General features: G+C 41.3%; 1 protein-coding gene across 7 annotated transcripts; it reads right to left on the minus strand.

Moving 5' to 3' along the window:
* Positions 1 to 25,374: 25,374 nt before the first annotated feature.
* Positions 25,375 to 56,945, minus strand: TFAP2B (transcription factor AP-2 beta). 7 transcript variants are annotated; one of them, XM_014580585.4, is made up of 9 exons: positions 56,741 to 56,945; positions 53,380 to 53,406; positions 51,944 to 52,402; positions 46,913 to 46,973; positions 39,443 to 39,662; positions 37,172 to 37,290; positions 34,277 to 34,418; positions 30,439 to 30,698; positions 25,375 to 29,330 (listed from the first exon to the last, which is right to left on the minus strand). In XM_014580585.4, exons 1-9 carry the CDS (start codon positions 56,819 to 56,821, stop codon positions 29,290 to 29,292), a joined length of 1,410 nt encoding a protein of 469 aa, XP_014436071.1. In that variant the 5' UTR covers positions 56,822 to 56,945; the 3' UTR covers positions 25,375 to 29,289. The 7 variants fall into 7 exon arrangements, with proteins under 7 accessions (XP_014436071.1, XP_089633130.1, XP_006137079.1 ...); XM_089777004.1 differs by lacking the exon at positions 53,380 to 53,406 and having other exon boundaries at positions 56,741 to 56,944; XM_006137017.5 differs by having other exon boundaries at positions 25,375 to 30,698; positions 56,741 to 56,944.
* Positions 56,946 to 64,628: the final 7,683 nt, after the last annotated feature.

The raw sequence follows: 64,628 nt of genomic DNA on the forward strand, positions 1-64,628 counted from the left end.
CCAGATTTCATTTCTGAATTAACAAGAGAATTCTGATCGTAGGGGAATATCTAAACCATAAAATCTAAAATTATCATGTAATTATGTTAGGCAATATATAGATTAGTAAGGACCTAATTCCCAATAATCTCAACAGAAGCTTCTTAGCATGTGGCAAAATAGATACCGTATCTGACTTTTGTTGTCAAGGTATTTTGAGTTTGAGCCTGATACACTGGGGTAGGTCAAATTATGTATATCACGTTGTCTGTTTCCTATGTCCCTGATCGTCTCAATCTATACGATGCAATTAGGAGTCTCAACATTGTTCAACAGAAGCCAAAAGTGAATGCATTTCAGTGGTGCTCCTTCATGCAGTGAAAAGTCAATCATAGAAATATTGGACAAATCAGATGTCTTTTATTTATTCCCTGTACATGTATGATTCTAACACGCAGTGGGCCTGACATATGCTACCAGGTGGTTCCTCAGATTATTGGGAACTAGCTTCTTACTCATTTGTATTTTGCCTAACATAATTACATGATAACTTTAGATTTTATGTTTTAGATATTTCCCTAAAATCAGAATCCTCTTGCTAATTCAGAAATGAAATCTGGAGTCCATGTATACTTGTTAGGAGTGGAGATACTGTCCTATAATTCTTGGCAGATATTGGGAATTCTTTCCTCGTCATTTCATTGTGCTGCCATCACATTTACCGCATTTCCCTGTTTCACAATAGAAAATTATTTTCCTTTCTTTAAGAGACTTTTTTTGCAGCAGCAGCAGAGGTCTAGATGCATAGAATTTAGGGTCTGATGGGACTGTTGTGCTAATGTAGTCTGACAGGCTGCATAATATAGGCAGTAGAATTTCATCTACCGATTCCTGTGTCTAAGACAATAATCTATGTTATGCCTTGTCCCATATCTAGCTCTGATGTAAGCGTACATCCGTACAAACAGCTATGATCCATATCTTGCTCACAAGTTTAAAAACCAAATTCATCTATGGGGAAAACGAGTCCATTCAGACTCCAAAGTTTTGTTCTTTAGGACAATCAAGCCTAGGCACTGATAAACAAAATGCCATAAACCGTGCTGTGTCACACCACACTTGGGGGGGGGGGGCATTGTATCTACAACATTGTGCAAGCATAAAAGCCTTCCCCTATTGAAGTCAATGGGCGATTTGCCATTGACTTCAAAGGGGCAAGGATTTGCCCCAGGAAATAGCATCCCATACCACTGAAGGGAGGTATACAAGAATAAATGCTGACATTGCCAACAGATTTGTGGTGCTGCTAAGTCAGTCTCAAAATCAGTATCTTCTGCAAAGATGCCAAATTTGGATAAGACAAAGATTGGGCAATGTTATCATTTTTGTACTGATATTTTCAATATGCATTCATTAAGAGTGGATATGTGCCCTGAGTCCGTAAGGACATTACAAGCAGCTACCACAGGACACAGCTGTTCATTGTGATCATAGATAGCAACATACATAACCAGTCTACTGCTGAATCACTTCTCTAAGGGAACAGTATATTTTGCTGTCATTCAAAATCCTTATCCTGATAACGGATAGCTCAGTAATTATTTTGCCAGTAGGGCTGGCAGAATATTTTGTTGTGATGGAAGCATTTGCCATTATTCATCACACTACTTCATCCTCCCTCTATTTCTTTTTATTTTGGCACAATATTCAAAACCCATGAATCTTGTAGACTCCTAGCAGCCAAATTTAGACTACACAAAATCAGAGCTATGACATGGAAAGGGGGCATTCTGATTAAAAGCAAAAAAGGATGCTTCAGAGACCTTTTGTTAAGTGAAATGAACATTGGAAAAAACCCAAGAGCCAGTAATCACCCTTGTCAAGTGAGAAAGCCCCTATGTATTGATTATAATGTTACAATTGAATTTATTAGTTACACTTATCTCTGTTTATAGATTAACTGGTTTATTGAAATGTGCATTCATTTCTCTTGCCAAGAGCTGGTTAGTTTTTGGTTTAAACAAACATTGTAAAATGTTCACTTCATCTTCGTCTTTAAGCGAATTTAGGATGTGTGAAAGGATCCTGGACTCAAAGCCCTAGAAAATGAGCATCTCTGGGTACCCACTAAACCAAATACAGCAACACTGAAAATTTCCAATACTACTTTGCCAGCTGCATCTAACTTCAGAGGGATCATATTTAGAGGAGATAAAGTTGTTCAGTCTTTGGCTATGTCTACACTACAGGGTTTTTGCGCAAAAACCCACGGCGCATCCATACCTCAAGCGCGTTTTTGCACAAGAAAATCTACAGTCAATCAACAGAAGAGAGGACTTTTTGTGGTGTCGGTATGCTTCCTTCTATGAGGCATAACACCTTTTGCACAAGAGTTCTTGCACAAAAAGGTGTGTCTGTACGCTCAACAGGGGTTTCTTGCGCAAAAACAGCCTATCACCAAAAGCACAGGTGCTCTGATGGCCATTCTGTGAATGGCCATCAGAACTTTCTTGCGCACGAGAGTCATGCAGTGTGGACACTCTCTTGTGCAAAAGCACATCGCTTTTTTGATGCGCTTTTGAAGTGTGGATGTGTTTTGCGCAATAAGTTTTTGCGGAAGAGCTCTTCCGCAAAAAGCTTCTTGCTCAAAAACCCTGTGGTGTAGACAATGCATTTGTGTCCATTTCCTCTTGTGCCTTTTGGCTGAGTCTCTCACCACAAAGGGCGATACAGTCCAATAAAGAATAGGGTTTAATGACCTTTGTAAGTGGTTACCTCTAAATAAAAAATGGGACTGAGGCAGCCAACTTCTGCTATGTGATCTAGCTTGTACTTGATATCAGCTCTGCGGAGAGATAGAAACAAATGACCTAGAAATGAAAGACCCTGCTGAAAAGCCTCAAATGATCCAACCCCTCTCCCCTTAAATGTATATATTCATTTCAACTTCTATCTGTTTATCTATGTTAAGGTTTTACATGCCCACCTACCATCATTGTGTCTGAGCATCTTCTATGCAAAAATGAGAGCAAGAGAGATGTCCCAAGTGAACTTCATGGAGTCTCTGGAACTTTCCGTTTTTCAGGGTAAAATGTTTGTTTGGTGCAAATATTTTGACTTTTTAAATTTAATAAATGAATTTGATTTTTGTTGTTAATGATACTTATCTCTTGCATAGTGTTTTTATCCATATATCCCAAAATACTTTACAAAGGAAATAAAGTATCTTTCTCCTTATTTTACATATGGGGAAATTGAGGCATGGGAATCTGAAGTGACTTGTCTGAAGTCCACCACCAAATGAATGGCAGAGAAAGCAACAGAATGCAGGTTTTTTGAGTTCCAGGCCAATGCTCCATTGCTTTGCAATATTGTAACAACATATGTCAAGAAGTAGCCTCCTTATTCTTAGTTAACTCCAGAAGAGTCAATCTTTTTTATTGTCTAACATCTTTGTGATTTAATCTGAAGTAAATGTAATGATAGATTGTGCATGGACCATTGTAATATCCCCTGGGAAGTTAAAAGCCACATGGAGAACAAAACAAAAAAGAGCAGTATTTTAATGTGACGACGTATAGCTCTTTCATAGTGTGATTATGTCTATTTTTATGCAAGGGACACGTGCTTTTTTCAGGTGATGCTTTTATTAAAAATACATTGCTTTCAAGATTTTACATCTGTTTATGCAGCATTAAATCATCAAGAGGGTGTACTCATTTTTAATTTCTGGTTTAATGTATCAGAGCAGATTTTGAAGTGTGATTTGCTTCCTGCAAACTGTTTTGATCAGCTGTGTATATCATGCTACCTTGTGGTTCCTTTTCAGCAAAGACAGACATGTTAGGAAACTGACTTTGATCACTCCAAATTTCAATTCCTTTATCTGGGATTCATTTTCAGTCCCCTGTACCTTGATCTAAGCTTATACAATCAGGATAGGGTGTGACATTGGCGACTTTTCCTCTGCAGACATTATATTCATTCTCATCTTTTTGCAGCAAGGTAGAACAGGATGGATAAGGTACAAACTGAAGCACAACTCTCATTTCCCATTGTAAATTTAGGCCAATGCTGCTCACTGACATAGGAAGAAAATTATTATTCTTTGAAAGATGCTTAAGAAGCCAGTTTAATAGCCAGGAATACCAATGGGTGGAAACAGTAATGCGTAACTCACTGTTTCTAGTTCCAAAATCTCACTGGGGCACATATTTGTACTTCCACATGCTGATTGCTATCTCTTTAAAAGAGCACATACAAAATGTCTCCATATTAAAGCAAAAAAACATAATATTCCATGGTCCTGAGTCCAAGCACCGTGTAGCTAGAGCTAAACAAAGAGACCCATTGGCAGGCACACTTAGCTGACTGCTAGAGAAGTGTGATCCAATCAAAAAGCACGGGACCAAAAACCATGCCCTTCTGAAGTCTAGTCTTGATGCTGACCATCTTGGTGGCTTTGGGCAAATAACTGAATAGCCTCAATTTTTCCAGCGTACATATTAAAACCATGTTATGGAATGTTGGGAGGCCTATTCAGAGATTACGGGAAATGTTAAGCATGTGCAGATCCCATTTATTTTAACTGGAATTTTCAGGTCTCAGCACTATTAACAATCAAGACCATAAGGAGGAATAAGGGATATGACTCATTAGAAATGCAGGAATCACAAAGCAGGAATGAACCATTCCCTCATTAATCACAGATTCGTAAATGATACCCATGGCAGCAGAACCTCTGAGTTCTTTTAGCCTGTCCCCTGACTCTAGTCCTCTTCCCAAACCCCATAAAAAGTATTATCTAATCTACTTTTGAATGCCTTTATTGAACAGGGATAGCTGACAATGCACATACAAGAGAAAACGGATGAACCTTTGCCTGTTTTCACGCCTAACTCAAACCAGACCTTCAGCGAGACTTTGAAATGTTCTTTTATTTCTGGTTTTAAGCTGGGACAGGCACTGAAAATGCTAAAGTAACACAAAGGTGGCTGAATCTTTTGTCTTTCCCCAACTGAAGTTGGCCCAATAAAAAATATTGCGGTTCATCGTTTCCAGGGACCAACATGGCAACAACAACATTGCAAAAAAGTGTCACGAGGCGGGCAGCTCCCCTGGCAGGAAGAGAAGCAGATGTGCTGGAAATCTCAGGAAAGAGGCTCTTCTCATTGGAATTTCAGCCCATATGTGGCTAAAATTAGGTTCTTGAAGCCTAATGTTTACAAAACGGGGTCATGTTTTTTGCATCCCTCTGGTTTTTGGGAGTTCCACTTGAGACCCCGTAAATGGGCCTGATTTTCACAAGTCAGGAGCCCAACACTTTTTTCAGAACAGATCCCTTGAAGGAAGGCTGGGCAACCAGTGGAGCCGACAGCTTCCGTGGGCCCCCAGCCACCTGAATGGGTGGGGTTTTGCATAGAGGGAACAGTAACAGGAGCAGCCATCCCTCAGTGTCACCTGAACTGTGAGGCTGGGCTACTTCCAGTCCTCACAGCTGCATGGAACACGCAGAACAAAGGGCTCTGGCGGTGATTTAAAGGCCCCAGGGATCTGTCCGCTGCCACAGTAGCAGTGGTAGCAACCAGGAGCCCCATCCCCCTTTCAATGACTGTCCCCCGGGACTATCGCTCCATGGGCAGGCCTAGGGGCACCAGTAACTGGAGCCACCCAGAATTACCAGTCAGGGTCAAAAATGTAGGCCGCAATCCATATTTAGGCCCCTAAGCTAGATTTTTCAAAGAGACCTAGAAGAGGGAGCTCTCTCGGAAAGTCTATGAGCCTACAGGCCCATTTGAAACCCCACCCCCTAAATTAGTGGCCTGATTTTCAAAAGCGCTGAGCACCCAGCTGCTCCCATTGAGATCAATGTGGATTTAGTGGTGCTCAGTAGCTTTTCAAATCAAGCCATCATTCCAGGGAGCCGGTCCAGTGATTGGAGTAGTGGGACACGTTTCCTTTCATTTTAAAAATGGGTAAACGGAGTCAAGGCAAGGAAGGGTCTTTCTCCTGGCCACAGAAAGAGTTAGTCGAAAAGGTGGCAGCTCAGAATCCTCTGCTTCACGCACTTACAGCAACCTGCCATAGTCAATGAAACACGTGTAGGAACTGTTCCTAGCAGTCCCAGCTGCAGTCATGAATGGAACCATCTTTCTTCATTCCCCTAAGAGACAATACTTGGAGTAATAGATGAGACTGCAGGAGGACACCACGCAGCATAAGCTCTCCCTAGAACTGAACTCCAACACTGGGGTCTCCTACAGCTCTGCGGAGTTTATGATATTGAAATGATCATCTGCTACACAATGCAGGCACATGGATGCAGAGATCTCTGTAATGGCCTGATGCTGAGAAGTACTTGGTCCTAACAAACTCCATTAAAGTTAACAGGAGATTTAAGTCCTGGACCAGCAAGGCACTTTTAAGGCTGCTCATCATAACTTTAAACATATGGGTAATCCCACCGGTGTCAAATGGTGCTTCTTATGTGCATAAAGTTACTCATGTGATAAGTACTCTGCTGAATCAACACTTTACAGACATATTTAATGGCTTCTGAAGTTATTTGGGGGATCTTGTTCCAGTAGAATTGGCTAATGTTTAGAAACTGGTTAAGAACTTGGGGTCAATCTCATATTCTGCCACGGACTTTCCCTGTTACCAAGGGTGAGTTCTTTAGTTCTTTGTGGAAATAGAAATTACTTCCGTATGTCACAGGAGGTTTGTGCAACTACATTCAAGACCATGAGATACTTAGATTCCAGCGATGGTGACCATGAAAGCACATTAGATAGATTGGATCAGTCCCTTTATTATTAGTTCTACCATGTCATATGCTTTTCCAACACAAATAATCATTTCGATTAACAACAGAAAAATACTAATGTGAGAATTACCAACATAAACTCTCCATTTTGGACTCCAATCAATCCCAGCTTTTTAATGCCATTTGGATTAAATCAAACACTAAGCTAACCTGTGAGCTGGCATGGGGAAATTTCCACTGCAAAGAGCACTTTAGTAACATGTGCCAACAATTTAAACTCTGTCCCCAGTTGGCAAGATTTTGGGAGTGATACACAAATGTATGTTACTGATGCTTTATATATATATATGTGTGTGTGTGTGTGTGTGTGTGTGTGTGTGTATACATACACACACAGCAAACCTTATGTGTATCAACACACTTGTTTAAACAGCTTTTCAAATCTTAGTCACAAACTTCATGAATGAATAAAAAGTCCCAGATGTTTAAAATGTCAGTGTAAAACCAGCTTTGTTCTGCATTTGTAGCCTGACATGCAAAGGGGGCATATTGATTAGAATTATTGGCATGCTGATTATTTTAATTTTACCGCTTCCGACTGAGTGCAATTTGCTCTGAAAAGACTAATTTTTCTGTTATTTATTCCAAGCATGGTGCTTTCAGGACATGGTTGCTTTGCAAATTCTCTTTATAAAAGTTCCTAGACATTTTAGAATGGACTGCTGATTTGCAGGTGCAAGTTCAGAGAATGAGGGAGGGGATGGTGAGTGAATGGGAGAAAGAAAGAAAGAAAGAAAGAAAGAAAGAAAGAAAGAAAGAAAGAAAGAAAGAAAGAAAGAAAGAAAGAAAGAAAGAAAGAAAGAAAGAAAGAAAGAAAGAAAGAAAGAAAGAAAGAAAGAAAGAAACTAAAATTATGTCAGAAAAGAGATTCTGAGGCCTCCTCTACACGACATGGGAAGGGCGAAGTAAGATACGTAAATTGTGTAACTGGACTTGTTGTATCTTACATCGTGTTTCTGCGCTGTCCCCACAGTGGGAGGCCACAGGGAGCAAACACTCCCCTCAGCTTCCCTTACTCCTTGTGAGGAACAGAACTACGGACACCGACGGGGGAGCCCTTCGAGTTCAATCTAGTAAGTCTATACTAGACCCGCTAAATCAACCCCCAGATGATTAACTGCAGCTGCGTCAATCTTCTGCGTAGTGTCGACGTGCCCCTGGGTGTAACAGTGGGCCCTTCATGGGTGAGGAATTATCAAGCAGAGTCCTAATATATGAACACATTGATGGGATGAACTTGAAAAATGCCAGATTAATAGACTTGAAAATTAGCACTTTATGAATGTACAGAACCAATCGGAATGGAGACTACAAACCTCTCTAAATAGCCCTGCCAATGTATCTGAATGCTGACACGGAGGGAACACCTCTAAGTGTGTGGTTCTCCATGTCCAGTCAGGTCTCTCTTCTGAGACTACAAGCATAGATGATAAGGAGATCCCAGTCCTCTGCTACGCAGATATAACTTGTATGACTGAGGGGTGAATGTGAGAAAGATTTGGTTTTGTAATATGGAAACCTCTTCACTAAGCCACAACCAAACTGAGTTCACATACTCTGCTGTAGTGGTGAGCAATCTACCGCCTGAGGGCTGAAAGTGGCTCAGTGGAGTTTTATGTGTGGCCCACGAGACATTTTATTTACTGTTGCTGTGCACAGGTTTGCCAGATTCTGCTAATTTTCATCCACATGGTTGAGGGTTTTTTTTTTCATATTAAAGTGACACACACTTAAATCAAGGGTACGTGAAGTGAGGGGTGTGCTGACTACACACAACATTGGCTGTGAGAGCCATGCGCTCCCTCTGCATCCAATCAAAGTGGAGCTACCTTTCACTCAGCATTCTTACCCTCCATTCCCCCCACCCCTGGAAAATTCAAGGTATACAAGCGCAGTAAGCAAAACTACCCTAAACCAGGAGACCCTCCTAGGTCTGACAAACTTGCAGCCCACGCAGATGAAGGGTCACTCATGCTGCCCACTCACTAGCTTAGGTTGCCCCTTACTACTCTACAGTACAGCCTTCAGGTGGTCCTGTCATTGGGCTGTATTTGAAGCAATAGCCAAGGGGGAAAAGTTTCTATAACCTCTTAGCAAGCCCATGAGCCCGGTTATTGTGTAGAATAGTGCTGTCTCATAGCCTTTCCTTCCCCAGAAGCAAATTTTGATTTGCTGTTGTGTCTGTTTGGGTTTTCAGCAGCAATTGATAATTACTTCACCCTCCCCTTCTATAAATAAAAATTAGAATCTCTGTGTGTATAACGCACCATGCATGTATTTTATGGGATTTGTCTCTGCATATAGAGAACATTTGGAAGTGTTGCAAAATCTTCAAGTTTCTATGGCTGAAATTTAAGCAGTATCCTTTTTGCGCATGATCTATTTGCCCCAGCCATACACTGTTGCTTTAAAGTCTACCAAATTATTATTTGATTTATGTTCCTTCAGGTTATTTTAAAGCCAGGACCTCATAGACTCTGTATTTGGGTTGTCCTGGAATTCTTGAGTCATATCGTCCCTTTAACCTATCTTTTTTTTGGTCCCAACATAGTCAGTGGAGGCTTTTAAAGTCAGAATTTAAATTAACCTTTTTGCTATTGCATCTTATAAATGTACTGATCTGTACTCAAGTGTTCATTACCGATAGCCAGTGATTTGTCAGATGCAGGGCCAGAACAGCGAGCTTTGTTCAGCGTTTAATACCAATAGCAAAATTCCAAACAAACAAAAATGTATTGCCATAATAATATAGGATGGAATTATTGGCAGTGAAATATATTGCCAGATAAATACACAGCTTGGATTCCAAATGGATTAGCCTTTCACGCCATTTAAAGGAAGAAAACTATTTTGTAATATGAAAATTATTTGTATATCTCTGATCTCACCTGGTGCATTTTCCCTTCTATTCTGCTGATAATTTCAATACATACGAAGAGCAATTCCAGACTCCATTATTGTTCCAAGTTGTGATAGTCTCACAGGAAATGAAAAACTGCCAAACCTTCCTTCCTGCTCATGAAGTCCTGAAAGACGTGGATAAGCCCAGAGAATCTTCTGACTTAGGAAACATTCTTTATTTGTTTGTTTACATAAATCCCCAAGGCAGGAAGGAGAAGACAAAAGTTTCAAGCTCAGTTTCAAATATCTCATTTGCAATGGTTGCCTCAGTGTTACAGAGTTGCTGCCAAAGAGCATAACGAGAGACATGTAGAATAACTTGGTATTAAAAGACAAGGAAGGGAGGGCTGATGACAACTTCAGATTTTTAAAAATACAAAAGTATTATAGAAAGCCTCCACAGGGGGATCAATGATTTCTTTGGATTCCAGAGACACACAGATCTAATCCCCTTTCCATCATGGCAGTGCTGCAATCTCTGGGGTGGAACACCAGAGTTCTTCAATGGGACACAACAACATACAACAGTTTAGTTTGCTCTGGCAAAGCCTCAGAAGCGCGGGAACCCGCCCAGTGCCCCTGGTCTGCTGGAGCAGCTTACGAACGGGGCTTTCTCACCCCGGAGCTCGCAGGTAGCAATCCGCCACCTCGACCTCCGGGGTGAGAAAGCCCCATTCGTAAGTGCGGATCCGACATAAGTCGGATCCGCGTAAGTCGGGGACTGCCTGTAATATGGAACATCCCCGGGTAGAATTTGGCAGGGAAACAGAGGTTAATATCTATATTTGTAATCAAAGGGTCATGGAATTCTGATGGCTGGCTAGAAAGAGCAATAGTCTCCCTTTTATACCTCATCTGACAATGAGCCCCTCCAGTAACACTGATCCCATCACTGTGTCAGTATATTGGTCCAGTACTAAAGGGAAGAGAGTATCATCTACCAAGTCACCAGCAACACTTCCTAGTAAACCAAGGTCAGACACCTCCCCTCTTCTGGGAAGCCCAATGCCAAATCAAAACTTTGTGGTTCAAGCTCATCTTTACTGCCTGGGTTTCCTTGGAAAGTCCCATTCAGTGACTGATCTGGTTCAGCATTCCTCAGGTGTATAGGGCTGATAAAATCACAGCCCCAGATAACATGAGACTTCCGGGGAGAAAATAGAGATGAGGGCTCAGGGAACATCGAGAGCGCTCATCCATTCTAGATTTAAATTGGCTTGAACTCTCAGCTGCATTGTGAATCAGCAGTCCTGTGACCCGCAATGTGAAGAATCTTTAGAAGGTGAAATTGTTGATGGGCCTTGCTCATTTTAAGCTCACTTCCCTCCTTGGCAGTGGTTCTCATTGAATAGTGGGTTCTCGGTCTCTCCTGTAGACTGAAGCTGAACCACATATTTCACCTTACGTATGAATTACTCTCACCATCACTTCTTTGGTATCCAGCATAAGAAGTACAGATTTCAAAGATACGAACCCTCTAAGGATAGTCAGGACCCCAATTGCAGCAAAAATACATGATAGTTTCTTGGAAGCGTGACCATCCTAGTTCCCAGTCCCAGGCACTTTGAAATTAATTGGTCAGGCACAGGCACAGTCTTAGGGCAAAGCGAGCAAGGCGGTTGCTTTGGGTCCTGCCCCTCCAGGGCTCCGCGCTGCCCGGCGCCCGTCTGCCTAGCTGCTGGCTCACTGTCCTGGCTGGGAGCTGCCTGGCCATCCAGCACAGCCGCTGTCAGCATGCCGCCTTGGACCCCACAAACTCTTTGGCTGGGCCTGGTCAGGCCTCAAAAGGGACGGATATTCCATAGATCTAGAAACTCCATAGTTCTCTGGGTACTACAGTGCAAAGCTCCAGAGCCAGGCTCTGTGAGGGACACTGAAAAGAGTCTTTGTGGATGGACAGCAGAGTGGAAGTACATGGTGCAGTACATCGCCAATGGTCTCACACTCTGCATAGCAGGAAGTGCTAAAGACTGTGTTTACTAATCCTTTCATATCCAATAGCAGTAACGTTAGCTTAGCTGGGATCTATTCTTGTAATTCCCTCTCCACAGTGATGTCATTTGCACTTGCAAAGCCCTTGTTATACACAGGGCATGTGAGAGGGGAAAGGAGTATTTGGTCCAGTTATTTCCAAACAACTCCTATTCATTTGTGCCCATATCCCAAAGAAAATGACACTCCTGCCATGACATTAAAGCCACATTCCTATGACAAGCTAAGAAAGAAAGAAAGAAACGTTACTAAGGGTATATCTAGACAGCGGGGCTATTTTGGGGTATCAGCGGTATCCCGAAATAGCTACCCCACATCTTTTAAACATGCCTGTTATTTCAAAATATAATATTCCAAATATTTTTTGAAATAATGGGTACATTATTTCGAAATCCTGGTAACCCTCGTTCCACGAGGGTTAAAGAGAATTTTGGAATAGTGTGTTATTTTGAAATTTGGCACTTTGTAGACAGCGCCAAATTACAAAATAAGTTATTTTGAAATACACTCAAAATTTGTGTAATGCAAATTACGTAGCTTATTTCAAACTAAGAGGGCTGTGTAGACACACTCTTACAGACCTTGTTATCTCTACTTTTCCCCAGTTTGAGCCCACATCCAAATATTTATTTTAGACAATATCTGTGTGATACATAGAATACCATATTGCTCTTCAACAATACAATGCAATAGCCATTAACTAGTTAATGTTTGGGAAGTTCTTTGAGCATTCCAAGTTGCATAACAATGCTAAGAACTATTATTATTTCCATGTGAGAGCTGTTGCTCCATGAATCTTCTCAGTTAAAGGTGGAGTATGTAGTTGCTCAGATTACGTATGCTGAATATTGTGTGCATATGTGTCCTTTGCACTGGGACTGATAATTGCAAAGTACAGGTAGGAAATGGGTGTTGTGCCCTATCCTGCAAAACACATGCTCACCTTTTGGGCTTCGGGAAAGCAGAGAACTTTTTTCTGCATTCTGCTGCTGCTTTCCTAGTGATGGCCACTCTCGTTCAGATGCTGAGAGACTTGTCTGATATTGTTGCTGTTGGTACAAAGACTAAGTAAAGTCAATGGACCAGGTTGTCAACAGGTAGGATTGAACCTGTGACCTTGGGGGCTAAAGCCATGTGCCTCTACAGATTAATTGAAGGCAAGGGCCCCTTAGCAAAAGCTGTAGAGCAGACTTCACTTTCCCTTGTCAGTGGTCTCAGGGACAAATGCATGGCCTGAGAAGGACATTGCCAGTCCTTCCTTTCATCCTACATTAGAAAAACTCAGAAGAAAGCTTAGGTTTGCCCTACTGAGCACTGTAATCTGACTCAAGTTTCACCATAGCTTCCAGAAATTTTAATTAACTAACTGGCTAGCTCTAGGAATAGCCCTCCTCCCATTCACTTTATGGAAAAGATCCTGCTGTCAGGAACTATGAAACTCTCAACACCTTGAGCACAACTAGGATGATTGTCACCTCCCAGGATGGCACTTTTCCAACTCTATTTCTATTTCTACACAGCAGCATTATTTCGGAATAACAAAGAGCGTGTCTATATGACAAGCCTTTATTTCAAAATAATGGTGAGCAGGAGGACTTCTTGCTCCGACTCCGGTAACCCTCATTTTATGAGGAGTAAGGGAAGTCGAAGGTTAGAGTGTTCTTCCTTCAACTTCCTGCTGTGTAGACAGCACCAAAAGCTGAATTAAGCTATTTCGACTTAAGCGACGCAATTGATGTAGATCAAGTTGCGGAGCTTAATTCGACTTTAGCCCTGCTGTGTAGATGTGCCCTTAGGGGTGGTGCAAACCTCTCAGTCAACCACAGCAACAAGTCTGCAGCAGATGTAATATCAAGCTCTCCAAGGAGAACATCAGTGATTCTATTCATGAGGGAGGTCTGGAACTGAAACCACTTCCCTGGAGTATGTTATTTTTAATCAGGTCATTTCCCTTTGAAACCTCTATAGACATGTGCAGTGATTCATTCTTCAAGACTGATATATGAAGGACCCAACCGTGCACCACTGGTGTCAACAGGAGTGGAGCCACTGGTTTGAACTGGTACAGGATCAGAGTCCAGGGACCTGATTTTCAGTGGTTTTCTATCCACCACTCTAGTTAAAATCAGTGGACCTTGTAGGCACTGAAACCCAGACACTAAAAACTGGGTCTACTGAAGCAGAGATACTGAGTGTCCCTCACTTATAAAATACTCTCAATTTTTTTCTGCCGGGTTTGGAGGTGCAATAATCAGTGGAGGATTTTCACTGCTGTTGCTGCTACTCTTCAGAGCACTATGTTTCCAAACTGCTAGCAAACATCCCTATTTTAGGAAATGGCCTATCTTTAAACTGTAGCCCCTGTCACATTGTCTTTTTCTGGTTATTTTCACATTTCTTTGTGCCTGTGCTCAGCTCTGCAGATGATTCAAAGCCAAAAAGGCATGTAGTGAGGTATAAATAGCACAGCAGAGTGTACATACAATAGGAGAGCACACACACACATCATTAACTATTAGGAAAACTCCTATCCTACCTCATATTTGGGACAGAGAAAATAGCTCCTTTTGGTATTGGGCCCAACATATGTACCCTGATACTTCTGTACAAAAACTCTTCTCAGCTCAGGGGTATACAGATAAATGCTGTGACATTTGGACACTCCTAGATTTGTGCAGCATGAGGTGGGGGTGATGCTGAATTCTGGATCCAGATGGGTATTTTTCAGCTTGGGCTTCTACTCCGGATTGAATTAGGTCTCATAAATGAAATCCTTATAGGCTTCTTACAGCAAAGAGGAACACGATGTTACAGAGATGGTATGAAAGTCTTGAATACTTATACATCTGTTTGTAAAATTATAATAATACCGATGTTTTGCACAGTGTAGGCCTCAAAGTGATTCACAAAGGAAAGTTGGGAGTTTTAGGATTTTTCTGGTCTCGTTTATGGAAGAACTGAGTGATGAAGGGCTACCACAAGCTAGGAACTCATAGAATCATAAAACACTAGAACTGGAAGGGACCTCCAGAGATCTTCAAGTCCAGTTCCCTGCCCTCGCAGCAGGACTGAGCACCATATAGATCTAGATGTCTGTCTAATCAGCTCTTAAATATCTCCAGCGATGGAGATTCTACAACCTCCATAGGCAATTTATTCCAGTGTTTAACCACCCTGACAGTTGGGAAGTTTTTCCTAATGTCCAACCTAAGCCTCCCTTGCAGAAGTTTAAGTCCATTGCTTCTTGTCCGATCCTCAGAGGCAAAGGAGAACAATTTTTTCCCTCCTTGTGACACTCTTTTAGATACCTGAAAACTGCTATAATGTCACCTCTCAGTCTTCTCTTTTCTAAACTAAATAAGCCCAATTCCTTCAGCCTTGCTTTATAGCTCATGTTTTCTTGACCTTTAATCGTTTTATTGTCTTCTCTGGACCTTCTCCAATTTCTCCACAGCTTTCTTGAAATGTGATGCACAGAAATGGGCACAATACTCCAATTGAGGCCTAATCAGCACAGAGTAGAGTGGAAGAATGACTTCTCGTGCCTTGCTCACAACATTCCTGTTAATCCATCCCAGAATCATGTTTGCTTTTTTTGCAACTGCGTCACACTGTTGACTCATATTTAGCCTGTGGTCCAGTATGACCCCTAGATCCCTTTCTGCCGTACTCCTTCCTAGACAGTCACTTCCCATTCTGTGTGTGTGAAATGGCTTGTTCCTTCCTAAGTGGAGCACTTTGCATTTGTCCTTATTAAACTTAATTCTATTTACCTCAGACCATTTGACTTATATATGTTCACATTGGGCCTGTTTTTACAACTTTTTCTCCTGGTGCTAAGCACGTACTGATCCATCTACCTCACCTTACAATCAATGAGACTGATTTCGCTGTAGCTGATGTGTGTATAAACACAACCAAAGTTCAACTGCGGTTTTCTGTGATGAAGTGGTAGATTGTACAACCCTGATGTTGGTAAACACAGGAAGAAACAATCTACCCATTTTCATAACAATCAGTCTATCACATGTCTGTTCAGTCATATATACATTCAGCCTCACTCTCACCTTCAATTACAATCATCCACTCTTATCACCATTAATTAACATAGACTCAGTCAGATACTTTCACATTCAGTTACATGCCCATTCCCCAACACTCAGATTGGCTTATACTCACAGAGCTACACCCACACCTAATTAAAATCACACCCTCACGCTCCCATTCCATTATACTACCAATACTACCCCCACACTTAATTACAATCACATTCAATTAAACCCACAATTCTGCATCTAGAGTGTAATCCTTCCCTTACATTCACATCCACTTACAGTCAATAACTCTCATTGGGATGCACATGCCTGCTCATCATATTCAGAAACACACTGGAAAGGTCCAGCTGTCATTTTGGCCCCACAGAAAACAAAGTAATTGCAGTTGGCTACCTATACACAAGAGCAGGTCCACTGATGGGGGAGACAAAGAGGGCAACTGCTCTGGGACCCAGCAATTCTAACGGGCCCAGGGCTCGCAGCCAGTGCACCGGGCTGGAGTGCTGCATGGTGCATTCCGAGCCGCGTTGAGTGCTGGCTGCCAGGCCCCGCCTCACCCTTCTCTGCCCCGCCCCTTCCACCCAAGGCCTCACCCCTTCTGGGAGCAGGAAGCCTCCCACCCAAACACACACTTTGACCAGGAATCCAGCAAGGCTGTCGGCCCCCTTCTCAAGGAGGACCACTGTCCCCAGGGCATTACCTCCTTCCCATTAAAATACTCTTTGGGGTGTCCTGAACTGCTAGATACTACTATCAGCAATGAGATACTGTTTGTAACATTAATTTTAATAAGAATTTGAGCATGACAGCAACTATTCAAGGTTCCACTGTGCCAGATGCTGTACAAACACAGTGAGACAGTCCCCTCCTCAGCTCACCAACTCAATAAATAAGACAGACAAAGGTTAGAGGGAAGGGCCCCGTCTCACCACAGTGCACATGCCTCTCACTACCATTAATGTGTTCATCTGCACCATATGTCTTTGGGAAAATTATTATTTCCATTTTGTAGAGGAGGAACCTGGACACAGAGTGAGTGGGTAATTTGAGGGTCACACATGAGCTGCGTGGTAGTGTAGGGAATGGAATTCTGACCTCCAGTTCAGCACCATGATCATAAACATGAAACTATCTCTTTCCTTTTTTGGCCCCACAATTTTGTTAATGAAAGACCTCAGGCCCAGACAGTCTTTTAATTTCAATGGTAATTTGGTCCCAGAAAACTTATTCTGGCAAGATTCAACACCAGCAGGCTGACTAGTGAGGTGTTAGATCTAATTACCATCTAGGCCAAATGTCAGAGGAAGGGTTATCTTTGTTCATGACGTTTAAATCAATGGCTTTGCACAATGATTTTGAATATTATGAGGGAGTGGACCAAATCACAAAAAATAGCGATGGTACACAAACACACCGCTGAACTTTCACCTGTGCTTAGAAAAAAAATCTGATCTGAACTTTTTTTTGGGGGGGGGGTAGTTCTTTAAGCTCTTTTCACCCCAGTTTTCCTATTCCATTGCTCTTCCTGCTTCCAGATTGCAAGTAGAAGCCCCTGGAGTCTGGTATGACTTCCTGCTCTTGAAAAATTTCTACAGAAATTTTGACTCACAGAGATTGGCAAAGCTCTGGATAAACTGCCAGGTGCTTATCCAAACGGACCCTCTGATCTTTGTCAAGTTGCACTGGGAAAAGAAAATGAAATGCTACTATTATTCAGGCAATTTTTGTGGCAGTCAGATTTAGGATTATTTTATATTTCTAAATTTAGAATACAGTCAAGTAGAAATCCCACTGACACTCTTAGTGGTTCTGCTTCAGAACTGGGCCCAATCTATGTCTATATGAATGTTCCCACAACAGAAGACTCGTAATCTGTTCTGAGATCTTTTTGCTGAAGGCCAGGCCACAAATAAAGAGAGACGTTGGGTAGAATAAAATCACCAACTGAGACAAACCATCCAAACCTAAATACATTGTGAGGTCTTTGTTGATCCTGACCAGGACTAATAGGTGACGATTACCTGGTTCCTGTGATTACCACTTCACACCCAACCATTCTGCCTTCTGATTCCCAGTTTTATGCATGGAAAAGGGGGAAGAGGAGTAGAGGCAGGACCCTCAAGCAGTGCTTGAGACAAAAGTGGTATCATAAAGGTACAGAGCCAAGAGAGGGGTGCCTGGCAAAGTCAAGGGCTGGGGACAACTGAAAAAAGCCAGATGCTGTTGCTTTTTTTATTTTAGTGGAATTATAGTAGGGATTAATTTGGCCGGATGAGTTTAATGATATTTCTTTGTATGGGAAAAAATAATAATCATAGTACATTCAACAGTTATTAGAAACAACAAGTAATAAAGTTACAGTATGGAAGGACCAGAGCGAGTCTTTATTGTTGAAGGATCAAAAGGAATATTTTGATTTCCTCAACACAAAACTTAATATCAATATCTTTCTATTTTAAAGGGCTTTGGGGTGGTGTGTGTGGTTGGTTTGGTTTCTGCTGTGGTTATTCCAGGTTTGCTTTTGTGCGTATTTCAGTTGCAAGTATTAATTCAGCTGCTCAACCATTTTGGTTTGCCCTTGTCACCCTTTCATATGCCAAAAACTCTTTCTATGTACATTTTCAAAAGTGACTAGTGATTTTAGTGCCTTCTTTGCAGGGGGAGGGGCAGGGATCCCACCTGCAAAGTACCCAACCATACAAAGTCAGGCCCTGCTAAACTATCAGGAATTAACCACCCTCACCATGGAAGCACCCCAACTCTCCAGCCACTTTTGAAAACATAACTTTAGCCTAATCTTGGTCAGTGAGCATTAGGGATGCTTGTCTATATGTGGTTGCTGGATCACGACCAAAAATTGGAGGTCTAGGTGCGCTATGGATGTATCATTGGAATGAGAAGAAAGCAAACTAGTTTATGGGAAAACTTTAAAAACAACCAGTAGTCTTGCACCACCTTAGAAACTAACAAAACATGTAGATGGTTTCATGAGCATTCGTGGGCACAACTCACTTCTTCAGACGAATGGCATTTGAGGGGTCCAGTTTTCAGATAACTAGCACAGAGAGGGGATGGGAGGGGGAAAGAGGAGGAAAAAATTAGAAAAAAGGGTGAAAGAAATTGTCAATTAGAGTGCCCATGCTAAATGAAGCTGGTAAGAGCACTGAGTACCCACTCGAAGTACCCTTTGTCTGTTTTGTATGTCATTAGGATGTGGAACATAGTGGGAAAAGACATTGGCTGGGTGGCCACAGCCTAATGACATAAAAACCAACAAAGGGTACTTAGAGTGGGTATTAAGTGTTCTTACCAGCTTCATTTAGCATGGACATCTGACAATTTCTTCCCCTTTTTTTCCTTCTTTTTTTCCTTTTTTTCCTCTTCTTCTCCCTCCTCCCACCCCCCATGCTCTCTGTGCTATTTATTTGAAAATTGGACCCCTTAAACTCCACTCATCTGAAGAAGTGGGCTGTGCCCACGAAAGCTCATGGTACCATCTACATGTTTTGTTAGTCTCTCAAGTGCTACAAGACTATTGGTTGTTTTTTAAGTTTTTCCACTTACAGACTAATACAGCTGCCCCTTTGAACTTAGTGAGTTTGTGATAACTTATGTGTTTGTTATTCCTCATTTACTGTTTTAATTATGAGCATTGTTGTTGGGCACGGTCACATTTTACTATAGAACAACGTAGGATCGCAAGGTCTGTGGCCATAGCCGGACTCACAAATGCAAAGCCTGGGCCACCTCGCCTTTAATTCTCTCGCTGCTGTTTTGTAAGGCTGTGTCATGCCTCTCAGTTCAAACACGCTTGGGCTCTTTATTATTCATGGCCCTTTTTCTCAGTCAGTGGTGTTGAATAATAAAACAGCCCAGGATCAAATGGGCCAATTCTCCACGCCTGACACCAACTGCTACTGTTCGCTGGGCTCTGCCAAGCGTTGCCTCGGATAATGAGTGGGATTTGGTTAAACAGTAAATTAATGAATAATGAAATATCCAGGTTGATCAGTTAGAGAGCACGCTTGCTTCGCCCCTGGCTCCACGCTTGGGGCAGAAATTACTCTCAAGCGGCACTTGCCTGTCTGCTGGTCTGGATAACTATTTTACAGCCTATTGCTTGACAGAATGCTGGGGAAAGGGGGGAGGGTAGAAGATAGGGGGGATAAAAAAGGAAGGGGGAGGGACGCCGGCAGGACAACCTAGTTATCACCTGGCTACTTAATGCATCTAGGGACCGATTTCCAAACAAGGTTCTGAAAGTCAAAACAGTGGGAAAAGCGTGGACGCTGGAGAGCCAACTAATCTCACTAGAGGGAGGGCGGAAATCAGAGCCCTTCTTGCAGCAAGCAAAGCCTCTTTTATAATTATTTTTAGACAGCAACTTTGCCAGAAGCAGAGCCCAGTTCTACCTGGCCTGGGAGCCAATAGGAGGTTTGGCATTCACTTCAATGGGCTTGGGATCAGGCCCACTGAATGGCTCTACATTTTCTAAAGCTTGGGTATTAATATCCCACTCCCTGGACAAATCACAGACTCCTAGAATCATACTGGGACTTGGAGGGGTCCTTGAGAGCTCATCGAGCACTCACGGCAGGACCAAACACCATCTAGACCATCCTTGATAGATGTCTAGCTCACCTGCTCTTAAATTTCTCCACTGCTGGAGATTCCACAATCTTTGCCCTTCTTCTCCTGAGTGAAGCTGCTGCGCATAACAAATAAAAGCTCTGCGTGCAATACTGAGGGGATGTGGAAGGAGGTCGGTGTGAGCTTACATTAGACAGTACAAATAGCCTCGCCTCCCCCCCTCCCCCATCCAGCTTGCAGTTGAGTGAAAGAGTCCCTTGCTCTAAAATGGATTGAAAGTTACACTCCATCCTACCGCATCCCATAGATGTCCAAGGACCGCGGTCACAGGAAAGAAACTCAGAATGACTCTCTGTGCGCATGGAATGTGGCGACCTGTTTGGTCTAAAGTAAATTGAAAGAAAAAGACTAATGCAGACGGGAGAAAATAACACTATAGTCTTAATTTTCTACTCCGGAAAAGACAAATAGCAGTAACATACTCCCTGCGGGTCAATAACCCACCTACATACACAGCCGCACAGAACCATCATGTACCTATAGCTACAGAAAAAAATCTAATTGGCACATATGCCCGCCTTAGAATTACGCAGAGGTAGGGGCTGTTCCTTTCTCGAAGTCATTAGAATATACATTTTAAGTTAGAATATCCTGTCAACAGGAGAAAGATCCATCAACCCAATCCCACTCTTGCTTATTCTTCTTATTTCCAAACTTTGGAATCAAATTCCGCTTTCACGAGATAGGGAGAAAGTAAACGAGCAATGCTTATAAAATACAGCCTAGAGTTCGGTGCTTGTTTAGGGTCTCTGGAAAGGTATCACGGAAAGTTACGGGTTAAACAATCCTTAGAAACGTAAACCATTTCCCCACCAACATAAATGAAGGGATAGGAACACGCTTCCTTTATTTGAACAACTGAGTTCTATGTCAGCAAAAGTGTGTGAATTAAATTGACTGGACCCATCTGGGTTTCTCTCCATTTTTTAAGTTATATTTATTCGTACTTTTGAGTGTATATGATCATACATACACACTAGATAACTAATGTCCCAGTCAAGTTAAAAGCGGTTTATTTTAACTATGCACATCACACACCAAAAATGATCCGTAATATTATATCCCCAAAAGTCAATGTTTATAATACATAATAAACAATCGGTTTAGAACAGCTCTCTTTTCCTCTTGCTTGTATTGTTCCAATTATAAATATTAAACTAATGTTAAACCAGACTATGTATATGAACGATATGTGCCAGGCACCCATTCCCAAAAGTTGTATCATCAAGCAATCTGTCTTTTCCATTATTATTAGCCGCTGAATCATGCTGTCATGTTTTAATACGCATCTGGACATGCTCCTTTTCCATCACCTAAATCGAGCGAACTCTGGAATCAAACAACAGAAACATCAGACTAAAGGCGAGATCGATCATTATTCTCATCCTGATTGTTGCTCTCTGCTTTTAACCTATTTTGAACCGGAACTAGAGTCCATGCTCCTGTGAAACTCACACTGATGTCAACAGGAGAATGCATTTAAGTCAATGAAACGTCTCTTAGCACAAGGACTCCAGCGAAAACCTCTTTATGACGAACTAAAAAGTACCGAGAGCTAGACTCGGGGGTGATTCCATGAAGCAAATATACAGTAACTGATTTTAATATACTTTGTAAACAATCACATTTCTTCCCCTTTTCCTCCCGGTCCGGACGGATGGACACACCCACCCACCTACCCACCCACCCACACACACACACACCTCATGCTACAATTTGAATCAAGTCACCATTTCTAAATAAAAATGCGAAAGTTACTGACATGACATAGGATTTTCTTTGTCAGTCTGATTATCTGGCGTACACTCAGATGGAAATATCAAACCCCTCATCTATTCAATTAAATGTTCCCTTGTATTGGGCATTTGTTTGCTCCTGTATTCGAAAATATATCAGAAATAAATAATCATAGCAATCAATAATACTATAATTCAGAACTGAGTCCCAATCAAGCATGCGACCTGTTCCTGCATCAGAAAGGCAACAAACGGTATACATCATTCTGCACCAGAGATAACGCGTTGTTTAATCTAATTTTGACATTGCTTTTTCAACTCTTGTAAAGAATTTAATTCCCTTCTTCAAATTAATGGAGATATCTGAACGTGGATATTTGATCTCTCCTGGTGGGGATATAAACCTATCAGTGCAAGTGTGAAATAATTCGGAGATTTTTTTTGGGGGGGGGAGCAAAATTAATTAGACCCAACGCCATTGTGTAGAGAGATTGAATGGAAACTACAAACTCCATCCTGTAGGGAGCACCTTATAGACAGTATCCTATGATGAAATGGTCATGTGAACACTTAATTTGTAAACAGAGGGATTTTATAGGTGATAGTTAAGAGACGACAATTACAAGTAGAGGGACCATCCTGGCTCGCATCAAAATCAAAGGAAACTTTGCCTTGGTTTAAATGGGAGCTGGAACAGGACCATAGTCGTGTGTGTGTGTGTGTGTGTGTGTGTGTGTGTGTGTGTGTGTGTGTGTGTGTGTGTGTGTGTGTGTGTGTGTGTGTTGCCTAGTCTCGTGTGTGTGTGTGTGTTGCCTATGAAATTTGGAGACATGAAAGGGCGTCAGAACTGTTATCATTTACTTAGCGCCGCATTACGTTTAGCAGCTTCTGCCTCGGGTCCATATGTAAATAAAGAAAACTCGGCTGCACATAGCAGCTCACTATTTGCAGTCGTTTTCCCTTTTAGCAACGGAGTCTAAACCTAAAGAGGTTCAAAAGGAAAGGCAAAATAAACTACTTTTCTAACCGCTTCTTCACAAAGTCTGTTAGTTTCTGGTGATAGCATGTTGCATGTAAATAATGCAGAATTTGGAGGAACAGCAACAAAGAAATTGTGTTTTATTTCTTTGAAACGAGGTGGTCTGAAATGTCCTGATTTCCATACATATGTATCCAACTCTAGAAACCTCTATATGCCTACTAATGGGACGGGGAAGGAGGGTCCAATGAAGAGATTTGCAGTGTGGAAAGACATTTGACTATTTTCAGCATAGGGACAAAAGAGGTGTTATGTATGGGACCCTGTATAAATGTGGATCACTCACTGTAGTTGGGCAAGAAAGGAGTTCGCCCCAAATGGGTACGAAAGACAAAAAGGATGTTTACGACTATATACATCACTGTGAAGTTCTGTAATAGGAAATAGAACTAGCAAAAGTTTTGCAACGATACTGGTGTGTATTTTTAAGACAGACAGACAGATATCCGGGGCCTGATCCGGATGGATTCAAGCCCATGGAAAAAGGGAGGTGAGAACAGGACTAGACCGTAGGATTGTTTTGCTTCCTGCTAGTGCATTTCCAGAGCACGTGCCAATGTACTTAGCCAAGCCATACATTGGTCTCGATAACTGCGATTCTAAAAGCTGATGGCCAGAAGTTACGATCTCATGAACGAGCCTCTGATTATTGCCACAATATACAGCCCGATCCTGCCATGTTAGTGGAAAGACCCCCTCTGGGCTTGCGAAACTTCTCCGGGCCCTTTCAGGGTGTTTTCACAGGAATTTCGCATCAGGCCACTGGCTTTCTAAAGAGCTGGTGAGTTGCCCTGGTTGGCGGGACAAAAGAATTGTTACGCAATGGTTGCAGGATAACAGAGGAACTTCCTAGTCCCCTCCCCATTCCCATCCCTCCACCTATTAGTCGTGGGACTTTTCTGTTTCTTGCAGAACAACAGAACGCGCTTTGGAAACAAACGCAAGGGTCTAAAGTTAACTGAGCGATTCCAGGGTGAAGCACGAATCCCTTTCCTGCCCAGGGCTGGGTGAAATAGACTTCTTGATTGTTTTTCGTACCCAGTGCCAGCAGTAGGTGCGCTACTGTGGCGTTAATTGCCACGATCTGAGAGTCGCTATTCCCTCTGCACTGGTCTTTCCTGCTTTCGTTAAGGCTACACTACTTCACCCCACTGTCTATGGATCCCTGAAATACTTTCTATGTGCGCATTTTTGTCACACGGGTGAACCTTTCCCAGAGACACGAAAGTAGGTCACAGTTGACTCCAGCCCTTGCTTGGCTGATGCAAACGGCGCCTAGAATTCTTCATAAAACAGACTTGGGTTTTTTTTTCTTATCTTGTTTTGTAAATTATTTCTATTCGAGGAGTCAAATCGGTGGGACTGGATAGTGTCGCTGTGTCGAAATTTAAAGCAAAATACTTCCAACCAATCCCCTGGCATCTCCCGGCCGCCCACTACCAGGAAAATAAATCCAGCTGGAATGTTCATTCAGTCTGAACAGAGTCCAATGGGGCATGAATTATCCCAGATTCCTTGGCTACTCAATGTTTTATATTTGTCTAAATACACCTCTAGTTCTAAGAGGCAAGAGACTGAGGGTCCACAAAAGCTCTAGCAGGGACTAATCTCGTACTTCTCCCACTTCTAATCTGCTTCACAACATTGTAAAACACTTGTCATTTACCCTCAGTGTGAATCCGGAGTCAATCCAATGCCACTCCTGATTCAGATTTGTGCAAATGAGACCAGGATCTGTCCCTAGCTGATATGTTCCTTATAAGTGTCAATTCCAACAAAAAAAAAATCTGCTCGGGAAGTCTTTTTACTGTGATTTCATTCCTGGTGCTGCAATTATACAACAGGAGAGCGTAGCTAACCATTCCTCGTAAATATCAGCACCAAGCTTGATCAATTGAACATATCAATAGAGAAGAAATATCCAACCACACACACACACACAAATATAACTGGAACGGGTTACAGTGATACAGCAGTAGAGATCATCATCTAGGACATTTCCCCCTTGTTATTGCAGTGTTATAAATAATACAGAGAACTTTGTTTTACTTGGGATTGAGAAGATTTACCAGTAATCTAGCGAGGACCGGCAAAATTAAACAAAAAGATCATGTTAACATGGCATGAGGTTTATTGTGTCTGTTTAGAAAGAGGAGGAAAGGGTGGCAAAATGATAGACAGCTCTGAGTCAGACAGAAAAAATGCCAACATTTCTGAGAAGCAATATTTATTGTCATTTTTTTTAAATGTAGAGACATGTCCTGAATTTCCCCAAACCCAGATTGGGAAAATAAAGACTTCTTGGCTTTATAAGTAAATCCGTCTGCAGAATTGAAGCAGCACCAACATTCAAAAAAACTGAAGAGGAAAATACAACAAAACACAACATTTTTCTTATTATTATTATTTATGTAAATCAGATCATCACTGGACAAGAAACCAATTTCTACCCATTACCATAACAGCTTGTCTATAAAGAACAGAAAAAAATTCAGATCGGATACTATCTAGAGTCAAGCGAGTTTTTTTTTCTTTTTTCTTTTTTTCTTTTTTTTCTTTTTTCTTTTTAAATTCCCCCACCCGTTCACAGAGGTATAGATTCACAGATAAATAACCCAAAACTACTTGCTCGCCATATTTACACATTCCCGTTAAATTAAGCATAAATAAATATATACAAACTTAACATTGAATGCCTCTCCGCATTTCTTCTTAGGAAGAGTCGCTAAACTGATATTTCTCACTATTCAAGGTGATCCAAAAAGGAATCAATTTTGGCATAGAAAGGAGGATTGTATCAGTTCCACTTTTTGAGTTTTCATGTTTGTTTTTATATCTATTTTTGTGTGTTTATTTTTTTTAACGCATAGACATACTTTGGCACACAAGGGCTATGGGAGCTGGGCTCTGTAGTATCGTCAGATATTTCTAAAATGTGGTATTGGCTATTTTCTTTAACATTGCTACAGTGTATGAGAACATAGAAAAATGTTAGGGTCTCTTTAAGCCTGAAGGAGTGAAGGGGTATTTTGTTGGACAACCTTGTAAGAGAAAACTACTTTTTTCAGTAAGCTTAGGTGATCTTTATGGTCTGAAATTAGCATTATTGTATCCAAGTAAATTAGTTGTTGGGACCTCCCCTCCAGTGTACAGAAAATTAAAGATGTTATAAAATAAGAATCTAAGAAAGCCCGCTAAAACATCAGCAGGGTAACAGTCTTAACAGCTTTGTTGTTTTCACGTTCGTGAGCATATTTCATGACTTCAGAACAAATAAAAAGTTCCAGGTATTTTGTTTCAGAATTTGTTCAAGATACAAGAAGGTCATTTTTTTAAATATATAACACACAGGTACATGTAATTGCCTGACTAATCGCTGGCCATGGACCTTATTGCGCTATCAGATTTCGATTCAATAAAGACTTGCAATAACATGATATGGCCCAATATTATTAAATACCCAGTTTCCCCCCATCCTTTGGGGCGGGTCCCCAGACATGACGTATGTGACAAACTGACCTCTGGGTTCTTTTCCATCTCGTGTTAAGCTTATCAGTAGAGCTACAGTTTGCACAGAAACTGAGTTGTTCAACATGGGATATACAAGTATGCATTCAACAAATTATTTAAGGGTGAAATTAAATTTACAAGTGACCCACTCGTTTGGTTTGAAAACAAACTTTTCAAGGTCTCTGTTTAAACGTTTCCTCTGAGTTAAAAGCAAAGCTGTCATGTTAATCCCCCCTGTTTATTGATTTATGATCCCGAGGAAACCAAATCTTTTAATAACTCAATTATCAAATAAACGTCAAAGATGCCTAGTCTGGGGAAGTGCAAAAAGATTGGGTAAGGCCTTGCAATTAAGTTACACTTTAGTGACACTCTGAGAGCAGAAGGCTGAATTATGTGTTCAGAGGGGTAGCTTGTTCAGCCATGTTATAATAATCAGCAACGGACGCCTGCTACCAGTTGCCAAATATTAGATTATGGGGAAATCAATTAGGTTTTAAACCCATGCCATGTTTCTGCAATTGAGAAATCTCCACGAGCTTTGTCTCATTACTGGGATAAGGAACTGGGGGAATATTCCACTGAGCAAAGAGGTGGGTGGAGGTTTTCTCTTCCCACCCCCTAGATATGTTTAATTAGACCCCAATCCAAAGTCTGGTGAATTAAACTCCTGTGGACTTCACTAGGTTTTTCGGATCAAATTGTACGGGACTGATCCCGCTCCCACCTCACTCAAAGTGAGTTTTATCCCCGGGTAGTGTGTTTATATTGCATCTGCTCCGAAATACCTTGCAAAGGGCATACACTTTGCAGAGAAGCTAATCAGCTGACCTGCAAATTCTTTGGGGGCAGGAACTTGTGTCTTGCGATCTGTTGGTACAGATTGGGAGCTTGTCGTGACTGGGGCTTCCCGGAGCTACTTAATAAACATTTTTGAAGAACAGCCATTTCTGTCCAAGGTAACAGCACCTTTTGCATTCAAGAAGGCCACTTCGGCTGTTGCGCGTGAGCTATCCTGTGTGGTACATTGGACATGCTCTTTACAGGGACCAGCTGCTACGACCGTTGGGGACAGGTTTCCAGAACAGAATTGTCTCCCACTAACAGAAGAGAGAGAGACAGGCCTTGAAAGAAATGCTAGTGGGATCAATTTCCACTCAAGTATCCTCCCCCACCTCACACAGGTGGGTAGGCTGTTTCGTAAGGAGACTGCCTTATGATGCCCCTAGTCTAAAACCCGCTGACTTCTCTTACAGGAGCGAAATCAAGGGGATTATTGGGAAGGATTTGGTTCCTGCAGTTCAGATGCCGTGTTAACGCTCAGAACTCAAGATATCCGTGAGCTGGCTCTGGCTCCCAACCATGGAAACTCCTAGACTCTCACCCTGGTTCTTGACTTGCTGTGAGCCTTTGGGAAGACATCTAACCTTTCTGAGCCTCGATTTACCTCTTCTGCAAAATGGGAATAACCATGTTTGTCTCCCGATCTTTAAATTCGGATTGAATTAGGACTAAACCGTGAAGGGTTAATATCCCCTTGGGGTAGAATGGGGATTTTCCTGTAAATTAAGGTCAGTGAGATTTGGTTTCTGCATGCTCAAGTCCCTGGTTTGAAAGGCAAGGTAAATTTCTCCTCTTGCTTGAAGATAATCCTCTATATTAACAGTAGCAAGAGACCTCAATGGTGAGTATCTAGAAAGTGTAGTATTCGTAGCTAAACACGCGTGGCTCTGTCAGGGGCCCGAAAGACAGGTGCTTTTAAGAAATAATTTATGGGGAAAGGGAGACAGGGGACATCAGCTCCTCCTCCTCCCCCCCCCCCCCCAGGTATTTAGAAAATAAAGACCACGTCCAGAGGATTGACTTTCTTCTCTTTGGGATTTGAGGCCAGCCTTGAGCCACAATTAATTCAATATCTTATCTTAAGTTGAAACAGAGGGTGAAATCCAGGCCCTGCTGAAGTCAATGGGAGCTTTGCCATAAACTTGAATGGAGCCAGGATTTCACCCGGAGACAGTCGCTTTTCTGACATAAGTGAAAGGATTCTTTAATGCATGAAACTCTACCCCCACTGAATAGATACAATTATCCAAGCTGAAATTCATCTCCTTAAGCATAAGTGTTATTTTCCATATATGCCATAACACATCATGTAATACACCCCATTACTGAAAAGCAACTTAAACAAACACCCCCGCAATACCGGTGGATTTTTTTCCTCTCCCGTTGAATTTGTTCTAAAGCAACTCACAGAAACATTGTAATAACTTTCTAGCGAGACACAATAGGGCTTTATCCTGCAATCCCACCCAACCCTTAGCTCGCACACACACAATTGCATATCGCAGCTGCCTTGGCTCTGAGTATCAACTACTCATACCCCAGCAAGTCTTTGCAAGCACCCTCGGACAAAACTGTATTCTTCTCAATAGGACATCTCGATTTCGGTTATTTTTAGCTGGTTTCAATTATTCCCTTTGAGCTTCTTTAAAGAAGTACACCCGCAGAATTCTGAAACGACTGGCTTTGATTTAAGGGGGGGAAAAAGTATCAGAATTGTGGATTATTTTTCTCTGTACCTGATATATTGTGTAGGGAGCTCTAGTCCTCTTTGAAGAAGCTCATAAGCCAAGCGGGCAAAGCTTTGGGAAACAGAAGAAAATAAAAATAGTGCATACTCCTGAGAAGGAATTACATACTCAGTTTTAGTTACTAGCACTTTTTTTAAAAAAAAAGGGTAGATCTCTCTCAATACACCCCCATAACTAAATTAAATATATAAACACTAGGATTGTTGAGAATATAAACCCTTTAGAGGAAATTAGGATACTTTACACATAAGAATAGGAGTTTCAAACAGCATTAACATCTGACTGCACCTTATTTTCAAATTTTGCACCCTGAGAGCCAATGAAGTTTTACCATAAAAGCTAAATACCAAATTAAGCCTAGATAGCTGTAAACACTGGTAATCACAGGGTCTGTCTAGACCAGGAAAAAGGGGTGTCTTTTAAAAAGCGAGTTAGCTAACTGGATTGAGCTAACATGAATTGAAACACCCAATATACTGTAATTAATGTAGACATTGTAATTAATGTAGAAACAGTTTAATACATTTACAATTCTATTAGCAAGTTATAGCCTTTGCTACCCAAAACACCCCTTTCCTAGTCTAGATAGATACAGAGTGGCAAGATAAGATGAGGCAGGGAGGGGGGAATGAGGATGCTGGAATGGAAATGTCCCAGATAATATCACTGGAAGATTTGTTTTTTTTCCTAGTGTAGACACAGGATATAGTTTAATTTAAAAAAAAAAGATATACTGTACATTTGAGCCCAAACAAGAAATCAAAGCACTGACACCAAAATGTTTCTCTGATTTCTTCCAATAAGTTATTTGTTTCTTCCTTTTTTATTATTATTTTATCCCCCCCTCCAAAAATCATTTTTAAAAAAGTGAGAACAGAAGTGGAAAAATCCTGGTGGTTGTCTTCAAATGTTCCTTGTAAGAGACATTGAGCCACAGTTCTTGCTCCTTTGTGCGCCTCTGACCTTAAGTTAGTCTTTCTTTTTATCGTTATTATTATCCTGCCTAATATAATTCTTCCAAAACCCAATCCAATATTTTAAAGCTAAAATTAAAACGGTTTTGTTTTAAAAGATTCTCTCTCTCTTTTATTTATTAATTTTTTCTGCTTTTATTTTTTTCATTTTCTGTGTTTCTCTTCCTTGTCTCCAGTTTTACTACCTGGTCCTTCCCCAGATGTGTGCCTGTTAGCGGTGTTGTTGTTCAAGAACATCTTGTCCATGCCTTTGAGAGCTTCAGTCAGGTAGTTCTGGAGGGCTGTGAGGGCAGCACAGATGGCTGGGGCCCCAAAGCCATGGGTGATGAGGCTGAAGTGAGTCAAGCAGCTCTGAATGCCTGGTTCCAAAATGGGGCTGGGCCTGCTGTTGCCAATGGGCGTCCTGTCCTGGGCCAAGAGATCTGTGAATTCTTTACAAAGTTGCCTGCAAGGAGAGAGAAGAGAAGAGGAGAGAAATTCCCAGCATGGTCAGAGTCACTTCACAATGGCTAGTACTTTGTTCACAGCCTGAGTGCGTCTACACAGCACCCTACACTCAAACTAGCTTATTTTGAAATTTGGCATGTCTACATAGCACCAAATTTTGAAATAACGTGTTATTTCAAGTCATCCCTTAACCCTCGTGCAATGAGATTTACCAGGATGGTGAAATAGCACACTCGTTATTTCAAAAAATATTTCAAAATAATGGGCAGCTTGTGTAGATGAAGGGCAGCTATTTTGGGATACCAGAGATGTGCAGTGTAGACATAACCCCAGAGACTTCCAAGGGGTTTGGCATGTATTAAGTAACAAAGACAGGGAGCCACCTCTCATCCCTTCTTCCTCCAAGCTTCAACCCCACCTAAGCGTGCGGGCGCGCACACACACACACACACACACACACACACACACACACAGAAAATCTATTATCCTCATTTTACACATCAATAAACTAAGGTGCAAGGAGGCTGAGGGCCTGGTCCAAAGCATATTGAAACTAATGACTCAAACAAGGGCAACACAGACACTCAGCAATGAAGCTGGATACACAACAAAAGCCTCTTTATTCCCACACACATTCCCTCCAACAACAACGGGAAGGATGCTGATTTTGTGACCTGATGCTGTACTCCTTCCCCAGCCACAACTCCCGGTTGTCCAAAGGAGCAGGAGGGCTGCAAGAGTAGGCCCTGGCCTGACTACTTCCTTAGAGGGTTTGATTAGCGGAGGGAAGAAGCATTCCTAGTAGAGTTCATCCGAATCTCTGAAGCACACCCCTTCTCCCCTGACCTAGAGAATTTGTATTCTAGGACCAGAAAGATGCTTCTGAAATGCCATTTATCCTTTTTTGGGGGGGGGGGAAATGTATTATTTAGTCTGGGTATCATCTTTAGAAGTAGCCAGATTCTTTCTGAAAGAAAGAAAGAAAGAAAGAAAGAAAGAAAGAAAGAAAGAAAGAAAGAAAGAAAGCTTTATCCTGGCATTATTTGTTAGTTTTTTTATTTAGGAGTGAGAACTTTTGGGGGGCTCGGAGGCTGCTGCCCCACAGAAAAAAAAAATCAGTCGGGGGCGACACACAAGTGAGAAACAAAACAACCACCCCCTCTCCCTGACGTGGCCCCCAGCTGAGACACTCCCTTCACACACGGGGTGGGGGTGGGGGAAAGGGGCTAGTAGATTGTTTGTGCTCCAGCCTCACAGAGGTTATGGGGGGGGGGCGCTGGAGTGTCTGCACGGCTCCCCAGTGCTGGGCGGGGGAGCCCGGAGCCTCAGAGGCCGAATCCAGGCAAGCCGGCCTTAGTTCCCCAGCCCTGATGTGGTTCCTCAGAGATGAATAGAACCCGGCCTTCCTGTGCAGACTCTGCCACCCACAGCCTGTAAATGACCCATTGGGGTGACTGCTGCGTAGCCTTGCTGAATGGCAGATGTAGGCAGGTCCTGAATGAACTCTTCCAGGAAGCTGGGGGGGGGGGAGGGGAGGAAATGTGTCAATGATATAAACCAAGAGTTGCCAAGGTGACCGGAGAGTCTGGGTACCCCTGTTTGCAGAGTGTCCGGAGCAGCCACCTTCTGGAGTGGACACCCAGCCCCTCTGATGGCGTCTCAAGGCGAGCAAAGTTCAAACCTCAGACTCCCCCAAATCACTTTGGAAACTGGGCCTGGCCTCACATTCCGTCAGAGGCTACAGAGGCGTCTGTCAAACGGGCAGCTTGGAGCAGATGCGGTGCCGAGAGGGGCTAGTTGGTAGAATACCATGGAGGGGGGAGGGGAGACCCCCTGATCATCTGACTCAGTTCCCTTTGACCCCGCGTCTCGCCGCACCTTGCTGCCCCCCCCGGCATCTGGGGCGCTGCTCTTCCCATCCCACCCGCGGAGCATCGGCCTTTCACAGCTCCCAAGCCCTACAGGGGAGAGCAAGTCGCCGTACAAGACAGCAAGCTCCACAAGCGAAAAGGGGGAGTACCCAGCAGACGCAGTCCACCTGGTACAGCGAAGCGGGGGGTGTCAGACCTAAGCCACAAAGGTCTCCCCACCGAGAGGAAGCCTTTGCCCATGACTTTGACCGGCTGCTGCTCTATTCTTGCCTGAATTTTTAAAAAACCCACCCTTTGGGGGAACGCCTGATTCAAAGCAGCGGGTCTGACATTTGGTTCTTGTTTATAACAGCTCGTTTGCCACCTTGGGGGAGGAAAATTGAATCCTTCCCTCTTCATTTGGTCACTTCCTATTGTTAAACCTCCTTTCACCCCATCCCCAAGATCTTCAGTTCAACAGGTGCATCGTCACAAGGCAAAATAGAAACCCAGAGGGGAAATTATATTTCCTTCCAAATAACAGGGACACTGACTAGGCGTCTGCACAATCCCCCTAGAAGAGAAACGTTCGTCTAGGATCTTCTGACAGTCCCATGGGTGAAAGATTTCAGAGGGAGGCGAACAATTAAGGTTTAACTCTCTCTGTCTTATCCATTAAGAAAGTGCAAAAGAGGAAACTGCGTTTGGAGAGCAAACAGTAATGAGCCAGCCCTTTTATATCTTCAAAGAGCAAGGCAGGGTCTGTGAGCAATTAAAGTTCTGGGACATTAATATCTTTTGACCCTGCGGAAAAGGGCAATCAAATTCCAATCACGTCTAAAAAAAACATCTGGACAAATTTGAGCAAACGATTTTTTCCAAGCCTCAATATATTTCTTTAAATTACGCTGTCAACGGAGCAAACCGGAGCCGAAATAAATGAGCCCTGTTTGGGTCTTGCCTGCGAGCCAGAACAGGGGGATACACCGAGAGTTCCTCACCAAAATCCCGGGCTAGCCTAAAAACACCCAACAATGCAGCACGGGACTGGCAGATTTACAAGCCTGCCTCCTCCCCCGGAACGGCCGCTGCAAATTTCTCGAGTCTACAGGTGATTAATGGTAAACATTTTGGAGAGGGGAGAGTGTAAATCAAGTTGCTCAGGGTGTTTGACAGAGAAGGCTGCTGAGTTTCTCTTAGTTTGGCTTCAGTTGGGAGTGGAGTCAAAGCCTACCCACACTCCCCGTGCACACCCCCAAACCAAACAAGAGCCATGCCCGGAGGAAAGACGCACAGAAAGAGAGAGAGAGATGCAAACTCATTCACTAGCAAAGAAACACAGAGGCTGGAAAGGGGGAGGGGGAGAGAGACACACACAAACACAGGGACACGTGCACGCTCACACAGCGGGAAAAAGTCACCCCCCCCCCTCCGCGTTTCATATGCACATTGCTACGAACCCGGGTTGTTACCGCTGCAGCGCCGAGCACACCCCCGCAGCGTTCCGCTGTCCAATTAGCCACGCTGCCAGGCTCACCCACTCAGAGCCCAACCACTCCCTCCGCACTGGGGAAGGGGACAGCAGAGCACAAGGGGGAGGGAGAAAAGAAGAAAACTAGCCTCTTCCCCCCCCCCCCCCCCCGAGAAAGCTCTGCTGGCCCCCTTTGCAAAAAAACAGGAGGAGGCGGAATGAATTTCAAGCCGGCTGAGGGCGGGTCCTACTCACTTTGTAGCAAGCAGCATGTTCTTTCTGGAGTGGAGATCGCTGGGGTCCGTGTGCTGTCGGTTCAGGTACTCGGAAACAGCTTTGGCTGGAAACTCCGTTTCACAGATGTATCCAAAATCCCGAGCTAAGTGAACCGCTTCCCCTGGCGAGAGAGCGCCTTGGATTAGCAAGGTTGTGTAGCAAGGAGGCTACGTAAAGAATCTGGGCAAGCACCGTATTGCTGGTGGTGCTGGCTTGGAAAAGATCTTGGTCTGACCCAGTCTGGGTCAGTATCCTTCCTTTCTACAGTGGCAAATGCCAGGTGCCCCAGAGAGAAGGGCAGAACAGGTAGCCCACATGGGCTGTCACCCATTCCCCAGCTTCTGGCGAACAGGGACTAGGAACACCTTCATTACCAAGAAGTAGGTCATGCAGACTTTTAAGTGTGTGAAAAACAAAAGAGCTGCCCTGAGAAGTAAAAAGACCCAGACTTTAAGTGTGCAGAGTAGGTTTGTATTTTAATATGCAAGAAAAATGGCCCAAGAGCCATACCACAAAGCATCATACCCCGTTTGTCTGTGTGTATATTGTACACGCACCATTATAGCCACATCTGGAAATCAAAGCAGCCCAGTATATTGTATCCAATGGGAAGTGCAGTTTTGCGGCATAGAGCTGATCACATTGCGATAGAATCTACCCATTCTATCCTCACCCTATTACAAAAAAATTCCCAAGGAATGAGCACCTTTCACGTGAAGAATAATTATTATTCTAGCAATAATTCTAATTGTCATTTCCTCTGCCTGGTTTCAGGTTTCTACCCTCCAGAGGTTCATGTCATCAAACTCCTACTGATGTGCTTTCTATCACAAGAAGAAGACACCGTAGCTGAAGAAAAAGGGGAAAACAGACTCTAGGGGGATTCCATCCGATTATGGCTCACCCCCTCTAGAATAAAGCATTGAACTCTTTAAAGCACAGCCCGGAGGACCAGGAGGAAGATTTCCAACACCTAACCTAGCTATGCTTAATCATTCTAGTGCCAAATTCGTTTTAACGATCGGAGCTTACTTTAAAATGCCATTTTTTAAAAAGAAAAGTTTCTCATTGTTCACCAAAAAGATTAATCATATTGCCGGCCAAATACTAGAATTTCACCGGATGGTTATTCCCCTCCCCCTTCCCTTCCCTACTCTCCCCTCCCCCCTGCCACCGCCCCTCAAATTATGTGCAGAGTCAACACCCTCATTGCTTTTTGTTAATCCTGGTCAGAGATGAGTGAAACATTTATGCTATAGGCAATATAAATTAACAAGAAAAAAAAATCTTTAGCGGCAGACAAGAAGATCAGTCGAGAGCCGGTGCAACTTCCTATATAAGAAGGGAAATCTTTGTAAGGTAAAGTATTGGTTTGTAAGTAAATCATAGGACAGTACCACCATCACATGGTATGATATACACTTTGTATAGTTTATGTATCATACTGTGCGTGTATGTATGTATTTAGGGATGTGCACATACATTTACGCTATAGGGCCAACTTCTTCTGATTTTGCTATTAATGTGAATGCATAGTGTTACACACACTGTATGTACACAAGTGTAGTTTGTACTTGGGATATGTATGTAAAACTAGGTATTAATCTATATGAATATCAGACAGTGTATTTTCACACAATGTAAATGTGTCTTTAACTGTTCATTAATAGTTAGATACGCATTTCCATGTAATTTACCACGAATTATAACTATATAAACTTAAAAAACAACAAAGGCTCTAGTAGCACTTTATATATGTGCTACCAGAGCATGTTGTTGTTTTTTAACTTTATCCTGTACAGACTAACTCGGCTACCCCCTGAAGCTTATGACTATATAGATATACTGTATTACCAAAAGAGAAACATAACTAGAATGAAAGAGTTATTATCTGTCTCAAAATAGAGTCTAGATTTTCGTTTCACACCTGAATGTGTAACTATAGATTAGATTTATAATTAAATCAGGAGTAAAAGTTAACAATACAAATCTATATGCACATGGATCTGATATATGGCAGTGTGTTATTGTGCATATTTAATGTTACTCCATCTTTGTGTATGTATAAATAATAAAATTCGTAATTATAGCCACAACACATTAGTTATCATTTGCCCCAGAATATCTAATATATATGTTTTTAAAAAAACAAATTAGAGTCAGTGAATTCCACGTTTCCATACTGTACCAACAAGTCAAAGCATCACATCAAGTATAAAATAGCACTTGTTCATTTCAGATGAGATATAACTCAGTGTTCCATTTTAAAAATCTTTTCTTTCTTTCTTTCTTTCTTTCTTTCTTTCTTTCTTTCTTTCTTTCCCCGCCCCTCCACTTCTTAAAAAAGAGCTTGCTTGTTTCTTTGTTAAATTTAAACTCTAACCATCACTCTCAGGAAAACTCTACTTATAACTGTGAATTTTCAACAACTTCTTTCCTTTGCTGAAATAAAAATAATTGAGTTCTTTATTGTTTTCGTTCAATGGCCGGATTGCAATGTGCATCTGTCATAATTAAGTTGGAAGTAATGAATTAGCCAAAGACCTAGACTCAGCACAGACTTGACTATTATTCAAAGGGAACCGCCTGGAAATCCACAACTCAAGGGGACTAGAATATTTGGATAACTGCAGCTACAGTTCGATTCTACAGAGGTCATTACTGGAGTCAATGGGAGTTTGATCAGTGAATTCAGCGTGCTTTAAATGGGGCCCTTAATTACTCCCCGTATTTTGCATGTTAAACAGGTCTTAATGCCACCGCTGCAACAGTTGCTCCCTAATCCATGAAATTTTGCAAAATGCCAAACTCCCCACACCGAAAAGAGGTCGGAGCAGTCAATGGTGTGAAGCAAGTTTGCAATTCAGCGCTTACCTTCCACCAGGGAGGTGAGTAAAGTGACATTTGCAGCCTTACGCCTGCCGGCTGGTAAATTCAAACCGATTTTTTCTAGCCTCTCTCTCAACGATCTCCCCCCATTTTTCGATTTGGCTCTGGAATTGCAAAGAAATTAACATTCTGATTAACCTCGGAATGTCCCTGAAACAAACTTTTAGGCTGTGCAATCTAAGGATCACTGGAGCTTGAAGGGGTTTTAACTTGAGGTTAGCACATTGTGTGCTTGCTGTTACAGTTTGCTGAGGTTTGCTTAATTTTTGCCACACACAACCAACCAGGTTCCCCCCTCCCTCTTTAACTTGCGGAAAACAAATTCATAGAACGAAATAATTACTCGGCAAGCTGCTGTGACGGAAGAAACCAAACTGGTTCCTAGAGTGTAAGGCTCCGGGGTATTAGGATAAGATTATATATCTAGGTGGAAAAGTAGAAGTATGGGATGAACTGACAGGGTGGGAGGGCACCTAAAGAAAGCATGGAAGAGACATAGGAAATTATAAGAACACCTAAAGGAAGAAATATACATAATTTAGAAATGCTGACCTCTCTACTGGACCTCTCCCCTACATTATATATGGGTCATGGCTATATAGTGATAAGAAAACCTAATGGAATCTATATATGTATAGGGGATTATTAACAGGAACATTAAAAAGACTGAAACATACCTGGGAAATGCAGAGCTATATTAGGACCAGGTATAGTTTTGCAGTTCACATAGAATCCGGGGATAACATCCTAGCTCTATGGAAATCAAAGGCAGTTTTCCCATTGACCCAGCAGGATTTCTCCCTAAATCTTGTATGGCGAACAGGTTGGGTTTTTTTTTAATGGAATATACGGAATATGAAAGGAAATCAAAATCCTGCAGAGAAAGTCTCCTCTCCTACACTCTGATCTCTCAGAATTTTATGTCAAAGTAGATAGGAACCAATGGTACAGTGGTAAGGCAGAAGCCACCTGTTTTTCATATCCTCAGAAATATAGTTATGTAATAAAAAACTTCTCTAAAATTCAAACTCAAGATGCAAAAGAAAATCAGCAGGGGTCCACTGTTTGGGGCTTCTCCAGAAATCATTGAGGCTCAGTGATGGAGGGGTGGGGGAGTGTTCTTCACAACTTAGGTTGTCTGTTTAAAATCTCTTTTGCAGATACTCCTTGCTCCACTTTCTAATACAATACATAGTAGGCGGATTAGAGTCTGTCAGTAAAAAACCGGGCTTCTTCTTTCCTAACTACAATATGTCCATATCTGGCACCCTGGGAGAAGAACATGGGCAAACAAGCCATCGCAGAGAAAGGGCAAAGAGGACTAGCAACCTCTGTCTAGATCACGATAAAATAAATAAAACTACCCGGGTAGATAGATGTGTATGTGTGTGTGTTGGGATTAAATGTTGGAAATTACGGTTAAAATGGAGATGTTATGTATCTATTATGGACATGTTTGTCATTACAAAGTGTTGGGATAAAACCTGTAACTAAATATCACACATTTCTGGATATGTATCACCAAATAACGCTTTAGTAATCCTTCAAGGGCTTCCCAGTGGAATCGGTCACACACAAGAGGAAATAAAGGATTAATCTGTCATCTGCTAATTGTTACACACACGCTAGAAAGGACATATTCGAGACTTTGTAATGCTGCTGACTCTGGGATGGAGTGACACCCATTTTTAACAGAAATATCTAATTGCTATATTCTTGTATGATGTCTTTTTAAACCAAAGCTTGCTGTTGTCAAGAGTGCTCTGTTTCTGATATTTACTCGTCAAGCACTTATAAAACTTCTTAAAACTTCCTAAATAAGTATGTGAATAGCAATTTGTGTTTGTTGCTTCAGTTGAGCTTCCTTACCTATATTCCAGCATTCATAGGGAGGACCTTTTATTTATAGAAACCTTCCTCTAAAATATGTGTTGAGTAGGTGAATGTGTGTAGGGGAGAGGTAGAGAGGGCTGGGTAGAAAGTGTGTGTGAGTGACATCCCCATGCGTTATAGATTTTAAGATGAGCTGCCTTAGCATAGTCTTGTACACTGAGAAAACCATGAATTAACGTTGTACATTAATTTCCATGTTTTCACGCTGCTGCTTATTTGTGCCTTGCGTGCTACACACACCACGAAAAATAACAACAGATCATATATGCAAATGCCTGTACCATAGGATAGACTTTAGACAAAATGCTTAGTCTGTGTGTGTGTGTGTCTATATAAATACACAGACTTGCTGCAAGTCCTTACCTTCTAAGTACTCCTCCTAGGAGAGATGCATTCAGACACTCTGGAGGAGAAAGGCGTCTTTGAACTTCTCCCACCGTTACTTTATACTTTGAAGTGGAACTGAGCAAGGACAAGCGGCCAGGTACTGAGCAAAACACCTCTCCGGTATTGACTGACATTCCACCCAGGAAGCCATCTTTATTCATCATCAGAGAAGTAACTGATTTTGGAGGAACCGGAACTGGAGAGAGACAAAAGGGGTGAGGGGAGGTGTATAGCAAGATGACACATAAGAGTACCAACTGGCTAGTCTGACAGCCATCGCCTGGCAGAAGAAAAGTGAATGCATAGGTCTTGAGTTTCTTAGTAGCTATACCAACAAGAAAAGCCACCTTTGAGTCCACAGGAAATTGGCCTGGGGTGATAATGGATAAGTAGAGGTGCATCGGAGTACAGCTAGTGTGCATTGGTTTGACGATTAGAGAAAAAAATGGTTTTCTTATATTATAAGTGTACTTTAAGTGTGTTTCTCCCTACGTTATTTATTTGATGCAGGAGCTGTATCTTCAGCGCTTGCCACACTACTACTGTGTTACAAGAATATTAATTCTCTTCTACTACTACAGCAATGATAATTTCTAGGAATACATCTACTAAAGTTAAAGAGATTGCCAGTTTAGATGAAAATCGGGACTTACAGAATTTAACAAGGAGAGGATTACTGTATTATTGTTTGGGATTTTTCTTAAGACACTAGGACTTTTTTTTCTTCTTAAAAGGTGTATTAGAAAATAATCCGGTATCGCATCAATTAGCATATGACTAACAGAAAAATTGGCAATATTCAGTTTCTAAACAAAGCTGGTCTGATTACCGCAACAAAAATACTAAGATGTTCTTTAAAAAATCCCCCTGCCCCCTCTCCAAACTAATACCAGACAAATTACTTAATTTCTATCAGATACAAATAAGATTGTTTTTAGGAATACCAAAAGAGAGATAACATTCTAATATGTACACCACCAAACAGACATAATTAAGCTCTAACACTTTTTTTACTAAATTAAAAATGAAAGCAATTTCCTTCTGATATGAATTTTGTTTACAAATCAACATGACTAGCTTGTTCATAATTGTGGGTAACTATTATGATTTACAGCAGGTGCGCTAATCAATCAACCAATCACTTTAATTTATAGACAGCGCCGCTGCCTTCTCCCAGTTGTTTCATTTCTGCAAGTAATTGATAACAAACCATACTTAAGGTATGTTTTATGCAGGAGTTAATAAGAGCTGGCAGCTGCTACTGCTGCTTCCTTTTGGAGTCACTGCAGCCTCATTTCCTTATAGAGCGTGTATTCCTAAATTCTAGATTTGCTGGTGGGAGTCTAGGGGGCATATTTTACAGAGAAGACTAATTGATTACACACCCCCTGCACAGCAGATTCTCCTTTGCAATATCGCTTTGCCAGTCAATCAATTGCAAAACCAATTTTGCAAGTAATAGGTTCTCCTACACAAATATGCCAGTTATTTAGGCGCCTCTAATGCATGTCAGTTAGATCATAAAACCCTATTTATTTGCAACATGTCTGGAGATTCAAAGCAGTGGAGTTGGGGGAACATTCAAGTCGTTTGGGGCTGCTAAAGAAAAGGATCGAGGAGCCTAATACGTTAACAAGTGCTAACAACTGGGCAACTGCCAATTTTATCACCTCGATGTATGGAATAGACACAACAGTGTTTCGCTGTTTTTATTATAATTTCCTACCGCCAGACCAGACTCCCACAATAAAAGCTCGATTACAGCGAAAACCCAAAACGCATGTAGGCATCGTGTATACATATTGCTTCCTACAGACTGTAAATAGCCTCCCATGCAAACAAATTATATTGAGTGGCTTTACTGAGAGGGACTCAGACACGGACACGGACTGTCATTTCTCTATTATTTTTAGTAGGACAATGTATACCACTTATAAAGGACGTTTCCAGCTTCTTCATTCTGGCCCAACTTGAAATTGGCCCCAATACAGTTACAAAAGAGGGGAAGAGACTATTAATAGGAATGCTGTCGTTGATTTCATAGATCAGTCCGATCCTTTGGTTTTAGGGCGCTTTAAGGGGATATGTTACACACACCCGCTATATTTTTCAATAATATGTTTGCAGAGTGACTCAGCCGGCCCCATTAAGACCAAAAAATCGAGTTGTTTTGAAAAGACATGAATTTACGCACGCTGCGAAATGGCTAATCTGTTAAAGAACCCACTAACAACTGAGGTCATTTCACGTGGCAATTTTCTCCAAGCCAACAAACACACACAAAGGTTTTGAAACACCTTTACGACACCTATATTTAGTGACTCGTTTATCAGGTCACTGTCCAGTGAACTGAGAAATTAAACAAGACACAACAGCACTAAGAAAATGTGATCTTAGCCTAAACTCACAATAGGGAGAGCTATACACATGCCTATGTTTAAATATATCTCACCGCATTTGCTTTGCCCCTTTTGGAGCATGTATTACATTAGTTAACCTTTGAAATAAGGATTTTGCAGGTTTGATATATATTTTCATGCAAATGTAAGCGAGTTAGTCCTCCCGCTATGCTTTTCAAACGTCAGCAGTTGTTCTGTACAGTATCTATACAAAAAGAGGACTGGTTATAGATCAAGATCACTTGAGTCTAATAATTCTCAACACATTCAGGAGTCTGGCAAGCCTACACAAGCACATCTATTGCAATTTCATAGCTTCAGACACAGGCATTCTAATCTGTACGGTATCTTTTGTAAATTACCTACCACTTCCAAAATAAGTGAGTTTGCTATAGAGTGAATTATTGACCTATATTATTACAGATAATAGAATTAATACCGGAGATAACACTATTTTGAGATTTTAGAGGCTGAACGTGTGTGGGTAAAATATATGCTAAAAAGGTTAATTTAGACAATTAAACACTATTTCGTAGCCTATTTTACCTACCCCATCTACTTTGCAAATCTGCTTTTATGCGTCATAATTGGCCATAGAAGAACACACACATACACACGGTTTCTGCTTACTTCATCCATGTGTTATTTTGTCTAATATATGCGGATCTTGTCACTTTCACAAAATAGTTTAATCCAAGATTCTTTTGTGTACCTCTCCTTTCCTATCCCCACCTAATACTTCCCGACTACCTTTCGGGGGGAGGGGAACTCATTCCTCTGGTCCTTTCGACCTTTTTGTCATTTCCCCTCCCATTGCTCTTCAGCTTATCAATAAACCGAGAGAGCAACAGTAGCCGCTTGATTTGTTAGTAATTATGAGCATACTGTTCCTGCAAACGGAATCACTAGATGAGTGAGAACTCTTTAAAACGACAGCAGGAAATGGTAAGGAAATGGAGCATGGCAAAACTCAGCGTGAAGCTTTCAGTTCTTTACATGTTTACTATTTTCTGTGCATACATTAAGGCTTAGTCTTTCTTCGTTTCTCTGTTGGGTTGCTCTACACAACTGCGAGGCGATGCCGAAGAAGTAGTCTCCCTCATACTCTCTCTTACTTACACACACACACACACACACAAATAATAAATAAATAGTATTTACGTATTCATCATCACTCCAGCATTCACACAATCCTACAAGACAAACCCACCTTTTAAAGAAATAGTGTTAACCATCTGGGCTGGACAGAAACTAATGGTATCATATCAAACTTTCCTCTACCAATCTTCGTAAGTATTAACTGAATTTAGAAGTAGCCTTCATTAGACAGATAATTTTATGTCCATCATAGCAGTCAGTGACTGGGCTTGGCTTGGTAGGGAAACCTAGAAACCCGAGAAAATAGACTACCCCTGCCACTAAAACTCGATCCTTATTTCAAAAATCAATCTATCGTGGGTTCATGAGCTGTTTGCAAGAGTTCTTATTCCTCGACCTCTCCTCGCATTTGAAGCTGGGAGTTAATTTAAGAGGGAAATCTATTTACCCTGCCATTGTGTTCCATTAAAGTAAACGTAACAATAAAATACACGGAGTGTGCCAGGAAAAGAACCAACCAACAAACAAACGAATCTAGGCAAATTTTGTAAGTTACATTTCAACCGGTTCACCACTCCCATCGCCTGAAAAGCTGTAACTAGATATCGTGTTGTTTAGTCAATCATTTATTGATGGCCGGTTCAGGAAGCAGAAGAAAAAAAACCCCACAACCTTATTCTGCTCTATTGAGAGAGTGACTTTTTTCAGTGTGTGTGTGTATGTGTGTAGCCAATTTACAGAAATAGTCTAAACGTAAACACATCAGGGTACTTTTAAGGTCACTGGCTATGCCCCAAAGTCACAAAAATTGAACTTTGGACTCAGGCCACGCAAGATTTTGAAAGGGGACAACTTATTTTGTCATTGATCACGCCAAACAAACAACAGATGAGCTGCTGATAAGGGGAACCGATGCTGCCTTCTGTACACACCAAAAACTCCCCTTGATTTTAGCAGGAACCTGGGTGTCAGGGAAAGTGAGACTAAAAACAAAGAATCTGTCACTGATCTGTAAAGCGGAGATAAACCCAGAATTAATATTCTTGATGATCATTTTTTCTAGACTTCCTCTCTTTCCTCTCCACCACGCCAATCTTAATGGAACTGAGTTAAGAATGATTTTTTAATGTCTCGTTGGATTTTTAGACTGTTAATGTACCGCATCCTTCTCATTATTACTTTATTGATTGCTCATTGACCAGACCCCTTCAAATCGTATTAGCCACCCTCTGCCAGTTTAGATTAGGGGAGTTTAAAAAGCACCTTTCATTATTTCGCCACCACTCCTAGTACCTCCTCCCCTCCCCTCCCCACACGAGCTTGGCAACTTAATGCGCTCTCTAATGGGGCAGCTAAGAGACGAGAGGCCGCGGTCCCTGCCTATTGCATTAATAGCTCAAAGGGGGCTAATACAGAAAATTAGCCTTAAACGAGCTCTGGAGATCTCCAAATGAAAGAGCCATTTATCACGCTGGCTACCTTCACTCCACTCGTTTGCTCTCTCTACTGGGAACAACTCATTTCCTCTTAACTAAATTACTTCAGAAATGTCAAGACAGACCAGATAGCAAACATAACGAGAGGGTGAGCGCATAATCCATTGTGTGGGATCAACGCGGCTGATAAACTAAACAGTGCAAGAGGAGGAGGAAATTCATTTTACAAGGGCTTCTTCAGATTTTAGGCGAGCTTTTTGGAACAGACCGATCGATGATCCTCATGACTGCCCAAAGATCAGAACAATGTACGCGCTCACATCCGAGAGGATGGATGAAATGTTTGGGTTAAGAATTTAGTTCTAGATCTTCTCCTTGACACTGTATTTTTACGGGAACGTTTTAAACAGTAACCTAAGCTCTTTTGAAACAGGCAAATCCCTCTGCCTCCTCTTGTCTAGATTTCATTTATCGTTAAGTGTACTTTATTGGAAATACCCAAGACTCTCTATCTATCCCCCCTCCCTCTCCACACACTCACCCACCCACCCACCATCTATCTATCTATCCAACTAACATCTGCCAGCAAGAATGATGTGCGGATCTTTAATAACTTATTCTTATTTCAAAGGACTCTGCTATGGCTGGATAGTGTTGAGACCACCACCACATTCAATCCCACACCCTTTCTAGTTTGCACCTTCTGTCGGTCTGATCTCATATTGTCAGCCCCAGATGTGACCCCAGGTGTCTCTATCATATGCCTCTGCCTTTTAAGCCATGTACGAGAGAATGTCGGTATCTTTTTACGGATATGATTTTAAAAGCGCGTATAGATGCTTTAAATATGGAGGTTATAATTCTATGGAGCTTCTGCTAAAGATAGTAGGTTAAGAATACTTTTGTGGGGGTGGGTATATTCAGATGTGTCCACGCATTCACATACACACTGGAATCACCAGCATCTCTCTCGCTTTCCCTCCATGTATTTAACATAACTGTACACATTATGAGACTTGCTTAACTGTCTGACACTACCTTTCGAGCCACAATCAGTGCGCATTGAAAACAAATATTCCCGCTACCCTTTTCATTAAGAAAACACACACCCTGTTTTAACGAAGTGGTCATATACAACACACGAGAGTGTTCTGCACATAACTACACGGAGGATGTGGGTACGAGACAACGGAAACACGAAGGCAGATAGATCAACGTTAAAAAGAGGGCCCTCCGTCACAAATCAACCACCAATTAATCAAGAAGACCCCAGAGGAAACACACAGAGAGAATACATTCGCAAACCCATATGTTAGACACCTAAACACATAGACACGCAAACTGAAGTGGTTACATAAAAGAGCAGCACAATTATTTTTCTTAAAGATAATTCACTCTTTCCCACAGACCTCTACATTATGTTGTCACAAGAGCTTCGGGTTTCCCTCCACCCTCCTCCAAAGTTATGATCGCTCCAATTTACATAATTACCATTTTAAAGGAAACAACCTCCCCCCCAAACCGTCACCCTGCCTTGAATTCTTATTCCTCTAACACCCTTGCGTTCTGTTCTTAATATTCTAGGAACTGATCTCTATTAAAGTATCGGTAATTTTCATGTGCATTACAAGAAGAAGCCACTGAAGATAAGTGCTGTTGATAGTAAACATAAGGGCCAGCATTGCTAGGCGTCAACTCTAGTATTTAAAACTGAATCTAGAAATAGAAATTCCTTGGCTAATTAAAGATAGCTCTCCCAAATTGTGCAGTGTGTGAGCTGTTTAATGTCGATCTGCATAACACATACTAATCGCCATACATCTTCAAGTGACTGTCAGAGAAGTGTAGAAAAATGAAGCAGCTGCAACACGCCCAAAATGAGTTATTGTAATTACATTTAATTAGTTTAATTAGTTAATTATTTTGCTTACAGCTGTACAAAAGACTGCAAACATTTGTTAATATCACATTCTCTTTACCAGTATGGGGTGATTCTGCAGTTACGCTAAATCATGTATGCATATGCAGGATGATTTTTAACATGGGCATGTTGGAGGAGGAGGTTCTATTTCCATAAGCATGTGTTTCTTTCTCCCAATACATTTGGCACGACTGGAAAAAGGCATAAAAGCCACACATGGAATCAAACGGTTCCTAAGAGTCACCCAGAGCAGTTCAAGAGCTACTAGAGGTGAAAAGTTAAAGTATATTTGTGGTGCCGTTTTCACACCAATAACAAAATAGGAATTACTGGGAAATTCAAAACGTGCTTTACTTATTTTAAATCAGTTGGCCAAAATTAAAAGAAATATTTAAGATAAGACGTAATTATTTAACTCCTAGACAAGAAAATACTCGTTGCTTTTAGCTTCTCTTTTCTGTTCTCCCTCTTTTCCTTCCTATCTATCTATCTATCTATCTATCTAGTAATCTAATTGCTTCAAAATAAAATCATATTAGAAAGACATTGCTACACAGTAAAAGTTTGTCGAGCTTGTTGGAATAATCCATACCTTTTTTAATGACAGACTGGTCCAATAGGTTCATGCCGCTGTTATTGGCATCTTCAACTGACTGTGAATATAAAAACATCACTATTCAAATTGACTGGATATTAAAGAATGGCTTACATAAATCATGTCATTCCAAACTGGAGTTTCTGTTATTTCCATTTATATTAATTCACCAGGGGAAGAAAGGTTTATTATTATTATTGTTATTATTCCACCAAATCGACATGGAAATGAAATTCTTCTAAATTATATGGTCTTCTAATAAAAAAAAAGAGGTGTGAAGCATATGGGGTGCAATAGTGTTTTTGTTATCTTATAAAACATAGATATTACATAGTCTATTTTGCATTCAATAAAGCTTTATATTTCTTTGAAATTCTGGCAATTTGGTAACATATCCAAGATACAATATATAAATGAACACAATTAAGGACAACTTAGAGGTTTTAAAAACATTTTTGACCCTGCTGCATCATAATAACTCAAGGACCATCTACTTTTTATATAGGAAGCTTTACATTATAGAGTTTTAATTGAAGTTTGAGTCATTCAGATTGGAATACAACACCCACATAACATTGGAAACAAATAGAAAGACATTAACAGCTTTCATTGTTGGGTTACAAAGTTATACGTGTGTGTAAGAAAGAGAGCGAGAGAGATGGGGGAAGGGAATTACACAGACACAAAATATAAAAGCTGTTAAATCGATTGCCTAGAAAAGTCATCTCTCCCCTCTACCTGTCTATTTTCAGCCTGGTTAGAAGCACACCTGTTATTATGGCATTAACTTCTTAAGCAGGAAAACCAAGATGGTTACTCTGTGCAGGGCAAATGTTAGGTTTTATTTCCTGTAATGTAACTAGCCTGGTACAGAATCCCTCTTAAGTGGACAACAACAACCATAACCGAGAACAGAAGTGTCTAAAGAACCGTTTCTAATAGCTGTCGATAAGTGGTTCCGTTCTGTGGTCAGTTCCAAACTGCGGGGGTAGATAAGTAGATAGATGGCTTTGTTTTGGTTTTGTTTTCTTTCCCAAAGACTCAATAAGAATCTTTAAGTCATTGAATTTCCCTCTTAGTCTAACTTCATCTTTCCACATTGTGTCTTACTGGATCCTAACCAAGTCCTTATCTACATGTCTGTCTATTCTCGAGGGACCTCCATCTATGAGGGACAATGAGTTAGGAGAAAATTATATTTCCAACAGCACATCCAAAGTGTGACGGAATAGGTCACACCCATCCCTCTTGACCCCAGACTTCCAACTGCCCCCTTCTCCACCTTCTCCCCCCCCTTCCTTTTGTCTTTTTACTCCCTCTTAATCAATAGTCCACATACCTAAAGGGTATCAAAGAAAATAAGAGGGCAAATATGAAACACAATTATAAGGTCTATTCTTCTCCTCCCCCTCCTTTAGTAGCTTTTATACTGTCTTTAAAGAGACAGAGGAAGATGAACAAATTGTGCAGCCCGGTGGAGAGCATCATTTTTGCAACAAGAGGCCATAAAAATGGAGGCAAATATTAAGCGCCATCTTTCTTTCTTTTTTTTTTAACCTCACCTTATCCAGATAATGTCTGCATGTGTGTATGGAAACATATATGTATGTGTGTGCACGCCACTCGCTTCATCAGCAACGTGGGTTAGTTGTTGCAGTTAATGAGAAGACTCTTGTCTGATTTTCTATCTAATTACGCCCTCCTGCTGGGTTTTTGTACAGGATATTCGCGCAGCATGCTGGCAGTTAATAGTCACAGAGAGGATCGTAAAGATTTAATTAGGACTGCATGCGGAAACGTGGAAAAACAACTCAGACTTTTAATTACTAGACTTCTTTAGTTAAAAGTGATACCAGGGGTTACTTTATAAGAGACTCGGGTGTTGTGGTGCAACTTAACTTTCAGCCTCCCTAGCTTGCATACACAGAAGGTGATTGCGGGGGCGTATGCATGTGGCGGGGGGAGGTGTGCAGTGGAGGAAGGAAAGGAATAGAGGTTGTAATGGGGGAGGAGATGGGGAGTTTCTAACATAAGTTTAGCAAATCTGGACGTAGATTTTGGCAAATAAACTTGATAGCACTGGCCCGTTCTAAACATCTTCTCTTTACTCCACAGGTGTAACATAATCTAACTGAAATAAAACCCGCAGAGTTTGTCAGTTGTTTTGCAAAGTAAAATGTGTGTGTGTGATTGTGTGAGTATCAGAGAGAGAGAGAGTGAGAGAGAAGGTTGTTTCTTCCCTGAACCTTTGGCTCTCACAATCCACGAGTTCCCATCAAAGATAAAAGGTGCAGATCTCCTAATCAGTAACAAATAAGGATGAAGTTGTAATGGCTCTTTTATTATTTTTCTATTAGGGGATGCATATTTGTTTTCAACGTGCAGGCACTTTTTCTATGCATGTTTTGTCGGTTGTAAATCTCAGCTTGAAAACCTCATTGTCGCAAAGGAGAGCATAGGGTTTATAGTAACAGAACCGATATTACAACCACTGAATGATGTTCCTTTGGACAATGGATTACACATGGCCTGGAATTGAGTTTATATAATATCACATTTCCCTCTCTCTCTCGCTCGCTCTTTCTCTCCTTCGGCCAGCCAAACGCACACTTAATGAAATCTATGTAATCAGATGGTGTTAAAAAACTTTACTCAAAAAGTAAAACTTTGTGAGAAAACCCCCTCTCAATAATATTCCTCAAGGAAAGTTTTTTTCTCAGAAGGCATAGAAAGTAAGTACATTTATCGGCTAGATAGGATTCTTAATTGTATCTGTCATAGAAAGAGTCCATATTACGAATCACAACCGCCAACTTAACCTGGCTCGCAAACACACATGGAAAATAATAGAAAATGCCTGACAATAAATACAACCCTACCACCAGCTCTGTGACTACTTATACTAACTTGAAGATGAGAGCTTTCGTCTTCATAAATTATCCCCTGGACTACTTTTTTTCCAGTTTAAGGTCCAGCCTTTACAAATAAGTACGTGCCTTCTTCTCCCAGCGCAGTATCTCGTATAAACATAGTGTACAGAATTCCAGAGATTGCTTCACTAAAACACCCGGTTTACAACGCCTTCCACGTTAGCTATCAGGCTGATTAATTCAGTCACACTAGCCTCTCCACATTGTAGGCTATGGATATATTATGTGTTAAGAAAATGACCATGCGACTTACGCCTTATTTTTATTCACAACCTTGCGCCTTATTGACTGAGCAGGGAAGTTTAATAGAAGGATCCGTTTTGCTTTATATATCTGAATCCAACCGCTCCCATTCCCTACCTACCTTATCACCCGATTCGAGATCAGAAGCGCAACGAGCAAGCCAGGTAATCTGGGTAGTTTTCTTGTGGGGGTTGTAAATGTCAGTGCACTCATATTGTCTGTATTTTATGGTACTAGAGATAGAGAAAAACTTAAAAACAACAAATAGTCTAGGAGCACCTTAAAGACTAACAAAACATGTAGATGGCATCATGAGCTTTCGTGTGCACAACCCACTTCTTCCAGTCATCTGAAGAAGTGGGTTGTGCCCACGAAAGCTCATGATACACTCTACATGTTTTGTTAGTCTTTAAGGTGCTGCTAGACGATTTGTTGTTTCATGGTTTTTCCTGTTATAGACTAACTCAGCTACCCCTCTGAAGCTTTAAATATAGAGAGGCGGGGACTCTTATTCGGTTGTCCTTCCTCATGCACAACTGCCATTGCCCAGTTTGTATGGATAAGGAATGTAAGATGAGCCCCATAAACAGGGAGTCGGGTAGGTCAGGGAGTCCGCCTGGGTCTGGCAAAGTTTTAAATTAACGCTCAATTTGCCAGTGACTTGAAGGAGACAGAGGACAAATACCAAGGAAAGCCTTTTCCATGGCCCTCTGTATATTAGTAATCGTCGCAAAAACTGACGCTCGGGGCTTGCGAGTCTTTAAAGCGACATCCAAGCAAATCAAAGCAACCTATTTACAGTTCTCTCCTTCCACTGATTTTATTTCCAACGGTCTTGCATCCTGAAAGCGGAGCGATAATACCTCTTAGCTTCTGTCTGGTAAAGAATTCCTCCTGGTTCTTCGGTGCTTTTGTGTCGAATGGGGCTGGGCCACGTGTATTTCAATGGCTCACTAGGGAGTTCTTTAGTCTAATTTGTGCAGATTTCTTTCTCGCGGGTTCTAAAAATCCTGTAAAGCACTTTTAAATCTCTGCCTCGGCCACACCAACATTTCAAACACCTTCAAAAGCATCCATCCGCTCTCGTGTAAAATGTGGGCCGAAGCGTCCCCCGACAGTGGGAGCTGGATTCTAGTAAGGTCCGAGCCGAGCTATTTGGAGTGAAAATGTTGTGGGGCTTTTGTTTTAAGGAAATAGCCTGCGGTGACTTCGGCTTGGGGGAATGAGAGAAGTGGGAATATATTGTACCTCAAAGACCATGAAACGCCATTGTTTCAAAAAGGATGGAACAGAACAATGATATCGGTTGTTGACACACTTACAAACACACCCCATTTAAAACCAATGCTTTCTACCATCCTTGTATATACCTTTGAGCCTAAACACAAGGTTTTTCTTTTGCCTAACTGTCATTTTTTTTAAAAAATTCTCATTCTAAAAGATCTCACTGAAATCCAAAACTGCAAAAACCTGGTTAGGAGACCTATACTTTCACATGACTTAATATCACAAATAAGAACAGCTTGCATAAACTTTATCCCTTTTCAAAATACCTAGATTACCCAGAAAAGTCTTTTTCTTTCTTTCTTTCTTTCTCATTATTTTAGCTTTTATTTTTAATGTATTATGGGGTATGTGTGGGGGGTGGAAAGAAAGAAAGAAAGAAATATTATTTTAGGTAAAATATTGGAAAATAGAAGTAGGGAACAATCCTGCAGAAGGGTAACCCAGTAGCACTTTCCGTTCTCTAACTGCTATGATTCATAATTGATCATTGTTGACTATGTGTCTCTCAGCTGCTAAGGTTTCTTCAGGCTCCCTGGCAGGAGTGGGGGAAGGAGCAGGCTCGCCTTACCTGCACGTCCTCCATTCCTGGGTGTCCGATGCCATGCAGAGAAAGGCTGTCTCCCATGCCGGAATCCAGGCCATGATGTGCCGAGTGAAGAAGAACATCTGGCCTCCTCACTGAGTGGTAGTCCCGCCTGGGGTCCAGTCCCGAGAGCTGAGGCAAAGCGGCCCGAGGCTGTGGCAGGAGTGAGCCGGCTTCTGATCCCACCTCTTGCCTCTGCCTTTGTCCCCAAGGGTGCTGCTGGGGCTGATGCAAGGGGTTCAGGGAGTAAGGGTCATTGACATGGGAGTACGGGTCCTGGCTTTGGTGGTAAGGAAGAGGCTGGTAGGGGGGTGGGAAGTAAGGCGGCTGGAAATCCGAGGACGGGGTGTGAGACAACGGTGGGGCGCTGGAGTAGGGTCCCTGGGAGACAGAGCCCAGCTGAGACAACCTGGAGCTGTGGCTGGGGACTCCGTCATGCCGGTCCTACAAAAAAAAAAATGGGACAGGAATAAAAAAAAGAGGAAAGAAAAAATAAAGAGGAAATTAAAAACCAAATCACTCACCACAGGCGCAAACAAAATATGCATTGAAACCGACCCCCTTAAATCCCTCGAACTCGCAATAGTCCAGCCTTGCCCGTCCTGATCATGTGGAGTTTCCAAGAACAGGCGAGGAAGGGGGAGAGAAAGACCCTAAAATGTCCTGATTAAAAATGTAGCAGTGGTGTTCTCTGTGTATGTACAGTGTGTGGGGCTTTGATCCGTTCTTTGGCTGTCTAGTCCCGTCCAAACCACAGGGTATAAAGTTTTCAAACTCACTCCCCTTCACCACTCAACTCCTAAAAAAAAAAAAAAGTCACCAACTCATTCTGCCTTGCAAGGTCAGAAGAAGTGTTGTCATAGTAGGATGCCAAGGACAGGGTGAAAATAACTTGAAAATGGGTGTGCGTGTCAAGTCAGCCCTGTGGGTTTTTTAAAAAATAAATAACTACATATATTTTTTAAATTAAACATAAGTCCCGAAGAAGTCCAACCTCTGTGATTTCTGCAGCAACTTCCAACTATCTGCAAATATTATTTTCATCCAAAGAGGGAGGGGGAGTGGGACATTAAAATTATAATCAAAAGTCTTGCTGTGTGGTTTTTTTGGGGGGGGGGAGAGGGATGCGAAAGTCTTCAGAGAAAGTGTGGGAGAGGAGTTTTGTCTAACGCCATCCTCGTTGAGTAAACAAGCAAATATCTAGTCCACAAAGTGGTGTCCAAATCCCCACCAGCGATGACAAAAAAAAAAAGTTTTCCCTCCCCCCCCAGCTCAAACCCAGAACACACAATGCAAAAAGGAGAAGCAGCTGCAAGCCTCCTCCAATTATTGTGCTAAATTACCAAGCCAAAGGCGAGAGAGAGAGAGAGAGAGAGAGAGAGAGAGCATGCAATTCGGGTACAACATGGATCCAAACTCACCATGGCGGAATAGGTGTGGACTAACATCTGGAAATAAAAAAAAGTCTTGTAACAGCTACAAATAAAAGAGTGGCGATGATAATAATAGTAATCAGAGGAGGAAAAAATAATCAAGGAGCTCGGCAAAGGGACGTGTTGGACACAGGAGAACAGCTCGAGGTATTTCCAAGTCTAGCCATCCAAAATAATAATAAAAAATTAGCCAGTGCGCCCCCCCTCCAAAAATTGATATTGGAACCCTAGGCAGACATCTATGATTCCAACTCCTCCCCCCCTCTTTCTGGGGTGATTTATTTATTTATTTGCCCCCCCTCCTCCCCCATGCGCTTCCAGATGCAATCCTCTTCCACCCAAGGCTAGGCTGAGACTGCTCCGATGCCCCTTCCTCCCTGTCCTCCTCTACACCGCCTCGTAATAATTGATATTCATGACTATTAATATTACACGACTACTTTAAAGGGAGAATGCAGGGCCAAATGGAGCGTGAAGCCAGCAGCCAGCGCGAGAGCTCCCCTACCATTGTAAATGACGTTCATTCAGTGGAGAATTACTAGATGTAATCAGACGAGGGGGGCTGGCAGAAGCCGAGCTGGGGGAGAGAGGGAGAAGGTGCGGAGAAGGGGAGGGGGTAAGAGAAGTTTAGAGAGGAAAAGACATAAGTTCAATTAACTCCGGCAGAGGAAGAAGTGTAAACTAGACACTGGCTGGGTTGGAGCAAGGAAATGCTATGGAGCAATGCTAGAGGCTAAGAGGGAAAAAAAATCATATTTCCTTCTTTTGCATTTAATTATGCATTCAAATAGGCGAAATGGATTGCCCTGGGTGCTTTTGTTCATCCAGCTACATGTTCCGTAAACAAATAACGGGGGAGGGGGAGCGTTCCTGGTCCCCGTTTAAAAATAAATACATAAAGGAGGCAGCCGCTGTAATTTGTCTGTTTGCAGCGGCAATTAAAGCCCTTTGACTGAATATTACACATCGCATTGGTATTAAAAGCAAAATATCGCAAACGTACAAACAAATCAGCGTTAAGTTGGGCGCCATTCAATTCTCCATGCTAATTTGCCCCCTAACTATGCCAGAAATGCGCCCAGTTTTCACCCAGATGTAAAATTTATGCAATGCATTTTAAAGGATACTAAATTTATAGTTTCTAGGCAAAGCCAGGGGCGATCTAAAACCCTTTTGATGTTTCAGGAACTCGTTCAACTGGCCTGCCTGCCATTTCTGTTAAAGTTCAACTCGCCTTCCTTCCTAAAGAGACCCACGCTTCTCACAGCAAGTTCGTTTGCTACTTTTGTTTTAAGAACACGTCAAAGTAAGGAGTTAGAGTTTCTGTAGACCAGAGCATTATAAATGAGAGAGAGAGAGAGAGAGAGAGAGTGAGAGAGAGATTTTAAAAGCCCTGGGAAGATTAAAATTATCTATCTATCTATCTATCTATCTATCTATCTATCTATCTATCTATCTATCTATCTATCTATCTATCTATCTATCACAGTATTCCTAGGGAAAACAGTGGGTTGGGGTTTTGGGGTTTTTTTTTTTTGTTAACTCCAGACATTACAGAATCACTTTCCAAGCACCACTAAGTTAGACTATATCATTTTTTCAAGACAAAACACAAGCACAATCTACCCCCTGCTGAATTCCCTGCTTGCAAGATCACACAAACCTACGTGTAGACATTATAACATTTTAAGCAGGCAAAACAGCCTTAAAAGTGCCCTCTTTAAAAAGAGAGTCCAGTGACATCTCTGCTTAGGGATGGCTGCATTGTGATCCTGGCATTCCAATTAATAATGAGTCGGAAAGGAAGGCACTTGAGAAAATACAGGAGTGGGCTGAGGTATTATCCGAAGGGGAGAGAATTGTATCTGTGCGCCGCTGCTAATTCTGCATATGCTGGATTTTGCAAGCGTTCAGTTGATAATTAGCCTGACGGGAGCTTTTGAGAGTTGAGGCATTCCTGCTATCGGAGAAGACGGCTCCCCGCCGGGATCATAGGACTGGTTAGGGAGCATACACTGAATCGTATTCACTACGGTTTTACTCTCGGGCATGAAGCACTTTCCTAACCTTTGTACATTTCATCTGGATCACTTAATATTATGAAATACTTCCTAAAATTCACGCCCCTTCAAAAGTTTTCTTTCTTTCTTTCTTTCTTTCTTTCTTTCTTTCTTTCTTTCTTTCTTTCTTTCTTTCTTTCTTTCTTTCTTTCTTTCTTTCTTTCTTTCTTTCTTTCTTTCTTTCTTTCCCCTTCAGCTCTCTGGATTAAATATTAACTCCCTTCTACATTAAGTCCTTAAAGGCTCTGACTTTGGACCAGGATATGGTATCCACTCCACCGACTGCAGGGAAGAGGGCTCCTTTCCTCCGACAAACCCTCCATAGAGACTTTACAGACAGGGCTAAAACCATTAAGCCGGTCCCGTATCCTCCGGTTTGGAACCAGTTCTGTTAACGCCACAGACCCCACTGTAATGAAACTGAAGGGTTCTTAAAATCTCCTTCGCAAAAGCGCTGCTCACATTTTCAAAGTAACCCCCAAAAAGAGAGCGATCGAGACAAAACAAACGTCTTTTCTTTACGCATCTTTTTTCCATTCTGCGAAAATGTAGCTGCTGATTAACTTAAAAGAACCACATTTACGAAGCAGTTTTAAAATCCAGGTAATGAAGCAGTGCAAAATTAGCAAACGTTTTACATGTTTTGCTTTTGAGTTTCAAAAATCAAAGCAGCCTGAATAATCCATAAAACTTTTACTGTTCTCTGACTATATTTATGTAGCTACCTCTGACTATAGTTGTATATGTACTGATGTATGTATACATTTGAGTGTATTTGTGAAATTATCATGCAGATGCATCTTAGGAAGGCACAAGAAGAAAAAGAACAACCTTAGGTTGCCTTGAGACTGAGGCTGAAACTCGAAAAATCAAACCCCCAGAAATGTATCCAAGCATAAGGTTACTGGACGGTGTTTCCTTTCTTAAGCTTTTTTCCTTGACATTTGTCCGCGTTTAATCGAATTATGTTTCATCTGAGAGCTAAAAATCAAACTCTTGCGTTTAAGTTGCCTTGTTCCAATCCCCCAGATCATTTCTTTAATGTTTTAAATCTCATCAAACAGCTTTAAAAAAGTTAAGGGCTTGCCTAGCTGAATGAAAAAAAATGCAAATAAATAAGCATATGAACATTTACTCTGGATTTCCTGAATGTATATGTGTGTATCTATATAGCTGTCTATCTGTACGTATCTAACTGTCTATGGATTGTATATACGTACATATAAACATGTAGATGTATAGTTAAATATACATATACTCTCTCATATACATGCATATTATATACTCACCTCATAGATATCTTCATACTTGACATTTTCAACCAGTTTCCAGAGCATGATGGCAGTCTGTTCTCTAGGAGGTGAGTGCATTCATGTGAAGAGCAGATGTCTGGATTCTCAGTACTTCTCTGTCTGTAATGATCCATCTATAATTGGAAATGGGGGACAGACACCAAATCCGACGTTCCTCTTCCATCGCAACTTATATCTGTTGTCTGAAACAATAGGCTGGGGAAGTAAACCTCAATCGGATAGTAAAATCATTATTGGTTATATATATACACACACTCGCATATGCATGTGTATGAGTGTATATATATTATCTCACAACTGTACACATATAAACATATATACATATAGAAATAGTCGAATATTTACACACAAATACACGTACACACATCTATAGATGCATTGATGTGTATAGATCATATTGTGTGTACACATACTATATATACCTATATACATATATACATACAGATATAGTCGCATATGTGCACACAAATACGTGCCTACAAATAGCATAGATATATAGATATAGATGATATAGATATAGATATAGACACAAATACATAAATACATACATTCGTGTGTATAGATCACAGTTGTGTATATATATTTATCTACACTTACACGAATACACATACTAACATGTGAGACTCACAACGACACACACATATGTGTATAGTTGTGTGTATCACAATATATGAATATGAGTGTGTATATATGTACACACACTTATTAATATCCATTATTCTCTCGGCTGTATGTGTTTATACAGAGCAGATAGAGTAGTGGGCACTTGTATATCCTTATTTATCTTAAAACAGAGACTATTTTGCCTGCGTACGAAGCGATTCTTTATTATGTTTTCCTCCACATACTTTGCTTTTATGTACGTGTCCAGAAATTCTCTCTCTTATGCAGTAAGACATGAAAGCGGAGATTTAGAGACGTGAACATGAAAATGGAAGCTGGGAATCTGAAGTAAAAGCTTTTCATCTGGAATCCTTCTACTTATGGCTCGAGCGAGCTATTTTATCACTCGGAACATTTTCTCGGCACAGCATAGATCTGAGTAGGATCCCCAACCCCTTTGAAAGACCTAGTAGCTACTTTCCATAGACATGAACCCCGTGAAGTTATATTTGCACTTTTACATGTCTCCGATGATTTGGTGCGTGGGGACAGAGCTAATAGTCATCCGTTTACATTGTCCATTTTTAGTCTGTTCTAGTGCCAAGACACGAGCAGTGACTAAGGGCAAGTCGAGACCAGCTCTTGCCTTGAAAGCAAACAGAGAACTAATACGTAAGAAAAGGAGGTGTTTCTCTGTGCAGGGTCCTATCTGTGGAACTGCAGGGCGACTGTGATGTCCCTGCACATCTTTATCAATCAATAAGTGACCCCTAGGAGGAATATATAGACTCTCTGGACTTTTTAATCTTCTAAAACGCGGGTTCGGTTGAATAAGAAAAACCTCCGAGCTTTCATCCCCGCAAACTGCTGGAAAGTATAAATTCGCCCTTCCCCTCCCTCCCTTCCCAACTTTCTCCCCTATTACACCCCATTTCCAAGCAGGCGTCTCTAAGCAGAAGCTCAGCCCACCAAGGGGAAGAAACAAATAGGAGATAGAGGATCAGGGCATTTTTTTTGTGTGGTGGGAAGTTATTAAAGCAGATAAGAGGGATTCTCAGCAAAGATTATGTGGTTTTCCATTGCTGAGTGGGGTTAGAAGCTCGGAGAGGGCTGATCTTTAATGGATTTGAGAGCGACCTCCGTCCCGGGCAGTAGTACTAATAGGATACTGAAAAGGGAGATATATGTGTGCTGTTTCCATTGGGTAGGCGTCCACATTAAGTTACACACGCGCACACACAGGGTTCTGCGCGCAGTGAGCAATCATTTAAAAAAAATCAGATTAAGGGACTCTTTGGCACCATTTTTGCTGAAATCTATGGCTCGTGCTCTAAAATGCGGGTCCTGCAGAGAGACTCTGTTTTATGACATATTTGTGCTTTACAGTGAGTTGCAATTGAGTAGTACCGGAGATTCTGTGTCACGTATCAGAAAACAAAGTAATAATAAATTTAAAAAAAGACAAAATCGATATATCGACCAATGCTACTCCACTAGTAAAATGCTTTAGAATGTACATTCTAATTCGCAAATCTCATGTTTATTAGATTGCAGAGGTACCGGTGTTAGTCTGTTTCAGCAAAAACAACGAGGAATGAGGTGGCACCTTAAATATTATTTTCTTGTTACGTAAGAGTCGCAATTTATTTCATCTGTGGCAACTCAAGGGAAGTTTCTGCCATAATAAAATGGCTAGTTTTTAAGTGCCGGACTCCTTGATATATTTATTAGTACTCGGATTAACAAAATGCAATAGATCCATAGTTCTGATAATCTTTTTGAAAACGATTTGATTCATCCAGGATTTTCCTCCCCCACCCCCGGAGATTATTTCAGATTAATTTAATAATTTAAAATAGAAACAGTTATATTATTTTATCTAAAAGCTACAAAACATTTCATATTAAATATGTTACATGTATAATAATTAATATAAATATGCTGCTTACGTTTTACAATGTTTGCCGTTAGTGTCTGAAACTTATTTTAATATATATTTTAAAATTAATACAAGCGTTTTAATGTCAAACTGCTCAGAATTGTTGGAACGGATGAAAAGATATTATTTTCAGTATAATGTTTGTTTTGTTTTATTCTTCAGGATCATATTTGGAAGAGTGAATGGGTATTTTAAAAGCAGGTTATCAACATGGGATAAAAACATCCCATCACTAAGCCTCACCGTATTTACGACTAAAATCTAAGCAAATTGTTCCAAACTGACCACATCTGAAAAATCCTACATATTTTAATATGAAGCTTTAAATTCCCTTTGAAATCCATCATTGAACGGGGTAATAGCGCCCTCTGTTGGGTCTTTGCTTAACACCTTAACTTGACTACCGTACACAGATTAAAATTTAGTTTGTTAGTTTTTGTGGTTCTTGCAGACTGCCGGCTGCAACTTAGAGTAACAAATAGCTATTTCGCTCCCTCGATTTTAGAAATGACATTGATAGCCATTTTAGTACAGATTTCTTTCGAAGAACACATTTACGAAATGCTAAATGAAAATCAAGTCAAAATGCACTGTCAAAATCTCAAGTTTTATCTTTTCACGGCCAAAGAACAATGGATCTTTTATGCTCTCTTTTAAATGTGTATAAAAAGAAAATAAGTAACATTGTCTATGTATACATGTTAATAACGTCTTCTAATCCACCCAGTAAGGCAATACTATATCAGTTCAAGTATTCTATTTTAACTGCCATTTTATTTAATATTTTGGTGATTGATTTATCTATCGCGGTCTAATAAGCTTGTAGCTATTCCCTACATTTTGAAACAAGAATAGACCTTAAATAATTTTTCTCTCTCTCTCTCTCCAATGTGTTATCTCTACAGTTTAAAATAAAATCAATTTAGTGCAGCGCCCTCTGCTGGAGGCTCGTATCGAAAGTGAAAAAAAACCCGAAAATGCCTTTTATTCGGTAGTTATGGACATTATCAAGTTTCTCTCTCTGTGTCTGTCTGTCTCTTTCTCACCCATACACCGTTTCGAATCCAGCCCTTCTTTTATACTCTTTAAGCTTTATTCCTTTGGAAAAATGTGGAATTACGACCCATAGTTAAGTTTATAGTTAAGTTACAGTTAAGATTCCAATGACACAATTTATCTGCTTATATTTGTTTTCCACCAGAAACCTATGTTATTCTTCTACTAGGCCTGGTACCATTCAGCTCTCCTGCCCATGAATGAGGTAATATACACATATTTCTATTGCTGATTTTATTCCCTGGTAAATGCATACTCTTCATTTATATTTTTCAATGGGCAGTCTACAAAAGTCATCAGTGCTCCTTTATGAAAAGTAATCTAGAAGCTGCACCTGCTATTATATGGCAGGAATGTTTTGGGTCAAGCCCATAAACCTAAGTGATTATTCAAATTCTTACAAGTAGTTAAAATTATTTGCCTATCTTAGGGTATGTCTACACTACCCCGCTAGTTCGAACTAGCGGGGTAATGTATGCATACTGAACGTGCAAATGAAGCCCGGATTTGAATTTCCCGGGCTTCATTTGCATAAGCCGGCCGGCGCCATTTTTAAATGCCGGCTTGTTCGAACCCCGTGCCGCGCGGCTACACGCGGCACGGGCTAGATAGTTTGAACTAGCAAGCCATTCTGAACTATCTGTACGCCTCGTGGAGCAGAGGGCGCCTCGTGGAACGAGGTGTACAGATAGTTCAGAATGGCTTGCTAGTTCGAACTATCTAGCCCGTGCCGCGTGTAGCCGCGCGGCACGGGGTTCGAACAAGCCGGCATTTAAAAATGGTGCCGGCCGGCTTATGTAAATGAAGCCTGGGAAATTCAAATCCCGGGCTTCATTTGCACGTTCGGTATGCATACATTACCCCGCTAGTTCGAACTAGCGGGGTAGTGTAGACATACCCTTAAAGAGTGGATCTTTCTTGAAGAACATAAGAACAGCCACACTGGGTCAGAGCAAAGGTCCATCTAGCCCAATATCCTGTCTGCCAACAATGGCCAATACCAGATGTCCCAGAGGGAGGGAACACAGCGGGTAATCCTCCCATGAGCCCTCTCCTGTCACTCATTTCCAGACAAACAGAGGCTAGGGACACCAATTCTACCCATCATGGCTAATAGCCATTGATGGACCTAACCTCTATGAATCTATCTAGCTCTTTTTTGATCCCTGTTAAAGTCCTAGTCTTCACCACATCTTCTGGAAAGCAGTTCCACAGGTCAACTGTGCACTGAGTGAAGAAAAACTTCCTTTTGGTTGTTTTAAACCTGCTGCCTATTAAAGAGACTGATCCAAATGTGGATATAGAAATCTTCCACTGTTATTGACTGCATACTTTCAATTTCCAGTGATTTTCCATCATAGCCACTCTCACAATATCTTTTTAAAAATAGGGCATAATCCTTATAATTTATTACCATATATTAAGACAATAGTAAATTAAAGTTCTCTTTAGTTTGGAGGCTGCATTACAGATTCACTGCCTTGCATGCTAGGCTGGCTACAATCTGAAAGAGCAGAATATAATGATTAAGTCAGTTCTCAATATGATCATAATCAGGTCATGGAGGAACATACTACAAAAGATCTACCAAAGAAGACAGCTTGATAAGAGATAGATGTGATCAGAGTGGTAACCAATGTTACCTGTTTTTACCCCATCAAGGCAGAATGTTAGAATACCAGAAGTCCATTAAGGACTTCACTACTGTCAATGGTTTTACATGGAAGGTGCTCAGATTTTACTTTGATTGTAGTATAAAACCCTATGACAAATAGAAAAAAAGGGAAACTGTCACTTAAACAGTCACAAAACATAAATACATCTCTCTCTCTCTTTTTTTTCTCTCTCTCTGTCAGTGTGCATGATTTATAATTGTCTGGCAAAATCAGCTAATACTTTGCTGCCTTGTTCACAATTTAGAAAAGAAGCCTATTAATAAATCATACCCACTGTGTTCTAAGGCCCTTAAACATTTCTATGAATACTGTTTGCTGTCTTTTGCTAAAAGTTTTCTTTATCCTTTTCTACATCTCTGTGTATCAGGACAATGGAAGGAAATAGCTCTGGAAAATTCAATAGAATATCATGTAAGCTCCAACTCCTACCTCTAGGAGGTACTTCAGGTCTCCTGGGTAAATGTGACCTGGAGGTGAATAGTCTATTTTGTTTTAGAGAACAAGGTAACATCTTCAAATGTGTAATAATGGAGAATTTCAGAGAGGGAGGAGGCAAAAGGTGCAGATAGACAGACAGACAGAGATAGTAGACACACTGATGGGGAGGGGGAGAAGGCCTTTGCCCTGACCCAGGGATAGCAGTGGCAGCGGTCAGAACCCCACATTCTTTAAATCATTGTGGGAGTGCTATGCCACATGCTCTGGGCAGCACTAAGGACTGGGAGGGGGAGCAGCACTGAGGGCTACTGGGGGCTAGAGTGGTGTGATCTGGGAGACCTGACCCCTTCCCCTCAGGCCTGTCCATTCCCCCCACCCACCTTGCCTATGGGCCTGCAGAGACTGTCGGCTCCCCCGATAGAGAGAGAGCAAGAGAGATCTGAGCAATGGCTGTTTTTAAAAATGGTCTGAGATGAAGAACAGAAAATAAATACATTGCACATAAAATCGGGTTTGGAGAGATTTGTATTAATTCTCTATTCACAACCAAGTAACCCCAAACAAACAGAGCAGAAGTTAAAGAATGCTGACCAGAAATGGACTCTTTACTATATAAATAAATGTCCTTTGAACTCAACAATGCAGTGTTTAAAATTAAAATGTTTACATTTGGGATAAAATTATTGGACCCGAAGCTAATATTAATTTGCTCACATTTGCTATCTAAGACACTTCTATAGCCCTCATCACAGTGGTAGCTGGATACCTCTTTACTGTATTTAGCCTCATACCCCACTGTCCGGTACAGCAGCGTTACTATCCTCCTTTTACAGATTGGGAACTGAGGCACAGACAAAGAACTTGCCCAAAGTTAGGTGGAAAGCAGGTAATTGATCCCTGAAGTTCTCAAGATACAGGCTCAAGCCCTAATCACTGGCTACTCCTTCTTCTACATTCTTCCATTTTTGTAACCATTAAGAACATAGGTTCTGGAACTAGTGGAGGGTGGGGAAGGGAGAAGAGATAGCACTGCTACACCTCCTCGCTTGGCATGGTTTCCATTATACATAGGGCTTAAAGTTTGTTTCTATGCCTCTTAGCCCTCCCACTATACAATTTCTTCCAGCCCTCCTGCTTAAAACTATGATAGAATCATCTTTGGTTTAACAGACCCGGATTGTTTTTAAGCAGATTCATACTGGAAGCAAACACAAAAAAAGTGTTATTATTGATCATGTTAAAATAACCTAGTACTATGTATATTTGTAATCAATACTTGATTTTAATGGAGATAATATTCAAACTCTAAAACCTGAAGGACATTTTCAGTCTGTTCAAACATTCAGTGGTAAAGTCAGAGAGTCAGACGTTCTGATTTTATTTGTTTTACTTCAGTTCCATTGTATACATTTTGATACAGAGGAAAACCCCCTTTTGCACAAGATCCTTATGCCTCCAAAAAGGGGGTATACCGATTTTGCACAAAAAGAGTTTTTTGCACAAAAAGGAAATGTCCACACTGCTTGGTTTTGCGCAAAAACCCCTAGCGCAAAAGCAGATCAGCAGAGAGTATGTAAATGAGACCCTCATTAGCATATTTTCTGCTGCAAAAACTGTCAGTGTAGACGTAGCCTTAGAGCCAGGATGGGTGGCTGTAAACAAACTTTATGGGATGGCAGGAAACTTGCCACACCCATGATAAATGGACATCTGGCTAATTAAAATCATGCTGGACCATGGATGTTGTCAGACAAGAGAGTGCCAGATTAGAGAGATTCAACCTGTACTATGATCCTTGGTATTATTATTAGAAACTGCTTAGATGAAATGGATGAACTCAAAATCAGAGAATACTAGAACTGAAAGGGACCTCAAGAGGTCATCAAGTCCAATCTCCTTCCTTCACAACAGGACCAAGCACTGTCTAGATCATCCCTGATAGATGTTTATCTAATCTGTTCTTACATACCTCCAATGATGGAGATTCCACAACCTCCCTCTGCTCTACGGTACAAGTACGAATGCTCCACAGCATAAGAATGAACGCTGAATGATATCTGGAATTTCTGTCCCACTGGAAATTCTAACTTTTCAACATCTGGTTTTTGCCACAAAATGGGGAAAAAAAGATGAAATTCTTTTTGTAGTGAAC

This window comes from Pelodiscus sinensis, chromosome 3 (assembly GCF_052426305.1).
Source record: "Pelodiscus sinensis isolate ZL-2025 chromosome 3, ASM5242630v1, whole genome shotgun sequence".
Taxonomy (NCBI): domain Eukaryota; kingdom Metazoa; phylum Chordata; order Testudines; family Trionychidae; genus Pelodiscus; species Pelodiscus sinensis.

Bases quoted from the DNA above. Each gene is read 5' to 3' on its own strand.
- TFAP2B (XM_014580585.4), bottom strand. From the start codon at position 56,821: ATGCACTCACCTCCTAGAGAACAGACTGCCATCATGCTCTGGAAACTG. The intron at 37,291-39,442 runs GTAAGGACTTGC...TTGCAATTCCAG, and splicing joins CTAGGAGGAGTACTTAGAAG to AGCCAAATCGAAAAATGGGG. The intron at 34,419-37,171 runs GTAAGCGCTGAA...CTCTCTCGCCAG, and splicing joins ACTCACCTCCCTGGTGGAAG to GGGAAGCGGTTCACTTAGCT.